This window comes from Lutra lutra, chromosome 1 (assembly GCF_902655055.1).
Source record: "Lutra lutra chromosome 1, mLutLut1.2, whole genome shotgun sequence".
NCBI classification, from domain to species: Eukaryota; Metazoa; Chordata; class Mammalia; order Carnivora; family Mustelidae; genus Lutra; species Lutra lutra.
In genome coordinates, this window is record NC_062278.1 from 184,218,645 (window position 1) to 184,290,352 (window position 71,708).

The following is a 71,708-nucleotide window of genomic DNA, read 5'->3' on the forward strand; positions in this document are numbered from 1 at the left end:
TCCCAAGGCAGCCCTAGTGCAATGGAAAGCAACTGGAAATGCAGTCTAGTTGTGCCTCTGAGTAGCTGTGTGACCTTGGGCAGGTTACTCGGCTTCTCTGAGCCTCTCTTTCCCCATATGGAAAATGAAGGTGTTGGACTAGGGACCCCCATCTAAGGCTCTTCTCAGCTCTCAAATCCTTTGATGCCTAGGGAGCATGTCAAGGGAGCAGACCACATTGTTACTAGGCAACCAGCAGGCACCCTGCCCAAGTTGCCTTGGTGACTGGATACTAGAGGGGAGGGGAGTAGCTGCTGCAGCTAATTGCTTAATTATTTATGAATGCCTCAAGTCCTTTTTGTTGTTTTTGTTGCTAGGGGCTGTGGGGTCACCTTCTCTTCCTCCCTCCTGCTACCCCAAGTCGTCTGAGGTGCGCATTACCTAGTGGGAGAGCACGTTGGCCTGGATCTCAAGCTACTTGCATTCTAGTCCTGCCTCTGTCATTTCCCAGAGCTGTGGCCTCGGGTAAGTCACCTCACCTCTCTGGGCCTCAGTTTCCTCATTTGTAAAATGGGGGGCTCGCTGCGATAATCTCCACATCTCCTTTTTACCCTGAATTTCTAATTCCTGCTGTTCAGTTGTGAAGTGGGGAAGAGGAGGGGAATTCTCCTAATTTTTTTATCTTCTAAGGAGGAGTCTGAAGAGCGGTAACAATAGTTAAGTCTCTTACACATTTCAGACAGGAAGGGGATGAAAATTAGGCCCATTGTTCTCTGCTTGCCTCTCATCCTAGCCACGTTGCCTGACCTGTTTTATTAATCTTAAGGTCATTTAAATTTTATGCTTTTGTACATCACCTCCTTCCAAAATGGATCTGAGGGGTTCACAGTGTAAGATGCATATGTACAGTTAGGTCATTAAAATAAATATAGGAGTAAGTTAATATAAAAATACTGATGCTGCTTCATTGGTTATTACCAGTGTTCTGATTAGGTATCAGATGTAATTCTGAGCATCCTGGAAGCCAAAGCAAAAAGAGGGAGGTACATAATTGTTATTTTTTTTTTTAAAGATTTTATTTATTTATTTCACAGAGAGAGAGAGATCACAAGCAGGCAGAGAGGCAGGCAGAGAGAGAGATAGAGGAGGAAGCAGGTTCTCCGCTGAGTGGAGAGCCCGATGCGGGACTCGATCCCAGGACCCTGAGATCATGACCTGAGCCGAAGGCAGAGGCTTAACCCACTGAGCCACCCAGGTGCCCCATAATTGTTATTTAATAAGGAAAAATTGCCAGACAGATCCTTGTTGTAAATTCTGGAAGTAATTTATCATGTGGTACTTACTCTCTTTTAGAAACTGCAGATAAAACTTTTAAGCTAACCCTTTCTTGTCGACAGTATTGTTGAAGGACAGAAGGAAGAAGCTAGACTAGACAATTTGACAAGTCCTTATCTAATTAGAAGGCAAAAAGTGCCTTCCTACCTCAGAATTTTATGAAGATAACTATCACTTAATAAACATAACTCCAGAATCAACCATTACTTCTAAATCAGTTATATAGAAATTCATGTAACCACTTTGCACTATAACTTAGCAATATGTGTCAAATTTTTTTAATGCAGACCAAAATTCTACTTCTCCTAACTTATTCTGAAATAAACTTGGGCAGCTGAAGAAAGACACTGAATATAAAAATGCTTATGATAGCATTATTTATAAAGGAAAATAACTAAACCACATAAGTCTTGAGGGCTAGTAAATAAGATTATATTATTTCTTTACAATGGATTGTTTTGTAGCCCTTGAAGTAAAGGTATATGTTTTGATATGGAAAAAAAAAGATCTTCAAATACATAATGTTAAGTACGTAAGGAGGTGCAGCAGTGGTATAAAATGCTTCTATTTCTCTTATAAAAGATATAGATAGGTATAAATTTCTGTATCTAGATACACACTTTTATGTGCCTACTTGCATTTTTCCGGAAGGAAACTGTTAACAGTGGTTTCCTCTGGGCAGGAAGATTGATAGCCTTGGGTGGGAGGGAGACTTACTATCCACTGCCTTATTTTTACTATGTGGACCTATTCATTCTCCACTTAGAGAGGCAGTAGAGCCTGGCAGTTAAAAACCTAGACTCTGGGTTCTATCCCAGTTATATCACTTATTAGTAGTGTGACTTTGGGATTAATTTAACTTCTGCATTCTTCATCTATAAAATAGTCCCTTCCTCACTGGATTGCTATTAGGATTAAATGAATTAATACACTCAGAACAGCCTAAACAATACCACATATGCTTTTTCTTGAAAAAAAAATAAAAGGGAAAAAACACACAAACAAAAAAACCCTGCATCTAACCAAAAGGAGCCTGGGATCTCAGAGCCAGAGGATTTTATTAGTATGTCAATGCTTTCAGCATCATATGTTGTATATAAAGTATGTTTGAAGCAGATATCACAAAGCATTGGTCTCATTTAGCTTGTCATTTTATCTGAACTTGAATACCTTTTAGGCAAGGCACCTACCTTGGGATTCACAATAGGCATTTACAATCCTTGAACCTATCTGGTCTTACAGCTCCTGTTCTAGTCCATCCCAGTGAATGCTCAAGCTAAGAGCTTGCTAGGTCAGGTAGAAAATCTGAGACGATGGAACTCTCCATCCACAGCTGCTACAGGCAGGAAGGGACTAACCAAAATTCGAGCTTCAAGAGGGCATCCATGCCCATGCCAGTTATGACATGTGTTCACAGCCCCCAAGGAGCTGTGCCAAGAGGATTCCTTTTTCTTTGGACCCAGGAATCTTAGAGCCACAGGGATTTCCTCTGTCTTCAGAAGTTCAGAGAGCAGAGGGTTCTGTGTTCAAGAGTGCCCGGTTTCCTCTTTCCTTGCAGGTGCTTTGGGGCAAGTCTGGGGACTTAGGCTGACTTTGGAAACCTTCCTCTGAACTTTGCCACACCCTGGGCCAGACTTAGTCCCTTACGATAGACACTTGGCGGCCCTGAAAGGGTGGGATGGGAGCTGTGTTCCCTTAAAATTAGCTGAGTTAGGAAATGTGCTCACCGTGAGGAACACAAAACTGACCCATCACAACCTCATGCCCAAGTCAGTGGCTCCTGGCTTGTGTCAGTCTGGCCCTCCCTTCGGGCACTCTCGGGCATTCCAGTCTCTTCATCCATTTGGCCAGCGGTTCCCCTTGCCATCTCTGTCACATCCAACTGTGCTTCCATCTGCCCTTCCATCCCTCCGTCCTCCTCCAGCCATCTGCCGGCTTTCCCACCCGTCTTTCAGACCGCTGGTATTTCTGTGCACCCGTCCTCCCCTCCCACCATGTGCGTCTGAAACGCCATCCACTGGTCCATCCGTCCATCCCTCCATCTTTCCGAAACCCGCCCGTCCATCCCCCACTGGCTTCCGGGCTGGCTGCAGAACCAGCCCCCTCTCTCTGGCCGGTCCTGTGTTCCCGACCCCCGAGAGCCCGCTCATCCGTGCCCGGCTGCAGCTCTGCCCTCCCCCGGGCCGGCCGGCCAGCCGTCGGTCCGCCGCCCGCCGGGTCCGTGTCCGTGTCCGTGCCAAACGGGCCCCGCTGCCCGCCGCGGGTCGGCCGGCTTCGGTCTGGCGGTGCGGCCGGGCCGTGCCCTCCGCGGCCCGCGGCGCGGCTCCCAGGCCAGGCGGGCGGCGGGCCCGGGGCGGGGCGGGGCGCGCGCGGGGCGGGGCGGGGCGGCCGCGCCGGGGCGGGCGGGGGCCGGGGTGACTCAGCCGCCGCTCGCCCCGCGGTCCGCGCGTCCGCCGGCCTCGCAGGCGGGGCGGAGAAAATGGCGATGCCCCCGGCCGCCGTGCCCCCCGCCCGGGCCCGGGAGCCGCCGGGGCCCCGCGCCGCCGCCGCCAACGCCGCCAACGCCGCGCCGCCGCTCGGCCTGCAGCAGCTGTCGGCGCTGCGGCCCGAGCCGGGAGAGGTCCCGCTGCACTCGCCCTGGACCTTCTGGCTCGACAGGTGAGGGGGCGCGGGGCCCGCCGCGTCCGGCCCCGGCCCCGCCGCCGCCGCCGTGCGCCCGCCCCGCCAGCGCCGCCGCTTTGTCTCGGCGCCGCCGGGGGCCCGGGCCCCGGCCCCGCGCCGCGGCCGCCCGCGCGCCCAGGACTCGCGCAGAGCCGGCTCGGGAGCCCGGGGCCGGGCCGGGGCGAGCGAGCGTTTGGCGGCCTCGCCTCGGGCCGGGAGGGCACAGGCGCAGCCCCGAAAGTTTCGGCAGCACTTTCCCCCTTTATTTCCCTCAAAGGAAGCGCGCCCGCGGGCGGCCGTCCTGGCCCGGCGCTGGGAGATGGGCCAGCCGGGGGTCGTCGGGTCCTCGCCGGAGAGTGGGGAGAGCGCTGCTGTCCTGGCGGCCCCGCGGGGCTCCTGGGGAGCTCGGGACCCGACCTCCGCTGTGACAGCGCTCGGGGAAGTGGGCCGGCCCCCTGGGAAATGTGCTGGGGCGGCTGGATTACGGCCCAGCGGGGGCCTCCACTCCGCGCCCCCCCCCCCCAAACTGCCACGGACACCTCTTGGCATTCTTTCTCAAACACTGGGCGGGTGTTTTCTTGACAATTTACTGTGCAGCCACATGCCTTCTAGACGCTGGGAATTCACTGGTGAGCGATACCTCACTTTGTCAGTAAAGTGGGAACGATTATAGCTTTCTCAGGGGACAGCTCAGGTGCCATATCCTCAGAAACGCCTCCCTGACGGCTGTATCTAAATTAGCACACCCCCATCTTGCAGTCATGCTGTATTCCCCTGCTCTGTCTTGTTTTCCTGTTATGCTTAATGCTGCCACATAGTATTATGTATGAATCTGTTTATTTTCAGTCTGTCTCAGGGACAGGACTGCCCTGTCTCAGGACTTTTCAGAAAGTCCCTCAGTACTTTCCCCTTGGTTGAAAGTCAATGATCAGGGGCTTAGTTTTTGACATTTGCTATATCCCAGCACCTAGAACCGTGCCTGGCACATAGTAGGAGCACAAGAAAATTTTGATAAATGAATAAGTGCATGAATGCAAAGTCCTTCTTAGTATCCATTACCCTGTGGGTGCGCAAAGAGGACACCTCAAGGTTGTCCCAAAAGCTTATGGAAATTTTGATGACACTGCAGCTGTGGTTAAATGTTTGGAAGAAAGGTATATGACTGTTTTCTACGGAATTTACTTAATAGACCCAAATCTGGTCTTTAAAAGCCTCACATAAAGTTCTTGCAAGATTTTTTTAAAGTGATAATCATCCTTTTAAGGAAGATAAGTTCATTCCTTTCTTCTTGTTGGAATTAGCACCCATCTATAAGAATCTATAAGAACTGACACTTGGACCAGCAATCTCTTCCGGGGACCTGGAGAAGTTGGGGGTGGGGTAGATACAAAGAGTCTCGTCTGAAACATTTTCACTTTCATTATGGTATGTTAAGAAAGCATTTTACTGTCATAGTAGGAGTGGTTTTGGCTAACATGAACCGAATGAAATCATGTGTCTTTGTTTTCAAAGGTGTGCTGTAACTATTATTGCTACCTAGTATCTGTTTTTAAGGCCTTAAACCTGGGGCCTCTGGTCTAATGTTCTAACATGAGGAGATTGTTGCTTAGTGGAAACAAGTATCAGGAGAGTTTCTTTTTAAAGGCTCAAAAATTAGTTTACCTAAAGGCACATCATTTTAAGAATGGTCCAAGATTTTAATGCCACATAACAACACACAACTTTTTAAGAACATCTGGTATCTTTCAGGATAAGAATACAGTAACTTCAATGAAGACACAAACTCCAGCTTTCCTTGTATGCATTTGGGTATTTTTGTTCTCTGAAAGCCAGCAATCCAACGAAATGTTATTGCCACATTGTCCACATTTGGAATAGAAATAATTACATTAATCTAGAAATTATAATTACTTCCAGCATTGCTCATTTGAATTCATTTTGCCTGATCAATCGTCCCATAGCTTTTACTGAATGCTGTTTCCACTTCTCTGGGAGTCCATTACATTTATGTCAGCTGGCCCCGTTCCCTTGGGGTTATGAACACATTGTGTTCTAGAAGTTCTGTTTATAACTTTTTCCCCCTAGGGAAACAAGATTCTAGAGAGAGTAATAAGGCTCTCAGGAGAGCCTTCCAAGGAAGTCTCCCCCCCAAGCCCCCCCCCAACGTAGCTGGTGTCTGCCACCAAGGGCATCACTTTTGAGTTCCACAGCATCCAGAGGCCTTCTCATCCCTAAAACTCTCCTATGGCACCTATGTCTGTCCTATCCTCCCTTTCAGTCTACTTTGTGACCAGAGACAAGTGATCTACCCCCACTAAGCCTCAGCTTCATTGTCTGTAAAATGAGGATATTCATAGGTTCTCTCTCCCAGGGGTTGTTCTGAGGATTAATGGATGAATATAAAACACCAACATGGGTGCCCGGCATAGAATAAGTGCTTAATTAATATTGATAAGTAACATTGTTACCTGGCTCGCACATTACCCCCACCCCCAACAGTCCCTGGAGCAGCTTGTCTGAACTTAGTGGTAGGAAGCCAGCAACCTGAATTCATTCCCTCGCTGGATGAAACGGAGAGCCCCTTAAGTCGAGTTACTTGCATTTTCGATAGCAAATTCCAGTAAGCCCTTATGTGTGTGTGTGTGTATGTGTGTTATTTGGACTGTATGGCTTAGAATGCAAGCATTTGGGGTATGATTTTGATTGGGGATATAGAATGAAGAGTTTTCCTCCCCTTTTCTGGATATCGAAAACCTGATCCTGTCTCAGTCTTGGAAGCTGCTCTTGGTTGCATGTCTCTGAGTGGTGACCCCCTTTCCTCAGTTTTATCCACAGCACTCAGTCCTCGGGCCTCTGGTCCCCAGCCACACCAGCGACAGCATTCAGTTACAAGGCATTCGGTTCCCTTGGTGCGCTGGTGATTTCCCACAATTTTTATACTTGTGCATGCGTCTCCTCCTCTCTGTGTCCATATGGATGTCTAATACACATCCAAACTCAACACATGTCAAACCACCTCTTCAGCTTCTCTCCCAAATTTGCCTTCTTCCATCTGTCCCATCTCAGATCATAGCAGTTCACAGTCACTCCTTCCTTCTGGTTGCTCAGCCTCCAGATCGTGGTGACCTCTGTGACACTCCCCTTCCTCTCCTTCCCCATTCCTTCTCCCGCTCCGGCACCCACCCTGCACAGAGGCTGTTAATTCTACCATGCAAGTGTGTCCAGAATCCAGTGTAGTCTCACCGCCTGCATCCTGGACCTGAGCCGCACGGCCTCTCCCACCTAGACCACTGCGGGAGTGTGCTCTCCCTGCTTCTCCCCTTGCCACCTACGGTCCCTTCCCATCACAGCAGCTGAAGTAATACCCAAGTTAAGGCCTGTCACTTCTCTGCTCTCCTTTTCACTCAGAACAAAAGCCAAAGTACTTACAACTGCCTGTGAGACTCTGCAGCATTTCCTGTCCCCGCCCCATGTGCCTTGCTTCCCCCCCCACGCCTGTCCCCCCCTTCCCTCTCCCTTCTGCCATTCTAGCTCTTTCTCTGTCATCCCAAGCATAGGCCTTGACCACCAACAGTCCCTCCTGCCGGGAATGCTCTTTCTTCAGTCATCTGCTAGGACTGTGCTTTCTTCCCCTTCTGGTCTCTGCCCAGATGTCATCTTCTCACAAGGCCTGCCCTAACCACTGAGACAGAAATGGCACGCACATCCTGACACACACTCCCCGTGCCCCTGACCCCGCTTATTTTCTCCATAGGGTTCTGCGTCCGTCCGTCTTGTCTCACTGGAACGTCCGCTTCACAGGGTTCTTTCTGCATCATTCTGCCCTCACCTCCTGGACCAGGCCGTGGCACAAAGTCACCCCACACTGAAGAGTTGGGGGCTGGGAATTCTATTCCTAGTGACTTCCCCTTCTCCCGTGGTGGTTCATCTTACTCAGAGTATCATTTGTAAACCTGCATCCTTAGCCTGACCGCTCTCCTGAGCTCTGGACACCCTGTCTACCACATGCCGGCTAGCAGTGATAGCATCCAACACGTTTTTCAGGGTTGGAATTTCCTTTGACCAAATCCTCTTCTCTCTTGAGTCCATTACTCTGTCTGGCTCTGTGTTTCAGAGGTTTGATCCCCTGTTGGAAAACCTGCTCCAAGCCCAAGCCATCCCCTCCTCTCCCTGTGCCTGCTCCCTAGGCACCCACGCTCTCTGGCCCCAGGTAGACTGGTCCTGCCTGCTCCTAAGCTGTTCCCTCCTCCCAGCATCCGTGCCCTCCCCCCACACACTCCCTACCCTACCCCTTCTTCCCCCACCAGCTGCCAGGGCTTAGCTTTCGGCCTTCTAACCTCCTCCTGGTCCTGTCATTCCAAAACTCCCCGCCTTTCTCCTCTGCCACAGCTGTGGATTGTGACTCTGTCTCCGGCCACCTAAGCAAGCATGCCTCTCTTGTGGGCTTGTGTGCTCCCGGCAGGTAGGGTTCTGGATCTCCACCCCTACTTTTACCAGAGCGGCTCTGAGGCTCTGATCGGTTTCGTTGTGGTGTTTGTTTTAGAAATGGGCCACTCTAATTTGAAAAGAGCGCTCCCCAGCTTAGAAACAAAAACAAAACCTAAAACCCACAGCCTTCAGATCATGCTACAAACTTCTATATCGCTATTTTTAACTTGAAACTCACTTTTTTTTTTCTAAGCCTCATCCTCTATATGTCCCCAACTCCAAAATACCACTCAGTGTGTCCAGTCTCTGCTGACAGTGGACTTGTGGCCCTTTTCCTGCATAAGCCACGGACTTGCCAGCTGCTGAGCTTTGTCTCCTGATGTCCGTTGTGCGTGGGGTGCCCATCTCCCCTTTGTCTACCTGGAAAGCTGTCAGGCATCCTTCAAGGCCTTGCAAAGATACTAACTCTGTAATTGCCCTTAAACAGCCTTTGGCCCAGGCAGGATCGAGCCCACCTCGTCTGCACTCCTGCCGCACGTTTTTACAGGCCATATTTGTATTAAGGATCATTTGTGGGTCCCCTGTCCCTCCCTCTTGACCATGAGACTTGGACTGCCTCATGCCTGACTCCCCAGAGTGGACTTCATAGTACACACAGAAGGTGCTTAGAGAGTATTTGTGTTCTTGTGTCTTTAGTCACAAAGACAGTCACATATGTCCCCCACCAACCACCCCCTCAGGGTTCGCCTCTGCCCAGCCAGTGTTCCTCACGGTGTCATCCCTCACCACTCATATCTGAACACCTGGCTGGGTTTCTTCAAATGCCAGGTCCCAGCCTTGCCCAGGACCCGCTCTCTCAGACCTCGGGGGTGGACTGCACGTTTGGAGCAAGCGTCTTACGCATCACCCCTGGAGAACGACTGCTCTCTTTATCGATCAGGTCAGTGGAGCCTGTTAACTTGTCCATCGCTGCTCTCACTGCCAAGAACGCAAACACGACAACAGCGTGGTCCCAGGCCTCCCAGGAGGGATGTCTCTCATACCACACGTTTCCACGGCATCAGTGGAGTGTTCTGGGAGGTACCACATTCCAGAGGGAGACCCCTTTCACGGTGTGATACTTTCACGTGCATCACCGTGGGGCGCTCCATAATAGTAAATCTGATATGGGGTGCCGGGCCAGGCTTGACAGAGAGGATCCCAAAACCATCCTCATTCACAGTGCAGCCTGTTGGAACCAGGTGAGGGTAGAAGGCCGTGTAGAAGTATGTAGTTGACAGGGAAACACAGGCTAGCATCTGCATCTGTTTCCCCCATTTTTGCCTTTCTGAACCCACAGACTTTCTTACAGCCCAGGATTTTACTTTCTGGAAGGGGGAATGGTGTTCACGTAGGTCAGGCAGGGAAAGGCTCTGCCTCGGGGGCCCGCAGCCTCTCCTCCTGTGCGGCAGTGCTTGCTTCCTGCCATTGAGCCTGGAGGCCTTAAACACCCTCAGAAAAGTTACCAGTCCTCCCCTGGTACTAGCTGCTCAAAAAATCTATTTTCCTTCCTTTAATATTACAGATGCCATTTCCTTATTTCCAAACCTAAGACAGCTGGCAGGACCTTAGTTGTCTGGCATGGTGACAGTCCAGAACCTGGCCTCAGTTTGCTGTCACCTCTCTTGCACCCAACCTCTGTGTACCGAGGGATTAATTATCTGGCAAAAGGAAAAGAGTCCCAGTGGCTCATGTCAAGGAGCTTATAGGCTGAGAATGAAAATAGAAGGAAGCCTGGAAAAGTGAAAATAAGCTAAACATGCAAAAGTAAAGCTTTTAGATTATGAAGTGTGTTTCAGTAGATCCCTTATTAAATGTTAATAATGGGTCCGGGACCATTTTTTTTGCGTGTGACTCTCAAACAGGAAGCGGTGATGGCCACAAGCCACAGATCTATCTAAAAGTGCTTAAAATGCAATCAGCTATAATGGAGCACATGATCTCCGAGGATGCTCTCCATCACAGAACTGAGCCTCTACAGATTGTCCCTCTGACAGCTGAGTCCGATGTGAGCACATTCACCAAAACGGGCTTTCAGGAGACACATCCCTTTGGCTTTAAAGTTTCCCTCTCAGATGAAGGCCGTTCTCTTGGCTCAGACGCAGGTGTCGCTCACGTGAGGTGGAACACTGTCCATACTCATTTCTTCCACCAACATCCCGTGTGTGTGTGTGTGTGCGCGCACGTGCACGGGGCATGCACTGTCCCTGCTAGGTATGACCCTGGGTGTTGTACACAATTCCCCACGAGTCCTCACAATACTGAAGTAGGACATACCAGCCGCGTTTTACATGTGAGAAAATTGAGGAGGCTGGGAGCAGCCGCTTGACCAAGGTCACACAGCTAACACAGAGCAGAAACGGGATTTGAGCTAAGGACTGCGTGACCCCAAGCAGTGGTGTCCCTCACCCTGCCGAACACCACTTCCCTGTGACTATGAACAGTGCACGCAACACAGTTCTCCCACGTTCCACATTCTGAAATAAGGAAGCTGCGTGGGACTTGATGGGTAATCTGGGCCCACCACCGAATTTCACAGACGAGAAAACCAAGCTCCTACTGCATAGGAAACAGTTAAGCCAAGGACTCCCTGCTTCACAATTTGCAAAGAAGAGACCCTTCCCGTATTTGAGAGCCTGGGTAGGATTGTCCTTCACATTTAATGATGGCCTCATCTTGATCGTCTCTTTGGGTGAGAAAAGTGATTTTTATGTGTTTTTGATGATGCTATCTATAGTTCATTAGCTTTTACTTGCCAGGTTGTTAGTATTTCTTCTGGTGACTTGATTTAGATGCCCCAAGCCAGCACATCCCAAACTTCAGTATATGCACAAATCCCATAGGATTCAGCAGGTGTCTCATGGGCCTGGAGATGCTGTAGCTCTCACACCAGGTGATACTACCTGTTGACCGAGCACACTTTGGCAAGGATGCAGGTAGGATTTGGGGAGAAACTTTCCAGCTTCTTCTCTGTGTTAGAAGTATTTCCAGGTGTCCAGGTCACTGGTAAGTGGTGCCGCGGCCTGCCAAGAGCTAGCCGGGCAGCGGTGACGATCGTTTCCTTGGGTATTTACCAGGGCTTCTGTCTCCATGAATTAATCATGAGCCTTGCTCACCTGTAGCAGACATATCTTTTTTTTTTTTAATTTTTAAAAAAATTTTTAAAAGATTTTATTTATTTATTTGACAGAGAAAGATCACAAGTAGGCAGAGAGGCAGGCAGAGAGAGAGGGGAGCAGGCTCCCTGCTGAGCAGAGAACCAGATGCGGGACTCGATCCCAGGACCCCGGGACCATGACCCGAGCCGAAGGCAGAGGCTTAACCTACTGAGCCACCCAGGCACCCTGTAGCAGACATATCTTTAAGGGGGCCCGCGGGGTTGAGGGGAGAAGGCCCATTCGTATTGCAGGGAGATACAGCGAGAATTGCAAGCTGCAGGGGAGTTGAGACTGCTTGGTGCAGAGCTGAATTCATGGCACCAAGCAGAGGAGGGGTCATGGAATAAGTGATCCATCTAGGCTGGTGACTGAGAGCAAGGCTGCCCACCACCCGTGGTTCAAGTCCCAGGTCTGCCCCTAGCTAACTCTGTGTCTTTGGCAGGTCACCACCCTCAGACTTCGTTTGCTTATCTGCAAAATGGAAATGCCAACCAGTATTTACCTCATGGTGTTTGAATGAGGTTGAAGTGAGATCGTGCATGCACGGAACACAGGATACACAGGGTTGTTTCTTTCTTTTTTTTTTTTTTTTTCCAATTATTGGAGTCTCAGTACATATTTCCAGAATAAGAGAGAGGATAAAATGCTTTGACACACTGCAGACTTAAATTGAGCTGAAAGTGTTCTGTGTTGTGAGAATCTCAGGGACCTGCTTTAATGAATAGATAAAGATGATTTGTAAGTAACACATTAATTTTTGCATATAAATGGTGCTTAGGTGCTTAGAAACCATTTAAGTAGAACAGTTGGTCCAAAGTTAATGAGACTATCTGCTTTCTCCTAACTCCCCAAATGAAATTTTAACCAATTTTACATAAAGAGCCTTGGGATGCACTTCCTGTTATTTTGTTATGCATTTGAAGATGCACAGACATAATGTAAAGCTGGGTGGGGGGGTGGGGGTCATTTGCAACATTAAAACGTCCCCTCTTATCTGTGCACCCATCATCTACTTGGCAGACCTGGAAGGATCCCCTCCCACTTCTGCCGTAACCATCACAACTTCTGGATTAGCCAAGTCCAAGTGGAAATAGCCGTCAGAGTAGCCCTGGCCTTGAGCCCTGAGATATTGGCACTTGATGGGCTTTCTTTTCTCTAGGAGTTTCTCAGCTCTGTGTGTAATTCTCACAGATTTCTTGGGATTCTTACCGGCTGCCCCACAGATTAGAAAATGTGTTCAGTGTCTCTTAATTCTTATTGCTCTCTTATATCTTCCTGTTTTTCTCCCTCTGATGGTGATGATGATGATGGTGATGTTAGCAACAATTGCTTATTAGATGCCAGATATTGGGTAAGTGCTTTGTAGAGCATTCACTCATGTCATCTAAGTAGCAAAGCAATGAGTGCCATAGAGACCATGTTCTCAGAAAAGGGAAGTGGGGGTGAGAGAGGGTCAGGCTTGCCACATAGCTGGGAGTTGGCAGAACTGGGGCTTGAACGCAAATCCATGGATTCCAAGGGCCATCCTCTTAACCCTTCTGCTTTCCTGCCTTCCTGCTGTAGCTCATTTGTGGCTTTTGTTTGCTAAAGGTATCTTCTTCTCATACCTAGCCCCAGAAGATGATGACCTATATGTGTGTTCTTACTGAATTGTGTTCCTTATATGACGTTTTGGGATGTCATTAATGCCAGGGGTTCTGGTAGCCTCCAAGTCAGCCCTGCTTCTCCGCATCTCTGCGTCCGCCCCCTTCCAACAGTGTGGCCTGGTGGATGGTGGTGGAAGAATGACAGGCCAGAATGGGTCCAAGGAGGGAGTAGATAACCTAAAAAGGGATGAGAAAGGGATTTGCCCTAAGATTTGCCGTGGGTGACCCTCCCATGATGACAGGACTGCTGGGTTTTTACTTCCTTATCTAAGAGGAAGATCATGGGCATCAGAGTTAGACAGACCAGGGAAAGAACCCAGATTTTTCTACTTAAAAGGCCTCTCTGCACCTCAGTTTCCTAATTCGTAAAGTGGGGATGATGATAGCAACTTGATGGGGTTGCTATAAGATTAGAGACCGCATAAGCAAACCCTCTATAAAAGGAGCCCATTATTACATTGATATCACTAAATCAGAGGAAAGACTCCTGGCAGACACTTCCAACTCCTTAATCTGATCCACCCAGGGAGCATTTATTGTCTCACTGAGGGTTCCTCAGCTGTAGCTGTGTGCTGGGAGAAGGCGGCATAGAATTCAGAGATGTGCAAACAGGTCCTGATTCCTTGGTTCTGTGATTCGCCACCACTCAGACTGTGTGTCCTTCTAGGAAGGGTCGTCATCGATATGTACACCCCTCTCACTGCTTTCTCTCCCACCTCCTCCCTCCTGGGCAAAGAAGAGGGGATCTGGTCAGAGTTGCTTTTCTTTTGGGAGTCTGGGGAATTCAGAAAGCAGCAGGGCTAGTTCTAGATTACATAAAACCTAAATCCTCAGGGACTCTTTGTTACGTGTCTGTGTCAAGGTTTCTTGGCGTTGACTCTGGTGACCTTTTGGACTAGATAATTCATTGTTGTGGGGCTATCCTGTGCCTTCTACCCACTAAATGCCACTGGTATCCCCCTCAGGTGTGATGACAGGAAATGTCTCCAAATATTACCACCGTATGTCACCCTGGGGGGCAAGATCACGCCCAGATAAACACCTTTGGCTGCAGAGCGAGGGTTGGGTTGGGTTTCTGTTGGGAGGTTTCTGTTTGTAACATGAATGGAATAAAAAGACTTTTAAAAGATAGGAGAATCGACTGTATATGTGAGACGAGTAAAACTGTGTCTCTCCTCAAAGTCCATGGCCAACATTTATGTTCCGGTTGGTAGAGCTCTCTTTCAGAGTAACGGGGAGGAGGGGGTGTGGGGCAGTCTGCCCAGCACCACAGCTCTGGTGCGAGCAGCCTGTTTTGCTACTTTAAGAAACAGTAACCATAGACACTACAGCTTCTGGTTCAACTTTGAACCAGTGAGTCCAGACCGGACTGACCTGTTTACAAGACAGATGATTTTAAAATCTCAGCCTGTTTACCCTGTTAAAATTGATTCCGTGGCTATGGCCCAGTTCTGCTTGTTAAAGACGTCCTAGGGCAGGCCTGAGGCCCAGCGTGATTTTTCAGGGACTGTCAGGATCGGACTTGGCTCGCGGAAGGATGTCGTTCCTCGCGCTGGCCACACCAGCCACTGAGTACAATCAGAAGTTCCAGCACTGTTGTTTCATTACTTTGAAACCTGGAGAGCCATAAAACTGTCCAGCAGCTGCAAGAAACCCTTGAGATCCCAGAATCCAACCTTCCCTGTGAAGAACTTAGGAAACCAGGGTGCAGAGGAGCTGATGTATTTCCTTCAAATGCCCATACATTCACATCACAACACGCTAATCAGAATAGACCCTTCATGGAGGGTGATCTGTTTTAGCGAGAACCTTCTCTCCTTGGCTGCCCCAGAAAGGTGATTCTCAGAAAGCTGGGTGGCCAGGGTTCAATGCCGTAAAGGAGGTAGAACATTTAGCACACCAGTGGGAATGGAGTCACTGCACACCAGCCCCTCATACTGTCATCTCACACAGACGGTGCTGCCTTCTCGTCTTATTCTAGAGCCCTTGCTTGGACTCTGGAAACTAGGTTTCTTAAAAAAAAAAACAAAAAAACAAAAAAACAAAACTTGGACTTTGAAACTGAGGGGCCCTAAATGATTTTGTACAATTTTCTCCTCCACTGGAATAGAATTAAAAGACTGGAATATAGAGACAGAGGCATTTAAAAAGAGGCATAGAAAGCACATGTTCATCAGAAACTTTTTCCAGGCTAAATGGCGTTATCCTCGCATTGTGTTAAGTTGACATAATGCTGTCTGAGGCGAACATTCAAATACTCAAGTTCTACACGTTGCACATGGAACTGTGACTTTAAAAAATAGTAAAACTTAGAAATATGCTGTTTTAAAAATTAAAGAAAGGCAAAGTACATTTCTTTCCTTTGGGTCCCAACAAACCTTCATCCTGTTAGTGAAGGAGCTCTCTCTTTGCTCTCCTGTGTGCTTTGGGTGACGCAGGGATGTCTTGCTGGGCATTTCTGGTGGACAGGTCAGCTAAACTTCTCTAAGGGGGGAAAAAAATCAGCATTGGAATAAATGCCAGTAGATTTTCTTGTAAAAGGGAAAGATTTTTCATGTGAAAATCTATCCAGTAAAAAAGTTCAAGGTCTGTTTAGTGGGGCTTTTTTCCCCAATCTTTTTAAAATCGAAGCCAAAACCAGTATAAAAACCTGCATTAAATAGTAGGTTAATACTTAATCATGTCAAGGCAATCTTTGTGGACTGATGAATTCATCTGGGGCCGAGGCACTGTCCTAGCTAGATGCTGACCGAATATCTCACTGTTTACCACTCTCTTCAGCATAGTTGTTTTAGGCTTCAGGTCTAGCAAGAAAATGCGATCACGCTGGTTATTGTGGATTTGCTTTTTTTTTTTTTTTTTTTAATGCCTAATATATTTATGGACAACTGGAAAAGAATTGGAAGCCCATGCATTAGGGTAGCTTTAATTTATCACATCACCAACTTAACAGGCTCCTTTGTTTGCCCTCAGACTAGTCCACAATTATGCTTCCTTAGTGACCTTGAAGCCAGGGAACTGTATTCAGAAGGACATTTTTCTATTCCATTTAGACACCAGGGAACGTTGGTCCATAGTTCCGGGAGTTTAGTCTGTTAGAGCCCTGTCACTCCAGTGTCATGCCTACCCCACACCTGGGCATGACCCTTGTCTTGGCTGCCCTCTCTGCGTCTGAGCTGTGGAGTAGTTTTGTGAGTCTCCAGAAAGTGCAGCGTCTTGAGGTTCTGTGGAATCTGTGAGGGTCAGTGGCTGCTAAATATCACATTTTATAGATTCCAGATCCTAGTGGGTTGACTGTGAGCCAGCATGTTCTCCTCTCAGCAAGCTTCATTTCCCACCTTGCCACCGGACACAGGGCTTTCAAGCATTATTTGAGAGGTGAATTTTCCCCTTTGCCTGGACATTCCTGGGTCCCGACAGTCTTGAGCAGGAACTGCTAGTTCAGTATAGGAAAAAGGAAAAGAGGAAAAGGTAGCAAGAAATGAGACTCTTTGCTTCTAAGGACTGATGAGACCTTGTTATGTTGCTTCTAACCCCAGGAATGGTGCTGGGGTAAGGCCTGTCCCTAGCTCCCGAGTTTTCCGCTGAATAAACCTGTCGTATGTTGCCATCTAGTGGACCATATGGCAAACTAAAGATTAATGTATTCTGACCGCAGAATTCCCCAGAACTAATTGAATCAGCCCGAGAAAATAACTGAGTTTTTCTGAAAGCACATGTTGGGGAAATATATGCAAATTTCAGGTGAAACTAAAGTTGACTTTTAGTAATCATGTTTTCTTAAAGTTGGCAAAAGGTTACTCTGTTTCTTAAGAGTTCCTGAATATTTACTACCAGAGAACTAACAAGTTTTTCAAACATGTCACCGGGCCAAGAGCCTATGATTTCAGTCACCTGTACTCTGGGCACAGTTTCATATCCAAAGTCCTACCAAAAGGCTTGGTTATTACAAGGTTATTATAGTATTTTTTTTTTAATGTGATTTTTTTAAAGGTTTAGTATTTTTTAAAATGTAACTTTTATTTTTTTTTTTTAATTTTTTTTTATTTTTTTCAGCATAACAGTATTCATTATTTTTGCACCACACCCAGTGCTCCATGCAATCCGTGCCCTCTACAATACCCACCACCTGGTGCCCCCAACCTCCCACCCCCCACCCCTTCAAAATTCTCAGATCGCTTTTCAGAGTCCATAGTCTCTCATGGTTCACCTCCCCTTCCAATTTCCCTCAACTCCGTTCTCCTCTCCATCTCCCCTTGTCCTCCATGCTATTTGTTATGCTCCACAAATAAGTGACACCATATGATAATTGACTCTCTCTGCTTGACTTATTTCACTCAGCATAATCTCTTCCAGTCCCGTCCATGTTGCTACAAAACTTGGGGATTCATCCTTTCTTTCTTTCTTTTTTTTTTTTTTACAGCTTTATAAACATATATTTTTATCCCCAGGGGTACAGGTCTGCGAATCGCCAGGTTTACACACTTCACAACACTCACCATAGCACATACCCTCCCCGATATCCATAACCCCACCCCCTCTCCCAACACCCTCCCCCCATCAACCCTCAGTTTGTTTTGTGAGATTAAGAGTCACTTATGGTTTGTCTCCCTCCCAATCCCATCTTGTTTCATTTACTCTTCTCCTACCCCCTCGACCCCCCATGTTGCATCTCCTCTCCCTCATATCAAGGAGATCATATGATAGTTGTCTTTCTCCGATTGACTTATTTCGCTAAGCATGATACCCTCTAGTTCCATCCACGTCGTCGCAAATGGCAAGATTTCATTTCTTTTTATGGCTGCATAGTATTCCATTGTGTATATATACCACATCTTCTTTATCCATTCGTCTGTTGATGGACATCTAGGTTCTTTCCATAGTTTGGCTATTGTAGACATTGCTGCTATAAACATTCGGGTGCATGTGCCCCTTCGGATCACTATGTTTGTATCTTTAGGGTAAATACCCAGCAGTGCAGTTGCAGGGTCATAGGGTAGTTCTATTTTCAACATTTTGAGGAACCTCCATGCTTTTTTCCAGAGTGGTTGCACCAGCTTGCATTCCCACCAACAGTGTAGGAGGGTTCCCCTTTCTCCGCATCCTCGCCAGCATCTGTCATTTCCTGACTTGTTAATTTTAGCCATTCTGACTGGTGTGAGGTGATATCTCATGGTGGTTTTGATTTGTATTTCCCTGATGCCGAGTGATATGGAGCACTTTTTCATGTGTCTGTTGGCCATCTGGATGTCTTCTTTGCAGAAATGTCTGTTCATGTCCTCTGCCCATTTCTTGATTGGATTATTTGTTCTTTGGGTGTTGAGTTTGCTAAGTTCTTTATAGATTTTGGACACTAGCCCTTTATCTGATATGTCATTTGCAAATATCTTCTCCCATTCTGTCAGTTGTCTTTTGGTTTTGTTCACTGTTTCCTTTGCTGTGCAAAAGCTTTTGATCTTGATAAAATCCCAAAAGTTCATTTTTGCCCTTGCTTCCCTTGCCTTTGGTGATGTTCCTAGGAAGATGTTGCTGCGGCTGACGTCGAAGAGGTTGCTGCCTGTGTTTTCCTCGAGGATTTTGATGGATTCCTTTCTCACATTGAGATCCTTTATCCATTTTGAGTCTATTTTCGTGTGTGGTGTAAGGAAATGATCCAATTTCATTTTTCTGCATGTGGCTGTCCAATTTTCCCAACACCATTTATTGAAGAGGCTGTCTTTGTTCCATTGGACATTCTTTCCTGCTTTGTCGAAGATGAGTTGACCATAGAGTTGAGGGTCCATTTCTGGGCTCTCTATTCTGTTCCATTGATCTATGTGTCTGTTTTTGTGCCAGTACCATGCTGTCTTGATGATGACAGCTTTGTAATAGAGCTTGAAGTCCGGAATTGTGATGCCACCAACTTTGGCTTTCTTTTTCAATATTCCTTTGGCTATTCGAGGTCTTTTCTGGTTCCATATAAATTTTAGGATTATTTGTTCCATTTCTTTGAAAAAAATGGATGGTACTTTGATAGGAATTGCATTAAATGTGTAGATTGCTTTAGGTAGCATAGACATTTTCACAATATTTATTCTTCCAATCCAGGAGCATGGAACATTTTTCCATTTCTTTGTGTCTTCCTCAATTTCTTTCATGAGTACTTTATAGTTTTCTGAGTATAGATTCTTAGTCTCTTTGGTTAGGTTTATTCCTAGGTATCTTATAGTTTTGGGTGCAATTGTAAATGGGATGGACTCCTTAATTTCTCTTTCTTCTGTCTTGTTGTTGGTGTAGAGAAGTGCAACTGATTTCTGTGCATTGATTTTATATCCTGACACTTTACTGAATTCCTGTACAAGTTCTAGCAGTTTTGGAGTGGAGTCTTTTGGGTTTTCCACATAGAGTATCATATCATCTGCGAAGAGTGATAGTTTGACTTCTTCTTTGCCGATTTGGATGCCTTTAATTTCCTTTTGTTGTCTGATTGCTGAGGCTAGGACTTCTAGTACTATGTTGAATAGCAGTGGTGATAACGGACATCCCTGCCGTGTTCCTGACCTTAGCGGAAAAGCTTTCAGTTTTTCTCCATTGAGAATGATATTTGCGGTGGGTTTTTCATAGATGGCTTTGATAATATTGAGGTATGTGCCGTCTATCCCTACACTTTGAAGAGTTTTGATCAGGAAGGGATGCTGTACTTTGTCAAATGCTTTTTCAGCATCTATGGAGAGTATCATATGGTTCTTGTTCTTTCTTTTATTAATGTGTTGTATCACATTGATTGATTTGCGGATGTTGAACCAGCCTTGCAGCCCTGGAATAAATCCCACTTGGTCGTGGTGAATAATCCTTTTAACGTACTGTTGAATCCTATTGGCTAGTATTTTGGCGAGAATTTTTGCATCTGTGTTCATCAAGGATATTGGTCTGTAGTTCTCTTTTTTGTTGGGATCCTTGTCTGGTTTTGGGATCAAGGTGATGCTGGCCTCATAAAATGAGTTTGGAAGTTTTCCTTCTATTTCTATTTTTTGGAACAGTTTCAGGAGAATAGGAATTAGTTCTTCTTTAAATGTTTGGTAGAATTCCCCCGGGAAGCCGTCTGGCCCTGGGCTTTTGTTTGTTTGGAGATTTTTGATGACTGTTTCAATCTCCTTACTGGTTATGGGTCTGTTCAGGCTTTCTATTTCTTCCTGGTTCAGTTGTGGTAGTTTATATGTCTCTAGGAATGCATCCATTTCTTCCAGATTGTCAAATTTGTTGGCGTAGAGTTGCTCATAGTATGTTCTTATAATTGTCTGTATTTCTTTGGTGTTCGTTGTGATGTCTCCTCTTTCATTCATGATTTTATTTATTTGGGTCCTCTCTCTTTTCTTTTTGATAAGTCTGGCCAGGGGTTTATCAATCTTATTAATTCTTTCAAAGAACCAGCTCCTAGTTTCGTTGATTTGTTCTATTGTTTTTTTGGTTTCTATTTCATTGATTTCTGCTCTGATCTTTATGATTTCTCTTCTCCTGCTGGGTTTAGGGTTTCTTTCTTGTTCTTTCTCCAGCTCCTTTAGGTGTAGGGTTAGGTTGTGTACCTGAGCCCTTTCTTGTTTCTTGAGAAAGGCTTCTACCGCTATATATTTTCCTCTCAGGACTGCCTTTGTTGTGTCCCACAGATTCAGAACTGTTGTGTTTTCATTATCATTTGTTTCCATAATTTTTTTCAATTCTTCTTTGATTTCCTGGTTGACCCATTCATTCTTTAGAAGGATGCTGTTTAGTCTCCATGTATTTGGGTTCTTTCCCAATTTCCTCTTGTTATTGAGTTCTAGCTTTAGAGCATTGTGGTCTGAAAATATGCAGGGAATGATCCCAATCTTTTGATACCGGTTGAGACTTGATTTAGGACCAAGAATGTGATCTATTCTGGAGAACGTTCCATGTGCACTAGAGAAGAATGTGTATTCTGTTGCTTTGGGATGAAATGTTCTGAATATATCTGTGATGTCCATCTGGTCCAGTGTGTCATTTAAGGCCTTGATTTCCTTGTTGATCTTTTGCTTGGATGATCTGTCCATTTCAGTGAGGGGAGTGTTAAAATCCCCTACTATTATTGTATTCTTGTCGATGTGTTTCTTTGATTTTGTTATTAATTGGTTTATATAGTTGGCTGCTCCCACGTTAGGGGCATAGATATTTAAAATTGTTAGATCTTCTTGTTGGACAGTTCCTTTGAGTATGATATAGTGTCCTTCCTCATCTCTTATTATAATCTTTGGCTTAAAATCTAATTGATCTGATATAAGGATTGCCACTCCTGCTTTCTTCTGATGTCCATTAGCATGGTAAATTCTTTTCCACCCCCTCACTTTAAACCTGGAGGTGTCTTCGGGTGTAAGATGAGTTTCTTGTAGGCAACATATAGATGGTTTTTGTTTTTTTATCCATTCTGATACCCTGTGTCTTTTGATTGGGGCATTTAGCCCATTAACATTCAGGGTAAGTATTGAGAGATATGAATTTAGTGCCATTGTATTGCCTGTAAGGTGACTGTTATTGTATATTGTCTCTGTTTCTTTCTGATCTACTACTTTGAGGGTCTCTCTTTGCTTAGAGGACCCCTTTCAATATTTCCTGTAGAGCTGGTTTGGTATTTGCAAATTCTTTCAGTTTTTGTTTGTCCTGGAAGCTTTTAATCTCTCCGTCTATTTTCAATGATAGCCTAGCTGGATATAGTATTCTTGGCTGCATGTTTTTCTCATTTAGTACTCTGAATATATCATGCCAGCTCTTTCTGGCCTGCCAGGTCTCTGTGGATAAGTCTGCTGCCAATCTAATATTTTTACCATTGTACGTTACAGACTTCTTTTCCCGGGCTGCTTTCAGGATCTTTTCTTTGTCACTAAGACTTGTCAATTTTACTATTAGGTGACAGGGTGTAGACCTATTCTTATTGATTTTGAGGGGGGTTCTCTGAACCTCCTGGATTTTGATGCTTGTTCCCTTTGCCATATTGGGGAAATTCTCTCCAATAATTCTCTCCAATATACCTTCTGCTCCCCTCTCTGTTTCCTCTTCTTCTGGAATCCCAATTATTCTAATGTTGTTTCGTCTTATGGTGTCACTTATCTCTCGAATTCTCCCCTCGTGGTCCAGTAGCTGTTTGTCCCTCTTTTGCTCAGCTTCTTTATTCTCTGTCATTTGGTCTTCTATATCGCTAATTCTTTCTTCTGCCTCATTTATCCTAGCAGTGAGAGCCTCCATTTTTGATTGCACCTCATTAATAGCTTTTTTGATTTCAACTTGGTTAGATTTTAGTTCTTTTATTTCTCCAGAAAGGGCTTTTATATCTCCCGAGAGGGTTGCTTTAATATCTTCCATGCCTTTTTCAAGTCCGGCTAGAACCTTGAGAATCATCATTCTGAACTCTATATCTGACATATTACCAATGTCTGTATTGATTAGGTCCCTAGCCTTTGGTATTGCCTCTTGTTCTTTTTTTTGTTGTGAATTTTTCCGCCTTGTCATTTTGTCCAGATAAGAGTTTATGAAGGAGCAAGTAAAATACTAAAAGGGTGGCAACAACCCCAGGAAAATATGCTTTAGCCAAATCAGAAGAGATCCTGAATTGTGAGGGGGGAGAAAGGGGATAAAAAGCTGTTCAGAAAGAAAGAAAAAAAAAACTATTAAAAAAAAGAGAGCCGATAAAAAAAAATATAAAAAGAGGAAAAAATATATATATATTAGATAAACTATTTAAAAAACGTTAAAAAAAAGAAAACGGTAAAAGTTAAAAAAAATTTAGCAGAAGAAGAGAAAAAGAAAAAAAATTGAAAAAGAAAAAAAAATTAAATTAACTGCAAGGCTAAAAAATCATGGGGAGAAAGCCATGAGTTCCGTGCTTTGCTTTCTTCTCCTCTGGAATTCCGCCGTTCTCCTTGGTAGGTGAACTTGGTCCTGGCTGGGTTTCCCGTAGATCTTCTGGGGGAGGGGCCTGTTGTAGTGATTCTCAAGTGTCTTTGCCCCAGGCGGAGTTGCACCGCCCTTACCCGGGGCTGCGCTGAGTCATCCGCTCGGGTTCGCTTTCGGGAGCTTTTGTTCCCTGAGCGCTTTCCGTAGAGTCCGGAGGACGGGAATGAAGATGGCGGCCTCCCGGTCTCCGGCCCGGAGGAGCCGAGAGCCCGGGGCCCCACTCCTCAGTGCGCCCTCAGAGAACAGTGCCAAATGACTCTCGTCACCCTGGCCTCCGGCCGCGCTCCGAGCTGACCGAGCCTGCGACCGGTTCAAGGCAATCCTGAGCTGAGAGTCACTCCTCGGCTCTGTCTCTGCAGCCGGCCTCCCCGCTCCAATACCGGTAAGCTCTGCGACACTCAGACACCCCCGATCCTTCTGCAACCCTGCGGGACCTGAGGCCGCGCTTACCCCGCCTGGGCTTCACCCCAGTCAAGCCTCTGGAGCGATGTCCCTCAGCGGAACAGACTTTTAAAAGTCCTGATTTTGCTCCGTTGCTCCGCCGCTCGCCGGGAGCCGGCCCCTCCCCCCGCGGTCTATCTTCCCGTCGCTCTGGATTCACTTCTCCGCCAGTCCTACCTTGCAGAAAGTGGTTGATTTTCTGTTTCTGGAATTGCTGTTCTTCTTCTCTTCAATCTCCCGTTGGATTTGTAGGTGTTTGCAATCTTTAGATAAGCTATTTAGCTGATCTCCCGCTACCCGAAGTAGTCTCAGCCTGCTACTTCTCCGCCATCTTGACTCCTCCCCCTAAAATGTAACTTTTAAAAGTTTCCAATATCTTTCTTACATACATTTCCTTTTTTTTTTTTTTTTTTTTTTTTTTTTTTCATTTCCACCGAATAAATGTGCTTGCTTTTAGGGGAGACAGACACATGACTTCACGGAGTAGGAATTTCACATTTTAAATTCTAAATCACATCCCAGAAATGTCTGCTGCTGTGGTTTCAGACCTAATTTGTATGAAAACCTGCAGACTGACTTCATGAAAATTGACTCCTTGTTTCGCTTGTGTCTTTGCTCTTTATTTCTGTTTCCTTAGATCCCTTCCTGGTGCCACAGCTGCTGAGTGTGCCTCGAATCTGAAGAAAATCTACACAGTACAGACAGTGCAGGTAAGATCCAGAAATGGACGTACCCAGTGAACACAGTGTATGGGAGACATTTGATCTTCCAGCCAGAAAACGGCCGCTCGGCAGGCAGTCCCCACCCGGGGTTCTGTCCCCTGGTCAGCTCTCAGGTCTTTTGGTGGCTCTGTGCTTAACTAGGTGTAACCCAGAGGTTGGTTGAGCCCATATCCAGGTGGACTGCTCTTCTCCTGGGGACCGACTAAAACATAGTAACTGCCTAAATATTTTGTGTATCCTCGAGAGGAGCACACTGTGGTGTGTCCCCTCATGGGTCTGTGTCCCCATTCAAATGCCGGTGCGGCCACTCCCTCTCTGAGCTCTGAGCTCTGTTTCCCTTCTCTGAGATGCAGTAGCATCCCCCCTGCAGGCTTACCTAAGGCTACGGGTCACACGGGAAGAGCAGGTGTGGGTTGAGCGTGAAAGTGGAAGGTCTCAAGCCCATTTCCTACTTCCCGTTCAACTTCCATCATTCTAAATTAAGCAAGCATCAACACCTTTAATTTCTGTAAAGTGGGTATAACACGAGTACCTCTCTCTGGAGTGGTCAGGAAGAGTACGGTACTGTGCCTAGCAGGATACCTGATACACTGTAGCTTCTCAACACATGGAAGCTCTTAGTCCTGGCCATTCTTTCTCTAACCAACCCTTTTGAAGAAGATTTCTGAAAAACCTGATTTATTTAGTTGATCACATTTCCATTTTCTTTATAAGTGTGTCTTTTGAAGTCTGTCAAGTATGTCCCCCTTTTTGAGGTTAATGCACAGTTATAGACAGAATAAGGATTTAAGGCTGCTGTCTACTTGCAGTGACTTTATCTTTAGAATGTTCTAGAAGGGCCCAATTTAACATGTTCCTGTTATGCCTCTAAATCTTTTAATGCCGCTGGACATTTAGAATTAGCACAAAGATCCTTTTTTTCAGAACTTCTCCCACTCTCTGTTTCAGAAAATTTGATACTCTCAGTTTTCTGCGGTCCCCAACATCTGATAGTAAGGTGCCATGCATGGCCACTGAGCGAGATGTAAAGACACAGTCCAGACCATAGTCCATTTCTGATCTAGTTGAGAAAATGGCATAAGCATGTGGAAAGCAAAAGAACAGTGCTGCTGTAAATAATCGTGTGGTGCCAAGTACAAGCAGTGTCACAAGGCAGCACGTGGGCCACTATCCAGAGGAATGAAGGCTCTCTGATTCCAGGAAAGGCTTCCCCTTGGTTTTTCCCTGTGGTGATGTGGACTTTCATTCCCTCTTACGTAGCAGTCATTGTATGAACCTCTGAACTCTTGATTTTGAAACCTGTCTTCACATGGAAGTTCTTAGATCCCTTTGACTTAGGAAGGTGCTCAGTAGACTTTTCCTACTGCATTATGACATTGGGTCTCAGAGCTCTGCCTGGGACTCTAGGGCAGACGTTGGTAAAGTCAGATCACTGGGTCTGTTTGTTTCCCTGACCCTGTGTGACCACAGACCATTTGGTTGAGTCTTGGCATCTAGCAGCAAGTCCGAAAGGGTCTTCAGGACCAATTTTTAGAGTACCCCAGTTGGCACATACTAGGAAATACTTTCTTGAAAACTATATTGGGAGATAATTTATATTCGGTAAATGTAGGTTACGTAAGTGTGCAGTTTGATAAGTTTTGACAAAGGTATGCAGGCATGTAACCATAACCCAGATCAAGATAAAAAAGATTTGCATCACCAGTAAGTCCCTCCTTTCCTTCTGTTTATCCTTCTCTTCCATAAGCAGCCACTATTCACATTTCTATCACCATATATCTTTCTGTGTTTTACTGAACATCCTATAAATGGAATCACACCGTAGCATATTCTCTTGTGTCTGTTATTCCTTTCCCCCAATAAATACTGAAGGATTGGGGCACCTGGATGGCTCAGTTGGTTAAGTAGCCAACTCTTGATTTTGTCTTGGGGCATGATCTCAGGGTCCTGGGATCGAGCCCCCTGTCAGGCTTTCCACTGAACAGGGAGTTGGCTTGAGGCTTCCCTCTCCCCCTCTCCCTCTGCCCCTTCCCACCACAAGCCCACCACGAGCTCTCTCTCTCTCTCTCTCTCTCAAATAAATAAAATCTTTTAAATAAATACATACGTGTATAGGACATACTGAAGGACCGAAGGATTGAATGAGAAGTTAAGAAATGAACCACTTTTGGGGCGCCTGGGTGGCTCAGTGGGTTAAGCCGCTGCCTTCGGCTCAGGTCATGATCCCAGGTCCTGGGTTCAAGCCCCACATCGGGCTTTCTGCTCAGCAGGGAGCCTGCTTCCTCCTCTCTCTCTGCCTGCCTCTCTGCCTACTTGTGATTTCTCTCTGTCAAATAAATAAATAAAATCTTTAAAAAAAAAAAAAAAGAAATGAACCACTTTTCCTGAACCACAACGAACTACTTGTATAAGGATCCTTTAAGCTGTTGGCTCCATTCTTAATGGGGGCAAAAACTGATCCTTGGTGAGGTGAAAAATCCTACTGTTTTTATACATAGAGTATAGCTGTACATCCAGTACATAAGCAAATGAACAGCTCTGCTGTGGTATTAACATTTCACAAGGGAGTGATTAGAAAAAAGGGCTCTTTGGGGGTGGGGCAGAGAGCCGTGATAATGAAACACTGCCCCAAGTGGTCAGGAGGTTCTTTTGTATCTCCCATGTGCCTCTGTCCGCCTTGGTTTCCTTATCTGTCGGGCTGAGGTCAGAGCGCTACCTACTCCCTAAGGTTGATCTAGGGTTAAATGAGATTGCATATGGTTCTTAGTCGTGCTTGGCACCTCATACCCAGGCTTTGGCAGCTTTTCCTAAAGTGGTGTTGGATGCTACCCCTTGGCGTCATCAGTTGATAGGCGAGGATGTGGATGAGGGTGTAGTGTCGTCACGCTGCCTGGGTTCCTATCCTGTATCTGCCACTCACTTGCTCGTGCAAGTTGCTTAACTTCTCTGTATCTGCTTACTCATCTCCAGGATGGGAACAGTCTCACTACTGATTGTATCATGGGGCCCTGAGAATGAAATGGCACAAGGAGGTGAAAAGCCCGTGGTCGGGCCCAATAATAATAATAATAAGAGGCCCGTCTCCCATGGCTCACCATCTTCTCCTGGAGCATCTTTTCGAGTTGCCCTCAATCATGTTTTCTCTTAGACAGCTGTGCGCCACTCCTTTTCAGTGATTTATTTCAAGCAGTTGTTCCCCAGATGATGTTCCTGCTGCCACCCCGACTGGGGAAAACACATTTAACTTATCAATAACTTCTGGGATTCCAGCCTCTGCATGTCCTCAACATTTGCAAACGGTCCTGAGTATTTAACAACTGGCTTTGGTGCCAGTTTTTAAGTCATTTGAGGATGTGCTTCGGTTCCCCTGTGTTCTTATTCTGTGATTATATATCAATTCTTGGACCTTTGCTCTTTCAGCACTAAAAAAAAAACCTGGATCCCTGATTCTGTCTGTGATTTTCCCCCATCTCTGTCTGGGTGAAATTGAGCATCCTGTGTTATTAATGACTACTTTATACAGCAGGATAAAATACGTCTCTTTGTACTTTAAAGCCCTTCAGTAAATCAGAGGTGTTGATGGGGGTGGGGGAGGAATTGTTATTCCCATTTATTAGCTGCAGAGACTGAGGCTGAGAGGTTAGTGCTCTAAAACACCCAGTGGAATTAGCCAACCTTGCCATGCCCCAGGAACTAGAACTCCCCCCCCCCCCCACTTCTAGATCAATTCCTTTCACTCTGCCCTGACTTGGGGTTGGTGGGGGGCCCATGCCTCCAGACAGCCCACTAACCCCTGCTAAGGACACTCTCACTGTAGCCAACAATAATTCTCTTTGCTTGGAGTTAAATTTATTCCTTACTTTCCTGCCGTTCTTGGAAAATTCCATTTTTCATCTAGTTGCGTTTTCCAGATGCTTATTGATTCCATTTACTCTTTTGTAAACATTTCCAAATTTTCCACATTTCTCCTGTGTTTTTATGTCCTAAATGGATGCAGTACAGAAGAGAACCACAGCTTCTGAGCAAGCCTAATTCTACCTGTGGGAGAAGGAAGAGCTAACTACCTGCCAAATAGTATTTGCAAGGGAGGGCTCCCTCGTCCCCACTCTTTTTCAGTGTTGCTGCTGCAAAACCCAGCAATTCCACCCCCAAAAGTCCTTCCTCCACAGCATTCTGTCCCACCTCGGTCATCTGTGTTGTCCCTTTCAAGATTTTGCCACACCGCATCCCACTTGTGGTGTGTTCTACCCAATATTTTGCATAAATTGGCTGACTTTTTACTTAAATTTGCACAATACAAAAGCTTCATGTTTTTTTCTGTAAATGGATATCTGGCATCACTTATCATAAACAGAAAGTCTTCATCAAAAATGCATACAACATGTTAAAACTATGAGAATATCTCTTCTGTACCTGTGTCCTGCCAGTGACGTGAAGACATCCTCCCTCATGGGACAGTGTGATGTGGTCAGATCATTGAAGTCAGGATGACAGATTGCCTTCCAAATCATTGGGGAGCGAGGGCGGTCCCTTTCAGAAAGAGAGGTTTATAGGTCAGTACTGACAATGAAGAAGGAGGTGAAGATTGATTTAAGTTTTGAACACAGATGGGCAGCCCACCATGGGTGGCCTCCTGCAATAGAATGACCTGGAATGAACCATTTGGGGGAAGGGAGGGGGGACCAAGGTAAGAAACACAAACATACCATGTTGAAGAGACAGAGAGAAGGACCTACAGCCAGGTCTACCTCATAGGTCTGTGGAACACAGACTTAATTTCAAGTAAGACGGGATTCTTCATCATTGAATTTATTCATGATGTATATAATGAGATCAGCAATCAAACTCACCGCCCATTTGTGCAGAAATAGAACTGCAGTCAGGTTACCCATGGTCCTCTCTCCCTGCTGGCCTGCAGGCACAGGGGCCACTGTGCAGGTGGGGGCTGAAGGCCAAAATTTAGTTACTTCAGATGTAAAACTGGGTCTCCAAAGGGGCTCAAAATATGTCACCCCCCAAAATGCCACTATAGCATAAGAATTCTGTTAAGCTGAAGGCAATTGAGAAACAGCGGGCAGAGGAGGAACACTTGCTCTCCTGTCTGCCTAACATCAGGCATAAATTTCCCTTTGAAGGGTGGCATAAACTTCCATTTGTAAAGGTAGCCCCTTTTCTTGTCCCTTGAGTCTGCATATGCAAAGCTTACTCCACAGCGGTATCTCCCGTGTAGGTCCTGTCACCTCCTCCAATGGACTACCTGTCAGGGGCCCCAAACCCCTTTTCCTTTATTCATTCCCTTTCCGTACTTGATCACCCTTTGTTATGATGGTATACAAGCTTCTGAGACCAGCCACTTTCTTGGGCTTCCACTTCCATTTTCTGAAGCCCCTGTGCCCTTTAAAGTATTAACGTTAATAAGGAAGTATACACTGGTGGCCTTATGCAGGAAGCAGTGCCTCCTTCTGCAGAAACACTGCTCTGATGTGTTTCCCCAGGCTTTTCTGTGGGTTCTTGCCTCTAAAAGTATGAATCCCACTTAGCTCCCCCATTCAGACTCTGTGATTTATTCGGCAACTTCCTGTAGGGTGAGAGAGTGCCCTGATTGCATTTTACCTCCGTGATGATTAGTCCTCCCAACTTGGGTTCTCTCTTGAAGTCAGGCCACCTTGGAATTCAAAACAAAACCCATTTCTCTCTCAAGTACCCAGCTCTTGCGGGTCAGAAGCACTTTGCTTTCAGCCTACAGTGTCTGCTGTCAGTTAAAAACATCCTTGAAGTTCTTCCCTTGTTGTCTTGTTTGCTCTGGGTTCTTTCTGTCCTCCCTGCAAATATCATTGATTCAGTTGGTGGGAAGCAAGCTCTAGAACTAGAAACCCATTCCTATGTAATAGAAATACTTGCTTCTTACTTAAACAGTACTCTCCTGCTTCAGATGCAGTGGCCCTCAGAAGAAATTCTGGATTTTGTTGTTTTCCGGTGGGAGAGAGTGTTTGCTGGGTGTTTTTATTTTATTGTACACCTGCTCCTCTATCACAACACGGCATTTTTTTCTTTGCTACTATTTTCAAGTACGGTCTCTTTCTCGTTTCTTCAGAACATTCCAGTAGAAAATTGAGGAGGAAATTTGTCAGTTTTTCTGCTAATGAAGGATTATCTGTTTGGTAGAAGACCATCAGATGGGGCATAATTGCTCCCATCAGAACTGGTAGATTGGAGATTTATCAGTTGGTCACACTGTCTGGTGAGGCTGACCACACCTTGCTTCCTTGCTGGAGGCATATCACAAACTCTTACTTCATCTCTAACCATTAAATCATCCAATGCAGTAGCTGTATCTGCTCAATACATAGAGGAGGAAATTAGGGTTGCGAGCGCTTCATGAGCTGTGAAGGTGATCCTGAGAACTCTGGTCCTAAATGCAGCTAGACTTGAATTTACAGCTTCACAGGTCCACCATGTGCCCTGCCTCCATTCTTCACGGAGGGTCCCCGAAGGATGCTTGAGAACTTACCCACTGAGAGTAAGCCAAGGCTGGCCCTCACATGTTCAGTTCTGTTCCCCCAAGAGTTCATCGCAGTACCTCCCCGTGACTGGTGCCTGCCAATGTTTGCCCAAATGAAGGATGCCCGACTTTTATACCTTCCCTCACCCCGGGGGATCATTCAGGCTTTTGAAAAAAGCACTTGGCTCTGATTTATCAACGTTGTGCTTACTCTTACTCCAATCTGCTGTTTGCAGGCCACTTTGAATTAATTATAGGAATTCTAAAAATTAATTATAAAAGCCTTAAGGTTTTTGAAATATATGGGCAAGTCCCTATTGATAGTAAAATTTAGGTCTTTTTTTTTCTTTTCTTTTTTTTTTTCAAAGATTTTATTTTATTTTTTTTTAAGATTTTATTTATTTATTTGACAGAGAGAAATCACAAGTAGGCAGAGAGGCAGGCAGAGAGAGAGGAGGAAGCAGGCTCCCTGCTGAGCAGAAAGCCCGATGTGGGGCTTGAACCCAGGACCTGGGATCATGACCTGAGCCGAAGGCAGCGGCTTAACCCACTGAGCCACCCAGGCGCCCTCAAAGATTTTATTTATTTGACAGACAGAGATCACAAGTAGGCAAAGAGGCAGGCAGAGAGAGAGAGGAGGAAGCAGGCTCCCTGCTGAGCAGAGAGCCCAATGTGGGGCTCGACCCCAAGACCCTGGGATCCTGACCTGAGCCAAAGGCAGAGGCTTTAACCCACTGAGCCACCCAGGCACCCCAAATTTAGGTCTTTCAACAAAACTAAAAATGTGTTACAGAGAACACGATCATGAATTCTCAAGCTTCCGGCGAAAGAGCGCTTTTACTTTCTCGAAGCAGGAGGAGGGTCTCAGGAGTGTGTAATGCTGGACTCCTTCCTCAAGCTGTTTCTCTATCATGTGTATGGTCATCCCCCCCGTATCTAGCAGGGGTGCCTTCCAAGCCCCACCCCATGGATGCCTGAAACATTGCATAGTACTGAAGCCCATACATAGTAGGTTTTTTTTCCTGCACATACACACTCATGATAAAGTCTAATTTAAAAATTAGGTAGAGGAAGAGATTAACAATAACTAATACTCAAATACAACTATAACTCCATACCGTAATAAGAGTTAGGTGAATGTTCTCTCTCTCTCAGAATACCTTATATTACTGTACTAACCTTTCTTATGAGGGGAGATAATAAAATGCATACATGGTGAGGGAATGACAAAGGCATGTAACATAGCACTAAGACATTCTGTCTTTCTTTCTCTTTTAAAATTTTATTCATTCGAGAGAGTGAGAGAGAGAAAGCATGAGGCGGGGGAAGGGTCTGAAAAGGGAACCCAATGTGGGACTCGATCCTAGGACTCTGGGGTTATGACCTGAGCGGAAGGCAGACGCTTAATCAATTGAGCTACCCAGGGGTATGTAGACCTTCTGATGTTCTGTCAGAAGGAGGATTCTCTGCTCCTGGACTGCAGTTTACCACAGATAACTAATTTAACAAATATTCCACATATTGGATGAGGGGTTGGAAACAGGCTAGAAACAGACTCCTTTAGAGCTGCGTACTTCTTAAATGGGGCTCTTTTCAGTGATGTCACCAGATATTTTGCTCCTGTTTTGTGCTCACGCACAAACGTGTGAAGATGTGCCTTCATAAGTACTGAAGTCAGAATTCAGTCTGTTGCTGTGTCTTCTTGGGCCATCATCTGTCAGATTTGCCAAGACTAAAAAGTCAGTTGTCTGTTTATTTTCAAGAGAAGCCGTTAAAGAACTACAAACCTCAGCGCGATCCTTAGAGTGATTTCTTTTTGGACACGGAGAAGCATCTTGTTGTTCTCTTCAAGGTGCTTCAGACGCTGGGAACATCAGTGGGGGTGGGGGTGGGGGGACAGGAGGGCAGATGCTCTGGTTTGGACGTCCCGTTAGGAGGCTTGATGTTTAACAGCACCAAAGTCCTTCTAGTTAAAGCAGGGATTTTTATGCTGGCATACTTTTATCCATAAATCCCACACCGGTCGCTGCCACCTTATCGCGGGAGTCCCAGACTAGAGCTTACCACCATACTCAGTGTGGCGAAGAGCATCTCCCTGCAGAAAGACATGTTCAGCAGGCATCCCTCATTCTGTGACTCCTTGACCTGGTCCACAGCTTCCCAGCTGCAGAAAGATGTGTCTAAAACACACAAGACTATTTTCAAAGGAAATGGCAGAGTGGTTAAGAGCACTCATTTTGGAATCCAACCATTTGGTTTCAGATTCCACCTCTGCTCATCCTGACACCACAGACCAGTCCCGGAGTCACGTTATCGTTTGCGCTAATAGCAAACCGTTTATTGGGCAAATACCTCCCTAAGGGCCAATACGCCTCCCTGAGGACCTGCTGGTACGACTAACCTACTTCCAGCTGTTCCTTACATGGTACCACTTTAGTATAAGGGATCAAGGTATTTCTGACCAGTCGACTGCCGGGTGGCTTCCTGTTTTCAGTTTTATCTTATATTTCGTTGTTGCTTTCCTTGCAGTTAATTGGGCTTTAATTTTTACACCAGACAGACAGGCTTGAACAACTCCTAATACTTACCATTCAGCGTACATAAACTTTCATTCCGCTGATGTTACTCCATGGCAGAAGCTCTAGGATTTATTTTTCTGGTTGTTGTGTTGCTCGGGCTGTTTCCCTCAGATCTACCTGAAGAGCCAGACAGCCACCCTTTGCTTACCCTACCACACAGAGTGGTATTTCTTGTTTGTGTAGCGTTCATAATGCATTGTTATGTTGGCCCATTCCCAACAGTCTGGGAAGGGCTTTCTTATTTGTAAACTGAATCCTCATCCTAATCCCAGTGGTCATACCAAACACTGACTCTTAGGCAGATGAGTCTCCGTGCCTGCATTCCCTTATGTATAAAATAGGAGTAATAACCATGCCCCCAATGAGGCTGTTGGTAGGATAGATGACATGCATATGTAAAAGTTGGTAGAACAGGGCCACTATTAGGAACTACTCTTATTGGTGTCATTCTTATTCCCTTATTTTTGTATAATCTATTTTTGTCCACAGGCCACTCTGCATCTGAGTTAGTTCCAGTTGCTATAAGAGAATACTGTAGTCTGGAGGGCTTAAACAGTAGACATTGATCTCTCACAGGTCTGGGGGCTAGAAGTCCAAGATCAGGGTGCTTGCATGGTTGGGTTCTGGTAAAGGCCATCTTCCTGGTTTATAGACAGATAGCCATGTTCTTGTTGTATGCAGACATCCAAAAGAGAAAGAGGGCTTGTTCTCCTTCTTTTCTTGTTGGGACACTAATCTCATCATGGGGGCTCTATTCTTCTGACCTCATTAGCTCCCAAAGACCATACCTCCTAATACCATCCCCTTGGAGGTTAGGGTTTCAGTATATGCATTTGGAGAGGACAGAAACGTGCGGTCCCATATTTTGGGCAACTTGTTACTTTAGTAACTGAGCTGTTCCCTATATCTTCTAGGAGGGGAGAGGAAAGGAGAGAGTGCATAAGGTGATCTCTCTTTGCCTCCTCCTCCTCCATAAGCCATCCCCTAACCCAAAGTGGAACAGTTTCCTTCTGGGCTTTGAAAGAAAGTGGTCTTTCCTTACAAGGAAATAAGGTTCATTACATATATATTCAGCACTCAGGTCTGTATCAGATGCCATCCACCTGCTGGAAAAGTCAACAGCAAGGTCCTTGCCCAGGTTTACCCGGAGATACATCGCATAGGGAAGTTTGTTAAATAGCCGTAGCTTCCTGGGAAGCGAAGAACCTGGCCCACCATCAGCGAGGAACATTCTTTAATGCTATGTTACATTTCCTAGCAGAAAACTAGAAAGATTACTGAAAAGAAAATCTATTTCAAGTGGATAGGACTTAATGAGAACTGGCTTTTTTTTTCTTTAATGCATTAATTTTATAATCTAGTGGCACAGTAAATCAATACTGGGTATATGAAACAAAGTGTTTTTCTTTTGAAGATATTCTGGAGTGTGTATAATAATATCCCTCCTGTGACCAGCCTGCCTCTGAGATGTAGTTATCACTTAATGAGAGGAGAGAGGCGACCACTTTGGTAAGTGTCTAACTTGTAATTGGAGGTTAAGGTGGGAGGGAAATGGTTGTGAACCTCATAAAATATTTACTTCATGCCAAATTGGAATGCCAAAGTCATTTTCTCCCGGTAATGATGGAAAGTAATTTTAGCTCTTACTTAATTACGAAGGAAGCTGCCGCCCCAACTTCCCCCTTCACCCTGGGCTCCACGATGACGAGTAGGTTTCTCAGTGTTCCCCACTGAACACCCCATTGTGGTCTCACCAAAAATAGGTCATTGTTCGCACGCCAGACTTATGATGCAGCTCCTTTGTAGGGGGAGTTGCTGCATTTTGGTTTGTTCTTTCATTTGCATGATAATGACCTAGACAGTGGGGTGTAGAAGCTTCTAGGCTACTGGGAGATGAGAGGGTCAGGTGGAGTATGCACATCTGCTGTACGGTCGAACCTCAGAAATGTCTCTCACATGGACCCCACAAAAGTGTGGGAATCAGGCACAGCCCAGGGTCTGGAGGAAGGGATCCTTCTTTAATAGCTTGGTGTCATGATGACGGTAGTAGACGATGAGCCAGTTTGCTTGGGCTGGAGTCCCAATTAGTAATAAACTCGTATATCGTGTCCCTTGCGTGTTCTAAGTAACGAGACGTCCCCTGGTAGGGCTGATTTCTGCCATACCCGAGCGCTCAGATGTTATTAGGAATCTGACACACTCCATCAGATTTGCTTTGCTTTCCTCAGAGTTGGTGTAATTTTTCAGAGAGGCTCTGCCTCCGGAGTGGCAGCATGGGTCTTGGGAGCTGCAGTCTTATACCCTCCAAGTTTATCACTCTCAGCCTTCACCGGACCCCACGTGATGCCAGGGCTGGCTGTCATTGGCCCACCACGGGTTCTTTCCATCACTGGGCAATCACGAGGACTAGAAAGAGGCAGTATTTTCATAGGCAAACCTGGGTTAGAAGCCCATCTTTGAGGCTAGGATGTGGCATCGGCCCTATCAGAATGGGTCTGACATAGAAGTAGGGGACAAATAGCTCCTTAAAGGGAAATTGGGGCGCTTTTACCAGATGAGCAAGCAGATACTAAATAGGAAATCATGACGAGTGCCCACCACAGGGGCCGAGTCTCCTATTAGGCATAGAGGAGAAGGTCGATATGAGACTTGGACGAGGCAATGCCACGAATGCGGTGCTGAAGCGTAATGGCTTTCACGCATGTAAAGCACTTGTATTGATTGTCCTTCCCCAGATAGCATAGGGAACCTCTCATCACCGCCTGCTTCAGGGTGAACAGCTGGTAGCCCATCGCCACCCCTGCCCTTGTGGCCACTGAATCCCACTTTCTCCCCTTCCCATCTTCACCCCCTTTCTTTTTCTTTCCTCCACTTCCTTTTATAGTAAAAGGGCTGCGGGAGAGTTTATTGAAGAATGTTCCATTGTTTGTCATTTTTAATGCCATCTGTGGATAAATTAAATGCATGTAGAGTTACTTAATCCTTGAGTCTAATTTCAAACCTCGGTCTCTGATCCAGGGAAGAGGAGAGTAATGCGAAGGGTGGCGTATGGAAGATGAAAGTCCCCAAGGACAGCACGGTAGGTTTGTTCCAGTCCCCTTCTAGAACTGGCTGTGGCTGGGTTGTTGTTGACTGCTTGTGGTGAACATCTCGGGCTTTTTAGGCAGCCCGCTCAGTCGTCTCAGAGCAGGACTGGGGGTGAGAAAATCTGTTCTGACCTTCGTGAATTTCTGCCTCGCAGTGTCACCTTAAAAACGTAGTACCGCGTTTCTGTTCAGAAACGGTGCAGCCGTGGGACTGTATCGTAAATTCCGAAGAGTCGCACGCTTCTAAACTTTACAGAAAGGCTGGTGCTGGCAGTCATTTCCTCACCAGCCATGACTAGCATATGGAAGTTGGTATATGAGAGAGAAGCAGATTCCTGCCCACCCAAGGCTGGTCCTTCCTCCACTGAGCTTGGTGCGGACACAGGGATGCTTGGGAGGCCACACATCACACCATTCGGGGGGTTTTGTGTAAGGTTGTGCCCAGCCTCCCTGTGGGACAGGGGAGAGTCTGCTTGGTAGGACGACCTGTGAGACAACTGGTTTCTCGTGGTCAAGCCTCAGAAACCGAGATTTTCTAGAATAGGCTCAAATTCATCATTCTGACTAAAAAGTGAAAATTCGAACCCATTCTTAAGCTTTGGGAAACCAAAACACTTCTTTGAAAATGGATGAAAGGGCAGAAGCTACCCGAGTCACCTCTTCATGGTTTCTTTCATGTGGATAAGCTCAAAGAATTACAGTGTCTCCAGAGACCCATAGGTTTGAGTCATTTCCCTATAAGCGCAAACCTAAAGATGTGACCAGATTTATTTGTTAATGAAGCAGACTGTCAGCAAGATGCATAGCTCCAGGATTTGCCTGTTCCTTGGCTTTCACAAAAATGTCAGGGCAGCCAACCACCAGGCAAGGCCTGCGAAGCTCCTCCTGCCCCTCTCTTTAAGAGGAGAGAACTAAGTTGTTTTTAATTTCAGCAAGAGCACGGTTTCCTTTTCTTGTGCTTGATTGACTCACACCAGACTTTGAGTTCTGGTAGATACAAATGTGTGATGTCAGCGTGTGGTGAACGGTAGCTGACGGGCACATTCGTCCTTTCTTTCCTCGTCCATCTGCCGTCACAGATACTAGCACATTCACGTCTGTACAGGTGTCCTTTTCACTCACTGTCACTTGTGGAGGAGTGGGGTCTGGTGGGCCAACCTTGTCTGATGTCACAGCGGGGGAGGGAACCTCCCCTTTCCCCTAACTTACTTGCAAGGCTCTCAGCTTCATCATGAAAGTATAAGACACCACAGGTGGGACATAGAGAATGGAGAGGATGATTTCCAGAAGGGAGACCAGCAGAGCCAAAGGGAGCATCTAGAAAAGGGAAAATACATTCCTCCTTGCGAGTGAAAGCTCCTGGTGCTTAACAGCTACCATCTTGGTTAAAAATTCAGCTAGGCTACTTTCAATGTATTAGGACATAGTAATAAACACCATTATTTATAGTTAATATGTAGCGAGCACCTGGCATAGAGCAAACTTGTTGCTATTTGTGGAACAGATTTTAAGTATTAACTTCTTTTGCTGCAGTCACAGTGCTAAGCCCTTTGAATACATTTGTTGACTAATTTCATGGTCACAGCAACCCTGGGAGATCAGCCTGTTGTTATTCCCCGATCGCCTGAGGAAACTGATGTTCCCTTAGTCCGTCCTCTCCCCGACCAAGCAGCCTGGCAAGGTTCAAACCCAGTTCTGGAAGAGTTTGAGGCCTGTTAGCTCTGGCAAGGAAGATACATGGGACCAAGAGCTTTTTGAGGGGGAATAACTGTGAAAACTTTTAGGCCCCCAGCTGCCTGTGAGCGCTTGCTGGCTGTTGACTGGCTGGCCTGAGTGGTCCCAGTAGTCCCTTGGGTAGAAGGGACTCCAGGTTTCTCACTTGCAGGAGGTGGGTGGGAACACGAACTGAGTCTTCCAAGAGACGCGTGCACACACACAAGTTCTGCCCCTTGACATAGCAGTGTGTTTCCGCTGGATGGCAATTTGCAAGTCCTTAAGAGCTCATCACTGCGGTAACCTCTTAAGTACCTCGTAAACTGCCAGAAAAACAGAGGGCAAGGGAGGGTTTTGGAGAGAAGGATTTTACTAATAGCTTTCAACTCTAATCAACTGATACATTTTGAATCCGTGAAAGCTCAAGGAATTGGAACCTTCTAAGTCATTTGAAAGCATTACCCACCCACCCATCCCATTCTTTTGAACTTCATCATGGTTTCACTAGAGATTGACTCTGTGGCTTTGGACACAAAGTGTTATGGACATAAAGTTTGTGACTTTGGATCCCTGGTATCTATCTGTGTAAAGTTACTTGTGAAGCGATACAGTATATGCCACTATTGAGTGTTGACACCTGTGACCCGGGGATGTGTGTGGGCTCCAAATAATGGATATGAACAATGCATGTGAAGCTGAAAGAAATGTGACTTGTTGAAGATACTTGTCTAAAAATATATGTGTTGTTATTGGTTTTTGTTTTTTTATTTCTGGTTTTGTTTTTTTGTTTTGTTTTGTTTTGTTTTTTTGGTTTTGGTTTTTTGTTTTTGTTTTGGTTTTGGTTTTGGTTTGTTTTTTTTGTTTTGTTTTGTTTGCTGTTTTTTATTCTTTTCCCATGCCAGTCCACAGTTTGGAAAGAGTTGTTGTTAGCGACAATCGGGGAACAGTTCACAGACTGTGCCGCTGCAGGTAAAGAAGCCCATGCCGTCGGTCACCTGCTCGTGTCTGCTTGGCTTGTGCTTGTCACTTGGAGACGTTTGTTTCTGCGTGTTTCACTTTTGACCTGTTTCGAAGTTCTTTACTTGGTAACTGTGAAGTTACAGGTTTTTTTCATGTGATAATGGCATTTGTGTCATATGTGTATGTACACGTACATATTTATGTGTGTTAAATGTATGTACATATGTATGTATGTACATATCTTTTTCCTCACATAGCTCATGTTAGTAGTATCCACGAACATCTGTCTAAAATCAATAGATGAAAAGGAAAGAAAAGAAAATTTAGTATCAGTTGGTTCTTGACACAGTTTGGGTTAGACTTCTCATTCCAGTTCTTCCAGAGGGGTAAGTGGTGTCTAGTGGAGTGTGGAGTGACACCAGCATAGTCCCTTGTGTCCCCCCTGGTTTTTCTCCCTTCCTCCTGTCCCACTCTTGGGCCCCTGCTCAAAGAGACTTACAAAGGCGAGGAGGTGATGTGCTCACCCCGGGACTTGTAACCCCACAACAGAAGCTCAGATAGAAGGTCCTCAGGCATTTTCAAATACTGGGTGAATTTCTCAGAGCCTCCGTAAAGTCCACTTTTATATTACTTTGTTTTTGTGATGAAACCACTCAAAGAGAAGAGTTGAATTGCATGCTTAACATTTTGTTTTCTTCCCGGCTAGTTCCTTCAGAACCCTTCTGAGGTGACATTTAAAATAACACTTTACCTGTTTAGCTTTGAGTTAAATTTTTTTCTTAGCTAATTAGTACTGATTAATTAGTCCCCCGGTGTCTTAGATGGTGCTAATTTTGGGCACCCCCCCTCAGGCCAAGTCATTGCCTGGCAACCTTCAAATTCACTTACTAGCAGTTTCCATAACTCTCCTTTTGTTTTGCTTCCTTATTACACCAGTTTTCGTTCCCTTCAGACAAAACCTGGGATGAGAGGAAATTGTCTTAAAGTACAGATTCCTTCTATGTTAACAGGGAATAGTTAGCAACTTCACAATATGGAGCCAAAAATATGTCCTAGGCATAATTATAAACACATAAATCCCTGGGAGAGGAAGTTTCCTGTGCAAATTATTCCTGTTTCCAGAACCTCGGGAAAACAGTCTAAGTAATAATAAACAGGTAGGATTGAGTAAAGAAGGCGTGTTGTTCCGTAGTTGACTTAGGAAACTGGTGCACCATTAACAGTGTGTTACATGTTAGCTCTGCTGTGACCCCCGCTCTGCCACCTGGAGCGAGCTGGCCAGTCTCTCCAAGCCTCACTTCCCCCATCTTTAAACAGTGGCTCCTCCTCGCTCTTCTGCCAGTCCCCTAAAATAATTAGGGTTTTGCTGGTCGATTCTACTTATGAATATTACATGATTGCTGACAGCTCTGCCTTTGCGTAAGAGTTGAAGCCTTTGACCATGCCGCTTCTGAAAGTGCTAGGCTGGTAGGAGCCGCCTGGTTATCAAGAGCCAAGCCAAACTGAAATCTGGATGGCTCAGCAGATCCAACAGCCATCAATTACAGCACCCTCTGGCCAAGAGTGGAGAAATGGGCCATCCCCAAAGACCGAAGAATGCTGATGTTTCCCTAAAAGATTGATCTAGTGTCTTCATGGCCATTCTCGAAAATGGTAATGAAAATACATGCACAGGGCTTCCCTCTTGATGTGTTGATTTTCCGTTCACATAGGTTCTTGAGCTCGACCAAGTGCCCGTTGCAGGCGTAAATTCAAAAATGAGAAACCTGAACTAAAAATTTTTGATGCAACAGTGTTTCTCTTGGCTAAGGGATAGCTGGAATTAGGTCCTTCCTATTTTTTTTTTTCTTGAAATTTTGATTTAAATGTGACATACATACCAAAAAGTACACAAATTGTAATGTGTATAGCTTGATAAATAGTCACAAAGGCAATAGATCCCCAAAACTGCATCCAGATCAGGGAGCAAGTGCAACATTATTCGTGCCCCAGAATCCCTTCTCTCCCTCCCTTCCTCCCAAAGGTGGCCACCAGTCTGGCTTCTGATACCATAAGCCAATCTTGCCTGTTTTTAAATGGTGATATAAATGGCATCAATTTAGTGTCAAGTCGTACACAATTAGAAGGAAAGAAGTGAGGGAGGGAGGGAGTGAAGGAGTGAAGGGAAGGAAGGAGGAAACAAAGGAATTATTTTACTAAAGATGAATTCCTGTAGTAAATTAGACATGCCCTCTTTTAAATTATATTAGAATACTGGAATGTTTTAACCCCCAGAAGACAATTGGAAAAATTGATGATATAAATATTTAGATGCACAGATTTAGAGCAAATTAGGCAAATTAGACAAAGCATATTAACTACAGCAAAATTTCCTAATTTTGATACTGCTCATCTTTTGCATTTTGTTTATAGATCCTGGGCACTCAAGTACAGAGAGCCAACCCTATTAATATGGCATGAGCACATAAACCAGGAGTGAAAACCCTTTATTCCTGTCATTTTGCCACAAATTAAAGGACACAGAGTGGGTTCGAGGAAGCATATGATTGTCCAGAGCCTTCCTTATCTGGCCGCCATTCTCAAATATCTACAGAGTAGCCCCCACCCAGAATCTAGTTAAAAACAGATAACAGACCTACACGAATCAGTATCGATGAATGCTTTAATGTCCATTCACAGAAGTACTACACTAGCAGAGCCACACTCAGAAGATATTTACTCTCAGTTTATACACAGCGCTGCCAGGTGGTCATTGGTTCTCTAGCCCAAAGTTCAAAACGCCAAAACCTGAAGGGGAGGAGCCAGAGAGATGGCTGGGGAGCAGAAAGCACGAAAAGGGAAGGGGCAGACAAGCAAACCACACAGAAACAGAATGAGCATCTAGGAACACGTGATCTGGGTCCAGTTAGGATTAGGGCAGATAGCACTAACCACCCCACGATCTCTGAACACTTGGCAGGAAGTCCAGAGAAATACTTGCTGTTCTTAACAAAGACAGTCAAGCATCGAGGAAAAGTTCATTTGAGTTCACTTGGCTTTCAGAGGACAGAGCATTATGCAACCCATTTTAGAAAAAGCCTCCTCAAAACAGACAAAGAAATAAGTCAAAAAGCTTTGGTAACATGTTAAAAAGGATAAATTACTTATCTGGAAAATTCGTTTGGCTGGAACACGATGTTTATCTAAGTCCCTGGGTCAGTGTGACGTGCCTGTTGCAGCTTTTGTCCACTAACTTGCTTTTTGTCCAGCGGTTCCCCTTAGAAACAGTATTTATCATGTGTTCTCTCGTGCCACTTTTTTATTATCTTATCCGTAACTTACAGCTATGATGATAAATGCTTAAGAAACAACGCAGACAGACTTGGAATTACTGCTCATTTCTTTCTTCCCTGCCTTCCCCTCAGATGACGAAGTCATAGGAGTCAGTGTCAGCGTTCGGGACCGGGAAGATGTCGTCCAAGTCTGGAATGTAAACGCCTCTCTAGTGGGTGAAGCGACCGTGTTAGAAAAGATCTATGAACTTCTGCCCCACATATCTTTTAAAGCAGTATTTTATAAACGTAAGTGCTCTATTTTCAGTTATTACTCTCTAGTTTATTCTATGATTACTTTTAAAGATAGAGACTATGTTGCAAATGAGGTGAAGGCAGAATCACTCAAAATTTTATAATCCAGAAAATAATTTGATAAAATACATGTAAGTGTTAAAAAAAAAAAAAAAAAAAAAGGTTCAGTCTCAAGAAATTAAAATGAGCTTTTATTGTCACCCAAACACATGGATCAGAAACGGTGATATGTGTTGTTTTGGTTATTTCGGAAATTTAAACCTGACCTTAAATTTGTCACTCTCAGGAAAAAATTACCTTCTGTTTGAAACAAGAATAACAAGAATTCTGTTATATGAGCTGGCAGGTAGATATTCAATCATCCCTTCATAAACAGGAATTTATAATGTATAACATCTATATTTGTGGAGGAACTTGTTCTGAGCGCAGGGGTGATTGAATGTGCTACTGAAATGCTAATACTTCCTCATTACGGAGGACTGTGACACAGAACGAAAGAGAATTCACGCACAGTGGTAAAATGTTAACAGTATGAATAGGTGTGTGGACCCATTGTTTCCATCATGATTCATGTTCATTGCTTTTGTGTGCTCTTTTGAAAAAGTCATCTTTTTCATAATGAAAACAGCTTAGTGCGATTAAATGAATGTTTGGTAGATCAAACTGCAGGTTACACTTTTAACAGTGAGTTCGAGAAAAGTACTGACAGCCCTCTATATACATCTGATAAATTCCCGTTTCCCAAACCATTCCAAGAGTCAATAACCCAGTGTTGTTTTGTTTTGTTTTGTTTTTTTTAACTGTGTGGAATTTCATTGACTCTAAGATGCCTTTGATGATAAGTATTATTTTATAATCACCAAGAGAGAAAAATAAAAGACTCCCAATTAAACTATGATGTATTATTGATGCCAGGGGTCTTCTGATGTGGGGTGAGGAGTGCATCTCAGTCTTGTTGAAATACACTCCATTATTGTTTCCCTTTTCCCAACCCCTTGCCAAAAAGGAGGGAAAAAAAAAATCAAATGTTCTTTTGGGATTGTCTTAGTATGAAAGAGGTTATTAAAACAAAGGCCTCCCTCGAAGGAATCATAAAATCACAGACCAAGGGATTTAGATTTTAAGCAACAAGACTGATACGTTGCTGTAGATATTCAGCAGGTGCTTAGCTCCTGAATTTTAAATGAAAGTTTCAATAAAAGAGACAGAAAAATGGCCCTGCCGAAGTGGATTCTTGGCTGTGCAGTGTGGAAACTGCACATTTGTAGATACAATTTTCAGTCCTTGGGGAACCCTAATTGTATTTCAACCCACAAATTAATTGAAAGGTCACCAAGGGTCTTTTCTTGTTTTTTCTGCTTCATAAGACTAACTCTCTGGAAGGAAGTATATTTCATGGCCACTCATGAATGGGGCGACAGGAGTCTTTCCCACCTTTGAACCCACTCCACATTCAACTCAAAAGAGGAGAGAAGCAAATTTGGAATCATCAAGTCAGGCCCTCTGAATTTTTGTTCCCCTTCAACCATGGGACCTCGAGCAGATCACACTTTTCTTGTCCTTTTACTTTGTCATCAGACTATTGAGGAGGTTGGTCTTAAATGATCTCCAAGGTTCCTTCTGCTTCAAAATTCTCTGATTAAATTTCCAAGTAACACAGTTCACAGCAGGTCCAAGATGATAGGAGTATTTCACTAGAAAATGAAGCCATAGAGTGGTTAGGAGAGTTGTTAGGGCACTGGTAATAATCAGGTAAGACCGAACATGGATGAGTCACTGCTTAGTTGTTGTGATGGCTTGGGGAGGAAGGGGGAGGGCAAGCCAAGCAAGGGGGAGAAGTTGCAACCTGGCCAGTTGAATCAAGCTGACTAGTTGCCCTAAAGATAGATGCCATTGTGAAGTTTGTGAGTAATGCAGAACTGGCTAGGGTCTCTGTAGAAATCCATATTTTAATGGCATAAATTAACATTTAAAGACTCAAAGATTATTCAAATAAAAATTTGAATTGGAAAAAACAAGCAATTCTATTTATTTTATATAAAGCAGGCAGTCCTTTACTCAGTAGGATTATTATACACCACGTGCTGCAGAATTGATTTGGAAAAATGAGGTTTGGGCAGAAATCTTATTCACAGCATGATGAAGAACATTCATAGCGTGAGCTAAGTTAGGAATGGCCAACTCCATGCTTTGATTCTGTCTTGTTAACAGGATCCTGTGTGAGTATTCACAAGTGTACAGAAGCTAGGTGACATGGCAAATTTCCCATGTGGAAAGAACCCAAGCGTCTTGGGTCAAGGCCTCCAAGCAGGGGAGATGAGTGGGCTGTTGTTAAGCTATACAGGATTTGGACACAGATTAATTATTTGACGGAGACACTCACGATGTACAGGGAGACCTTTCCCACACCCCACACCCATTCCGTTATGTTCTTCAGAGCAGCTGAATGACATCCTTTCTGATGGGAGAATTATTTAGAGCAGAGGTTGGCACACTAGGAACCTTTAGCCAAATCTGCCCCCTCCTTGCCTTCTTCAGTAGGGGCTGCAGCTAAGAATGGTTTTCACATCTTTAAATGGTTGGAAAAAATCAGGGGAAGAACGACATTTCGTAGCACATGAAAATTGTATGAAATTCAAATTTCCGTGTCCATATATAGATAAAGTGTATGGGTGCCTAGCGGTGCCCGTTCGTGCACATACCGTGTACGGCTGCTCGGTGCCGACGGTGGCAGAGTTCACTGTTGGGACAGAGAACACACGGCCTAGCGCAAAATACTTATTCTTACCCCTTTCTGGAGCAAGATCTCTTGACTCCCAGTTTCAAGAGAATTCTATATTCTCTTCCCACCAAGGCTCACCCAAGGCTGGAAGAACTTCTGTCTCGCAGGACTCCCCCAGTTCTGAATGTGCTCTTCAGCTAGCTCCATAGCCCGTGACAGTTACACGACTTCCATGTCTCAGCCATGACTGCCGCAGACTGTCCTCACACTCAGAGTCATGAAAATCCTGGCCCAATCCATATGTCTCAGTTCCTCACTTGGAGCCCAGCGTCACCAAGAGGTCTGGGCCTCCCCTACCCGACCCTGTGGCACTGTATATTTCACTGCAGAACAAACCATATTTGCTTCTGTACCAACCCTAAAAATCGGTTTTCAAGAGAAAAAAGGGGAGGGGAGGGGGTAGGGGATATTTGTAAAGTTCTACATGCGGAAAGCATTCAGTTAAATCATTTGGGATTGTAGAGTCTCCTTGAGAATTTGGCCAACCCACAGTAACCCTGGGAGCTAATAGGTATGATTCCCCCAGGATTTTATCCAAATGAAGAAGAGGTTGGGGCGAACATCCAGGATGATTCTGAAGGGAAAATGGTCCCTGTGCCCACCGCTTCACCCCTGCAGACACTAGTCTGAAGAACTTAGTCTTTATTAAAGACAGAGAAATGGGAGGGGCTTGACAGGTGGAATGGGCCAGCCCATCTGTGCCTTCCTAGGACATCATGCACAGTCCGCAGGGGGAGGACAGAGGGAGACGAAGCACAGAGAATTGTGAGTTGCCTTGGGCTTTATCAGACCCAAGCTGGAGCAACTTTGCCCTTCAAGAGAAGATAATCTGCCCTTGCTTCATGACGATGTTAGTCAGATTCCAGGAAGTGGACTTTCACACTTGGCCTTTTTTGCCTTGAAGAAAACGTTATATGTATTATGAATGTCTTATTTCCCACTTGTTTATAAAATTTTAAGTCTTTGAAAAGTATCTTTGATAGCGCCATTTTTTATCCTAGGGTCCCTAGCTGTAATTAGTGACTTTGCAAGCCAGACAACAGGACCGAGGGGGAAAAAAATGAACAACATGATTGGGAAAAATAAAAGTCCCATCCGTTTTATGAAATTTCATTTCCCACAGAGGGTGCTCAGAGGTGGGGGGATGTGATAGGACTGCTTACCCACTTGTGTTATTCTTTGCTTTTGCTTTGTTTTTGTTTTATTTTATTTCTAAAGATAGGTCCTTGCACGGCCCTGGTGTGGGTAACATTGGGTTCCCCCACCCTGTGCATCCCGTGGGGCACATTCTCCCCCCACCCCATAGCATTGGAGGCCCTGCATATTCTCTTCATCAGCTCGTGGGGATTACTCATCCTCTCGGCACAGCAAGAAGAAACAGGCAGCATGCCCATTGCTTGTTTATTCCTTGTTTTAATTTTCATGATTACGTTTCTCAGGAAATGCACGCCTTAGCTAACAGTTACTGGCACAAAAAGGTATTTGCGTTCTTGCCAGCCTTTGGGGAAACTGAATGAGATGCCTTAGAGAAGGGTTGCCCCATCCTTTGCTTAAAGTTTTCTTTCCTTTTTTTCTTTTTTGTTTTTTTCTGTCCTTTAGCCCATGAAGAGCATCATGCTTTTGAAGGTGGACGTGGAAAACACTAATTGCACACTCTGTAAAGAATTCTTTGTCCTTTGCTGATTGGTTTTGGAAACGGTCTTAACAGGAGGGAGAGTGAAGAGAAGACTTGCCGAAGCCCGATGCTGGTCCATGTAGAGTGGGTTTCTGTCCTTGCAGACGGGGCGATTAGGGCTCAAAGTGGCAGGTGGGGTTGGGGGGACTGTGTGGGTTTCTACCGTCACATTACTTGCTTTTTTTCTTTTTTTTTTCCTCTCTCTCTCTCTTTTGCTTTCTAAATTCTCTGTTCTTTTCACTCTGGGTTTTTTTGGGTTTTTTGTTGTTGTTGTTCTTTATTTCCTTTTAAATTTCCTTATTCAGTCTAATTATTGTTTTCTATACTCCCCTTTCATGGAGGCACAAGAAATCGGTTTCCCTTTGAGTAGCTCTGCTGTACCTAGTTCATGAGAATATGCCTAATCGTGACAATACTGCTTTTGAAAACCACACTGTACTTGGAGGAATACTAGCTTGGTGAAACCTGTCTTGATTATTTGTTGTGACACATTCCTTAAGACTGTGCACTGGGCATTGTTTTTTTCTGTCCCAGGGAAAAGAAAAACCACACTTAATCTGATTTTGCACTGACAGCACACACATCTTTTATTTTTCCTTTTTAAACTTTTTTTTTTTTTTTAGCAATAAAAGGAAAATAATAGTTGGGTTGCCGAACATGAAAACTATAATCACAGTTGAATATTTCAGGATATAAATCAAACTCGAGGTCTTCACACCATCTGTGGAAGTATTTCTAACCAGAATTTCAATTTGGCCTTCTTGAAGGATAGGCATAGAGTGGTGGCAATGGATTTCTCCGGGTAGGAGACCTTGTATTTCTGATTTGAAGAGGTAGAGGTATTGTAATTCTTTGCATTAAAGCTACTTCTGAATTTTGGATGTGTGTGCCCATTTAGGGCTTTCCAAATCCTTTCAAACACACTTTGTTAGATTATCCCTTTTTCCTGCTCACATTGTATATGATTTCCAATAATCAATAGTCTTCCTGCCTGGGCAGCTCTCCCCTGCCTTTGTCATTTAGGAGCAGGAAGGTAAATCTCATTTCCAAGATGAATGTGAACATTGGCAAAGTGGAACGTAGAGTGCATTCTGTTGATATTAATTTTTGGAATTGTTGATATATATTGTATTATGTTACCAAAGAAATGCCAGTTTTAGTAGAAGGAAACGGCCACCCTCTGGAACACTGAGACTCTTTCCAAAATGTGCCAATTTCCCTCTCTCGACTCTGCCAAGCCTCCTACTGCTGTTATTTGAAAAAGGCGGGGCCATTTGAAGACACTTCCTCTTCCTGGCTTTTTCTGAGTCCAGGGAGCTAGTGCACGCTTATACGTGTCACAGAAAGGACCCTGTGCTCAGAACTTCATTGTACCCAGGATTTTTAATACCTCTTGCAGTATCGACCAGCAGAGAGAGGTGGGGCCTCTTCAAGCCTCCAGCCTGTGTTTGTAAATAAAATTCTCCCATCAAACATTTTTAAATACTTCCCGATATCTATTTATAAAAGTTGTGCCCTTCACTTGCATTGCTAACCATATCAACCATAATCTCAATGATCACATTCATGAAAACTTCCTTTGTTTCTAAACTGACTTTCCTCAGCGATTTCAGAATGAGGTATAAGGATATCAGACCCCTTTTTTCAAAAGCCTGGAACTTGCTTTCTTAACATTGTACTAACATCCAACTTATTTTTAAATTATTCATCAAGGATTTTAAAAAAAAATTATTCTGAACATGAATTTAAATTCTTTTTTATAATATAAGTATTTTTCTGATAGACTAGAAAAAAAGGATGATTGACCTATCTTCATTTTAATTGTCATATATATTTCCATAAGTAAATGGATTTTGAAGTATTTTTATTTTTTTTGAACTTTATTTAAAGCATTGTGATGACATGTTCAGCTTCTGCATGTATGTAGCCTTTGAAGAAAAAAAATAAATAGGAATGCTAGGCTCACATTAATGTTCTCGAGTTTCTGTTGTTTCTGATCGTGGCACATGGCTTAATGCACAAAGTAGATTTTTGTCCCAGAGAACTTCTGCACCTATTTCTGACCCTGCAGAAAATACCAACTGTGAGAAGGATTTAATTTGCCAAATGTTAAGAACCTATTATCTAAATTACTCTAAGAGTGGAGTTTGTCAGATTTTGCTTTGGAAATTGTTTTAATTGAATATTTAGTTCCTAATGGACTTTGTATGAACTAAGCTGATTTAATCAGTCTAAAAACTTCTCATTACCATCTTGGATTAAAGAAGCTAATATTCTTTTGAGATACAAGGAAATATCTTGTGGGGCATGAGACTTTTGTTTAGGGCAGTGTACCCATGCGGGGGTGGGCGGCACCAGTGGGGCTGGGGGGGGGGTTCCTGATTTCAGTCCCGACCTTGCAGGTGCAGCCTGTCCTCTCTCCAGAGAGCCTGATGGAAACCACAGTGCTGACTTGCTCGCTTTTGTCCTTCCTTAGGTCTGGATGGAGAGCCAGAGTCTCTGAGGGAAACCAGTGTGCACTTTCTCCTCCCACTGCCCCATACTAGGTCATTAGATCACAGGTGCTTGCTTACACTGGGAAAGTGACACCCGTTTAATAAGGGCGGGTAATACCCACTTAAAGTAACTTGTCTCCATATTGACTTTTCTTCTGTAAGCACAACCCGAAGTCTTGGCTTATTCCACTTAAAGATTCACCGCCCAACTTTTCCACACGTCTGAAATGAGGGGATAGTTTACAGTGAACATGTACATTTACTATAACATGGCTATTAAATTCACGGTGAAAGTGACAGCAAAAAATTGCAAAAGGGAAAACACAACTCTCGTAAAACTTTAAATAGTTTAACTTGACTCATTCTCAACTCTCGTCTTGACTTCAGCTCAGGCCTGCACCATACGCACAGTTCCAAGACTTTATAGATGAACGAAACTTTGGGTGTCATTGAGTGATAGACACATCGTGCCGGCTCCTAACAGAGCCTTGACGAAACCCGTCCCTTGTGAAAGGACATGGGGTAGCAAGGGACAGAGCTGGGCATTAGAGTCTGCAGGCTACATACCCAGTCCAGATTCCTCAAACTGAACACTCAAGTCTGTCAACCGAACCCCCAGACAGCTCACCCAGGCCAAGCACTACATACCCGATCCCGTCTGGCCAGTGATACGCCCCTACGTGGCCAGATAGCCTCTCATTTTGACTCTCAGTGACTAAAGCGGTGCTCCAGTTTGGTGTTTGAAAATAACCTTGTTGGGACAGGAGGTTGGCCTTTGCTGTGAGAAGCCCAGCTCCTGGAAGGTCCCATCTTTTGTGTTTAAAACAAAAGTGACAACATTTGAAGCCATCACATGGGGGCGCTGCCTTCCAGCCAACCGGTCCAGCTCAGCACCATTTACCCAGCTAGGTTTGTGCAATTATTTTAAGATTCGAGTGCATTTTGCTCTTCTGGTTTTATAAAAACGCAGTTAGATACTACCAATAGAAGTTTAGTTCTCCAATACCAGAGAAGAACGTGTGAAAGACAGAACTCTCTGGATGTGCTTTAAAAAGCTCAATTCTTAGGCTCTCAGTGAGCCTCTAAGCAGTGACAAAGAGAAAGAATGAAATAAACTAACATATAGGAAATGTCAGGAATGTTTCATCAAATATTGTGCCCAAAGGCAGAAGTAAAATTAGGGTTTGGTTTTTGGGTTTTTTTAAGGGCTTTCTAAATATGGAACTCTCCTTTAAAAACGTAAGTTTGCTGTTCACCTTTCCTCGACTATATTTCTGTACGATTTCACTCCTAACAAGGAAAAGTAGAGGACTGCCTGTAGGTAGTTTATTTCTTAAAAGAATGTATGCAGAGCAATTAAAAATTACTTAAGAGTGTGGCGACTCAGGGTTGTACAAGCCTGGGTAATTGGACAAGTGGGAGGGGTCACAAGGTGCCAAGGGAAAAGATGGGAGCTGGGGGGTGTAGTGAACGCACTTTGGACCCATGCTTTTGCCTAGCGATTAGAGTGGGTTCTCCCACTCGTCCTGTCACAAGGAAGAAAGCTCAAATAGGCTCTTTACACATCGGATTATGCTGTTCTGTTTCCGTTTTCTATATTCACATATACATCCACATCCAAGCACTTCTCAGGTTAGCGCGTTCAGGCTCAAAGTCACCATCTTGTGCCGTAGAAATCCTCTCATCTTGCTGACGCTACTCCGTTTCTAAAAGGAAACTCACCGAGTCTTTGAATTTTAGAGTGGAAGGGACCTTCGAGATCATCTGCCAGTGCTTCTCACCCCTTAGCGTGCAGAAGAATCATTGAGGTGCTTACTCAACATGCACATGTCTCAGCCCCAGCCCTAGAGGTTCTGATCCGCCAGGTCTGGCAGACCTAGATATCTGCCTTTTTTAGCCAGAGTCCCGGTGATTGTAATGTGGATGGCCCTCAGACCTCACTTGGAGAACCCCCTGTTCATATCCAGCCCCCACCTATCACAAAGGAGGAGAGCCTCCCACTCCGCCTCCCCAAGCTCTCAGGTGACCTGATTGGAATTGTAATACCAACAACCCCAGGAAGGCTGGAGAAAGCCATTATCACTAAGACTTGAGAAGATGATGCTCGTAAATAAGAACTTTATGGCTAGGACCACAGCAGTAATAAGTAGCTCATCTCTGGAAGTCCATGATATAAAACCTTTACTACAGAGTGGTGGCTTTTCTCTTTTCTAAATACCATTTCAGCATGTTAAGAGAAAAGAAATTAATGTTCAGAAAAAGTAGTTACTCCATATGTGCAGTAACTACTTTTCTATAATATCTTATGGCATCTGGGGTTCAGCATCATTGAACAAGATTAAATGAACATTATAGAGCTATAAAATAGCATGTAAAATAATGCAAAACTGTTCAAATGACTATCAAAGTAGCCTGGGAAGAATTTCCACTAAAATTGTCACTCCTAGACGTAGCTTAGCAAAGCAGTTACTAAAGTGGAGGGATTCTTTAATACAAAGAAGTGTCCAAAAAAAATCAAGTAAGTATTCCCTAAAACCATGTGAATGATAATCAGAAGTCATTGTGAAGTCAGTATTTTTCTGTCCATCATTGCTGCTAAAATTTAGAGTCCCATTGTATATGTGTGTGTTGAATGTACTGATTAGAATATCCAATAAAATGGCCTTTTGGATATTCTATGCTTTTGTGTCCTTCAGAAATCATGAGGTTGAAGAAATCTGTGTTTAATGTTTGTTTGGGTTGCTGCCTCAAAAAAGCTATCTAACTCATTTAATGAAATGCAAGATTTCTTTGTGAGGATTTCAACTCCTAATGTTGAAGGGGGAGAATTTTTCTGAAACTTTTATTTTGGAGCAAGTGTTCGAGATTTATAAAACTGTCAGCTTTGTATTAGGGAAACAAGCATGAAGTAAATACAAGCGTTTCTGAGTTTTCTGTAGAAAATCAATGGTACCTTTTGTCCTTTTACCTAAGAAAGTTTAAAGAGGTGAAAATTTTAATTGTAGCACTTTTCCTTATGTGATGAACGGGGACTTTGAACATTTTAATAAAACTTGTAGGGTTTCTGCTTTCAAATAGAGCTATTAATTTTGTGAGCATGCATAAAATTCCTCCCCAACCCCTATTTCTCAGACCTTAATCAGGTAATATGGCTCACAACCACAGTGTTTTGGGTTTTGTTTTTTTTTAAGTTTTAACTACTCAGTTATCATTTAATAACAAGTTACCATCCCCTGGCATGTGTCCTCCCTGAGATTTTAGTTTCATTTAAATTACTACACAAAGGATTCAGAGTTTAAGCCAGTGAGCACACTTTAGCTGGAGACATCTAGCACCGGTTAGCCCAAATTTAAAATCTTATCAGTTGCATTCAAAATGATTCATCCTTTGAAACTGTCCTACCTGTGTGTAAGCCGAAGCAGGTTTATTTGCCTTATGTTTTGGATCTGCTGTGCACCCCTCCCCATTGTATACCATCTGTGCCCTGTGCAGTTGGGGCCCTTCCACATATGGCTACAAGCTGGTGTAATGCCCTTCCTTTTGATCTGGCTTCATCTAGTGATTTGCTCAGTATTTTTAAGGTCAGACTGAAAACTTTTCTGTTCTAGTTATTTTTGATTTTATATTGTGTGTTGTGTTTGATGTTCAGATACATGTGAAAGTTGCTTCCATGAGTCAGTAATTTTTATTCCAGCCTTTTGCAGCAATAAGGTAAGACTAGACTGTACTTTTCTTCCTCGAAAATGTAGTGATTTATGTATTTAGGGCAAATGTTTAGGCTTTTCATGTAAAAGTTCTTGTAGTTTTCTCCTTTGGGGCTGTGCTGTTACGAATCGGTGCTCCTTTTCTCAAGTTATAACTTTGTGGGGGTTTAAGGGTCCATGAGGTTGTAGAACTTTCTACTGAGATTTTTTTTCTCATCTGTTGCCACTCATTTTCACTCTGTATTGGAATTCTGCAGAACAGAAACGTCCTTCTCCTCCCTCGGGTTTAAAATGTCGTGCCGTTTCATTAACCACATTGCTTCATCTCAACTAGGGTCCGAGTGTATGTGTGGTGAGGGTCATCACACTGCTTATTCCCACTCCTACTGAGCCTTTCTGTCCAGCGAGCATAGGGGGTATGAAGCTTCCAGCACGGTGTGTGACGCGTAGATGGCCGTCTGAGGTGCTCTGAGGTGCTCTGACAGGGAACACTGCTGCTTTTCTACTCCACTGTTGAACATATTTGGTGACAGGGCTCCTCTTCAGCATTTAGAAAACACAATTCACTCATTTTCATTCCTTTTCACTACTTTTTGCTAAGAATGGTCTCATTTTAGAATAAGTCAATTACTCTTATTTCTCTCCTGTCCTCTGATTTGCCCCTAAGATCCAACTGTCCCCCATTTCGCCACATAAAGAGAGCTTACTCTTCCTTTCTGGCTGCCCCACATATCCCTTTAAAAACAAAAAGAAACCAGTGAACTCGTACTTCCTCCCATTTATCTGCAGACTTTCCTGTCTCTCGCTGCAGAAGCAAGCGGTTCAGGATTCTGCGTGTGATGCCCAGTTAGCATGAACACAGCAGATTTTTGTGAAATCTTGGAGGGGCGGGGCATAACACCCTGAAGGTGTTAAGATTTCCCAATATCTCCTTCTCACATTTGAGTCTAATTACTGCCGCCATGTATTCTGTGTGTGCTGTATCATGTAATGGTTATCGATGCACTTTTTGGGGACATGTTCTCGGTTGTGGGCTCTGCCTTCCCCCTGAAGATATGGTTTTTCGGAGGCCAACCCCAGTGATTCTTTAGGTTAGAGTAACCTCTGTTGCAGAACTTTTTAACTGCTTTCCGTAGTGAATGTATGTTTAAAAACCTCTGGAATCCTACAGGAAGATCGGTCTTTTGTTATAGGAAGAAAAGAAAACAGTAGCATTTACTGGGCTCAGCCAGTTAAAATGTGTACCATTGAAATATGTATCTATTTCCCATCATCTGGCTAAGCTGTGGCGCTGACTAGGTTATTTCTTGCCAGAGAAAATAATTTTAAATCATAAGCATATTTAACTAGCAAGCATAAATCATAAGCCCTTCTAATCATAAGCATGTTGGACTCTGGTAGGATTTGTACAGATGGTATGGTTAAATGTGTGGGCTCCTCCCAGCCTCAAAGATGTGGACAAGCTCTTACTCCCCAATTTCCTCTTTCACTTGGGGAACTTAAATCATTTATTGTTTGCACATATAGAATTCTAGAAAGCACGGACTTAGAGGGAGGTTTCAGGTCTTAAGAAAGTTTGGAGTTTTGTGACTCACCCTGACTAAAGAATGCTGGAAATGAAGGGTAAATATTAATGCAGCATTCCCTTTTTGAGGCAAAAATAATTGGTGTTTCATGAAGATAGTCAAATGATGAAGGACAAGACACTGATTTTCAGAATGTGTCTTTTTTTAAAAAAATCCAACGTCATGGAATCATAAATAACAGTTTAACAGAAGCCCGTTGGCTTTCAAAAGTTCTCCAGGTGGTTGGTTCTACAGAAATACTTTTAGATACTGCAAACAAAGCTCCTATTGTAAAGTATATTTTTAAAAGTATTTTTTAAAGTGTAGTAACACAATAACACATCCATACTGACATGCATTGCAAGGCAAATTGTTAACATTTTGGAAGCCATTCGGCATAATTTACATACTCATTGATTTTGTTTTATGAAACACCACTTTTTAGAAACTTTTTATTGTAAAAATAAGACAAAGATACAGAAAACCACCCAAAACAAACGTGTAACTTAGTGAATCATTATATGCAGAACACTCCTAGAGCAGCACCCAGGTCGAGAAATAGATCTTTGCCAGCCGTCCCAGGAGCCTCCTTTGTTCGTTTCCTCGCAATCCCAGCCCCTAGGGCCTTGCCCACTAGAATAACCCTGATGCTGACTTACAGTAAGCAACTCCTTGCATTTCTTTCTGGTTTTATCACTCAGGTGATAAACATCACCTTTACCTTTTTATATAGAAGCTCCTCTATTCATGAAAGTTGGGTTCAGCAAAGTTACTTATAAGCTCTCTGAATGCTAGGTGCAGAATGACACTAAGCCCCAGCTGCCCGCATAAGCCAGGGAGCGGATGGGGTTTGGTGCGCTTCTACTATGCTGTGTGGCTCTCTTCCTAGCTGTGACTTAATGGTAACTAATGGTGTTTGGAGCTCCATGCCATGGAAGCACAGAGACTCACTAATTTGCTTCTCCCCAAGACACTAGGAGGTACTGTCATGATTGTTGCCTCCATATTCTGTGCATGGAAGCTAAGACCCAAAGGGTTGAAATAACTTGCCCACAGTCACGCAGGCAGTTCGTCACAGAGCAAAGGGACAGCTCAGGTGCTGTGGCTCTAGCTTGTTCTCCTGACACTAGACTTGATGGAAGATTCCAGTAGACAAAGATCTTGACACTGCTTAGAGGAGTTTGTAAAGGAAAGGACCTACAGCTTTAAGAAAAAGACGGAAAGCTCGTTGGCCTAGTTCAACCTTTGCATTTTACAGATGAAGAAATGACCCAGAAAGCATAAAGAATTTGCTTAAGGTCACACAAGCAGTTGGAGGCAAAGTTGCAGCCAGCTCCCCGAATCTCCTGGCTGTTAAAATCAACTATCTTTCCTTCATTCCATACCTTATGTGGGAAAAATACACATTTCCTAATCCGCTTCTTTGCATCAGTTCCACATGAGCAGATTTGTCTCGAAACCAGTGTATACCATCTACTTGCTTACTTTTTCAAGGTTTTAGCTGGGAATTAAAAAATTTGTACTTGAAGTTTGCTTTTCTGTCTCACTTATTGAGTGCCCAATCTGTAGACGCACATGCCTAACACTCTCCTCCAAAGAATGTACAAGAATAACACATTTGACTGGTGTGGATGGCAGGTGGAAAAGAATTACTGGTGTAGTGTAGGCCCTTCAACATATTCACGGCCAATTCTGGATTATCCCAGCACAGATGGATCATGCAAAATCCTCTTCTACTTCTTACTGGTGACCTTTAACTATTTGTGTTTGCAAATGCTTTTATTGAAGATTGGAAAGGAGAAGAACAGAGAAAATGGGATTTGGTTTCTTGACCAGAGCGTTAGGTGTCCTGGGTAATGGTCTGGTGGTTTTTGTGGGAGATTGTGGGATTCTCTCTGGGTTGAACCACTCTGGGATTTCCAAACCTTAGCCTTGGATGTCAGCAATCAGAAGGGAGGCAGACTGGCACAATGCAAAGAGCTTAGCTTGGAATTTGTTTTATTGGGTTGAAATCCCATTAGCTTGTGCCTCAAGCAAGTTACTCATCCTCTCATAGCCCCAATTTCCTAATCTACAGAAGGGAAGAAGACAGAGCTTCTTCAAAGCCAATGATATACTTAAGTACCCAGCTCAGCACTTTGCTCATGTAGAGAGCTGTTCGATGGTACTTCCATTAGTTGACTCTACGTCCACATGGTAGAGAGAACGAACTGATCCAATGAAACTTTGGCACCTTCCCCTTGACATATTGGTCTGGCTTAAGCTGTTCGAGGCCCTGCACGTTGATGGCAACGGTGGCCAAATCCAGTAGTCTCGTGACTGCTTGTCTACCAATCTCTCTACCTCTTCACACCATAGTGGCACAAACAAGTCAAACAAACAAGTTCTTCACTGGAGCTCTGTGGACCTGACTTTCAGGTCATTTGCTGTGAACTAGTTAAAAACCTGAATGAATCTTCTAGTTAATTATTTTCTAAGGACATTATTGCCTTTGTTACTCAGGAGTAGATGAAGGAAGTCCAGCTGATGAAAACGTTTTCCAGGCTGATCAAATTACCGTTGAAACATAAGTCCCATGTTATGCTCTGTGGATTGTAGGCGCTCAAACTTATCGTTGGAGGAGGACCGTAGGGGGCCCCCCAAGTGTTCCTTGTAGTCCATGCATATTCTTTTAATGCCGGATGCCTTAAGGAAAGCCAGTGGGCATCGGGAGAGCTGAGATAAAGATTACATGGGATATTGACTCACTGACTCAGAAAGTATTTATTGAACAGCTATGACGTGCTGCTAGGCACTGGGGATACAAAAAGAAACAAGGCAAGACATCATCCGTTCTTCATGGAGCTTACTGTTGAGCAGATTGGCAAATATCATTAAAACTTAGGAACTACTAGACCATAAGAAAAGCAAGAAATCTATCTTAAACATGTTTGAGCTCCACATACCTACACATACTATGAACGAACTCAGTGCATGCTGGGAGGAAGGCATGTTTGAGTGTTGTTATAAGCAGGTTTTTTTTTTTTTTAAGTTAAAATATCCTTAGATTTCTAAAGCTGAGTGTTTTTACTAATCTCATTATTGTTTTTAAAATGCTCTAATAATAGTTCTGACACGGAATTCAGTTAACCACAAAGGCTGTTTATAATTTGTTGGTGCTTTTCAGACATCTTTAAAAGCTGAGGGAGCCCTGGACTTTGGCTCGGTAACTCACGGAGTCTTTATGTATATACCTGAGGGGTAACCATCATAAAGGAGGTCTGTGCGCCGACATGTTCAATATGGGGATTCGTACACTGTGGAATGTCTCAAGATTGCTTACTCCGTAATTTTTAAAAGCCCTGTAATTCCTTATAAAGCATATATAGCATCTGAACAAGAAATATGACACTAAGTCTCAGATTAAATAATATCTCGGGGCCACTACCTTATGCGTTTTCAGCAGTTCAGGAACTCCACTAAGTGCAGGTTAACAAGACCAGAGCATCGTAAATGAGCATCTGTCCCATGACCCAGCTGGAGACCCCTTCCGATTATTCATTCCAGAAGCACGTGCTGACACCGGGTTCAGCCCTCTCGAATCTCCCACTCGAAGTAGTCTTTTAAGATTGGCAGGAGGTCAGAGCCCTGCGCCCCCGTGCTTTGTGGCGTGGCTCAGTGTTTTCTGGGTCTTACTGGCTTTGTAGCCCGGATAACTCTATTTTTCAGAGTTCAAGTAAACAAAAGGAGACTCTGGACGGGGAGCCGTCTGACTCGGAACCCTTGTATGGAAAAGGGTTCTGTTGCTGTTGTTTTTAGAGCGTTTTAAATGAGAACAGGCAGCTCCGGCCGCACAGAAGAACTCGGATTGGGCACCATCACCGTTTCTCCCGCGGACCGGGGTTTCTGCAGTCCCCGTTCAGCGTTCCACTTCAAAGGCCTGGCTCTGAGGGGATCACACATTTGCCTCGATGACAAATTAATCAAATTTGATTTCTTGGATGAGATGGGTACAAAAGAACTACAGCTCCCCAAGGCCTGAAAGTCACTACGGCCCTTCTGGTTCTGATTAGAGCAACAAAAGGATGTCTGAGAGCCATCTTCCTCCCCGCTCAGGCTGGGGGACAGAGCTGAAAGCCGCGGGCTTGTAAAGGAGAAAGGCCTTATTAAAACACATTTCAGCTGCGACCAAGTGCTCGGCGAGCCCTTCTGACAGAGAAAATGACTTTTTAGTAGATGTTCACCTTCTCTCATGAGCAAACTTCCCACTTAGAAGAATGAGAAGAGGTAGTATATTAGCAATCTGAAATGTTTATAGAGCTCCCCTTTTATGTTTCTGTTGGGAAGGTGAAGTTAAAAAAAAAACAAAAAAAAACAAAAAGAGAAAGAATGAAACTGACCTGTGATATCTGGCAGGCGTTAGGGATAGGCGGAGTTTGGCTAAGGAAATTCACTTGTACCTGGTTAAAAGGCAAATTCTCGCTGCTGGGAGATTTATGTGCCTTTAAGGCAGGCCTAGGACAAGGCAAAGAATGGGATTCAAAATGCGACTGCCGTGGGTCTGCTCCCGCAACCCACTCATGCAAGAGAGCGAAATAAGCCTTCTGCTAAATCGGGGAACGCAGGATTTCGATGCAAACCCTCTTAGCAGCTTTGTCATCCGCCTGTTCCGCGGAGCATCCAAGGACACTGCTCGCATCCCTCTTGTGATCGCTGTGCGTTCTATATTTAGAAGAATTGCTGTTGCACAAAATATGGTCCCCTGACTGTCCTGGGTGTGCTTTACGCCTTTCCCAAAAAAGACTTCAAAAAAAAAAAAAAAGAAAGAAAGTTTCCTACCTTTATATCGCAGTTTGGGAAAGAAGCACCCAAGGGATTGTCCCCCCCCCCCCTTTAATATGGAGGCAAATCACACAAATCCACATACTGCGAGTTCCCGTTTTATTTGTGGGCTCTCCTTCCACGCAGCCGCACCACCGCCAGCCGCTGACTGATGGCTGATGAACACGTGCGCGGTGAAGTGGGGTCATACAGCTCGTCTCTCATTTCTGACACTTGGTTTGAAAAGAGCCTTCCGCCAAGCATCTTTGAGATCCTGACAGGCAGTTTTCAGAAGTTTGTGGCATTCCAGGATCCTTAATAATTTAAAGCTGTATTTTAGATTCCAGCCATGAGCAAAGTATATAGCGGGTTCTCCCTCTCCCCACCCCCACCCCCCAAAGCTGGCGGCCACGCTGACCCCTGGGCCCTCTCTGAGTGCGGCCAGCGAGGCCCCTTGTGTTCCCAGCCCTCTGCCTCCATCCCTGCCTGCTCACCCCTTCCCACCCTGTGAGTGTGAGCCGAGGCCCCCTCCTCCAGGAAGCCAGTTCTGAGCTTTCAGGCTGAAGAGGAGCCCTCCTTCTGTATGTAAGGAGGCCCTTACATTTTCTTTTAGCTCCTCTGTGGCACTAAGCGCCTTCTCAGGCGTCTTCATTTGTAAGTGTGGCCCTAACTCAAGAGTCCCGGGACCTTTCACACACACCCCCTTTTTTTTAAGATTTTATTTATTTATTTGACAGAGAGAGATCACAAGTAGGCAGAGAGAGAGAGGAGGAAGCAGGCTCCCTGCAGAGCAGAGAGCCTGATGTGGGGCTGGATCCCAGGTGCCCCTAACACCCCGCTCTTACTGGGCCTTTCACACGGGAGGCTCTGCTGTTTGTTGATCAGAGGAGCGACATTGCCTTGCAGGATCCTGGGGCATTGGTTTGGTGGTTGGAAAGAGTACTGCCATCTGAGTGAGAAGACTAGCTCCTGCCTCCCTACACCCCAGCCTGCAAGCTCTGTGACCTTGCATGTGGCTCCCTGGCCTTCCTGAGCTTCAGTTTCTTTCGTCTGGGGGACAAGCAGAATGAATGCTCCCATCACTGGGTGGGAAGACGAAATGAGAAAATCCGTGGTGAGACCCTTTCCGGCTGCTTGTGCTGTTCACTTGTAGGTCGTGATAGTCCTACTTTACGATACCACAGTGTTCTGGTCAAGATAGGCCTGTTGTTTTACGCCAGGTGTTTTAAAATCACCTTCTAATGCAGAGCCCCGGAGCTTCTAGGTGGCTCAGTTTTAAGTGCCCAACTCTTAACTTCAGCTCAGGTCATGATCTCAGGGTTGTGAGATCAAACCCTGCGTCGGACTCCAAGTCTCTCTCTCTCTCTCTCTGCCTCTGTCCCTACCCCCTCAAAAAAAAAAAAAAAAAAAAAAAAAAAGTCCAGACACTTTATGTTTATGAAAATCCTCTTTTTAGGATAAAAGTGGTAACATGTTCATTTTAACAAATGCAAACAATAAGAGCTACCCCCCGACCCACAGCCAAATACTTCCTTTTTTTTTTTCCTGGAATGATACCCATGAAAGAACTAACAGTGTTTATGGCTGTCTGAAGATAGGCAAGAAAGTGGGGCTGCTTAGAGCCAGCCCAAGGCTGAGAGATGTGAAGATGTCGAAGGAAGGAGACACTAAACAGGAAAAAGCAGAGACCAAAGAACTGTGAGCCTTGCAAAGCGGCCTGACCTCACTTAGGTGGCACTGGAGAAGCCATTCATCAGCATCTCCTGTCTCCTCCCCACGTTTGCAGGATTCTCTAAAGGAAACACAGCCACTAGGCTTCATTTGCAGAAACTCCTATAGGACTTTCTTCACTCTGCGCCTGGAGGTGAGGTCTGAGGGCAGATAAAACCTGCCAGAGCCCTCCTGACTTTCTAGAGTTCAGATGTCCCCCTCGAGGTAGTTAAGTTGGCCCTCACCTTCATCAACAAATGTGTATTATCTTCACACCGAGGCCCACAGCCTGCTGATCCTGAAGAAACTACAGTAGAGGTTTGTGGTTTTAAATGTAATTATTTTTCTTGTCGGTGTTGTATCTCGTTCTCAAGAATGGCTTGGGCCTCTTGTGTTTAGGTAGCTGGGTGATAGTCGCCATGACGAGAGTTGGACACTGTTCACAGTTTCCTTCTGTTAGTCGTTCTGCTGGTGTTCGAGGATGTGCCCCATTCCAAGAGCATAAACGGGGGAGTTACTCTGGTCTTCTTCTTTGTTCCACTGGAAAGTCTGTTATGGCTCTTGGGCTATGGAACCCCTGATAGGGTAGCCCTAGAAAGTCATTCAAATAAGGAGCGGGGAGGTGGAAGTTGTGTTAGGACTTCACTAGGACTGACAGGGAGCACCTTCCCCGGTGTTTTCTGGGTGAAGGAGATGATTTCCGCCTTGCAAGAGGGGTTATTGACTACGGATTAGAACGCGACCTTGTTCTGACCCATCTCCATAGCCACTTCACACATCCAGTTGTATATTTCGTTTTTAACAACACAGAACTTAAAATCTCACATGTTGCCGGCAAAAACCCCTAATTAGTTCACAGGTGGAATCGTTGGAGAACAAAGTGTGTTTATCTGTAACAGAATATAGGTTTTAAAAGGAGACTCTCTTCAAAGTCTGCTATAGTGACAGGCATCTTAACTCCAATTCTTGCAGACGCTTTTTTTATTGTATGAAGTTGAAAGAGGGTGAGAAGTATCTGTTTCTAAAAGTTGTAGAAATTCTAAAGTTTATTTTTAGCGGAATAGCTAAATAAAGCACCTGGCCCATCAGATTCTTTGAAAGTCACTACCCAGTTGCAACCTGCCAGCGTCAACCTTTATAAACAACCAGCGTGGTTTCTGTGGGTCCCTGTGGGCCGCCTTCCAGGTCACTGGCTGGCCATCATCAAAAGATGAGAGCAGCTGCTCTTGGGGACTCGTGGGAAGGGTTTCTAGAGCGAGGCTCCATAATGGCGGAGAGGAAACTGGGCAAGTCCTGCCTTGCAAGTAGTAGGATGGTGGGATAGTCACACACCTTGAGCACAACAAGACTGGAGCCAGGCTGGAGACCCTCTTCCAGGGCTGCCATTTGAGATTTCCAAGATCCAGGACAAGCGAGGTTCTCTGCCGTTTGTCGGTTACATAATTGCTCTTCCCTGAACACAAGCCCAGCGATGAGCCTTTCTCAGCATCACCTTCCAGATACAAACAGGTGTGAGCTTTCTTGAAGCTAAGGCTTGGTCTATGTTCAGATATGAATGGGCCTCCTGAATCTGTGTTAGTCAACTTTGGATGATTCCAAAACAGCCTACGTAGCAGTCATCAACCTGAGTTGAGGTCCTGTCTAATGATGCTTACTTATTCCATAGCTTTGATGCTGAGAGAGCAGAGGGGCCTTGCACGAGGTCACAGAGCTGGTGAGCCACAGAGCAGGGTCTGTGCTTCCGTACCTCCGTTCCCCTCGCTCTACATCCCACCTCCTTTTCCTGTGCAACTAATTTTATAGTTGTTTAAAAAATGCATTACTATACTCTGCCTTTATTTTCATAGCTCAGTTTATTCCATGCTCAAAATTTCACTAAGATAATTTTTTTAAGTGAGAAATTAGCAAAACAAAGCAGTTTCAGCCCCGTGTAACACTAGGGGTATAGGATGAGAGGATCACCATAAGCACCATTGCGTTAGGGCCACTTCATTGCAAGAGAGAGAGAAACCAACTAAGAGTATGGTAAATATTCTCACTTAGAAGTTGTGGAGTATTGTGGCTTCAAGCAGAGTTTGATCCAGGAGACCTAATCTCGTGGTTCTCTTTGTGCTGTCTTCATTCCCCAGCTCTAAACCTATATCCTCCCACTTTTAAGACCCCTTTCTCTCTCTCTCAAGATTCCCAGGAATTTGCAACTTTGTGTGCCATTGACTCTAACTGGCTCTCTGTCTTATTCCTGAGCCAGTGGTTATGACCAGAGGATGGCAGTGCTCTGCCAGGCCAGGCATAAGTCCTATCCCATGCCTATAGCTCTAATGACATCATGGAGATGGAGTTCCAGAAAAGGGGGTGTTGATTCTGGGTGGCAAACTCAGAAACCTCATCTACAGCGTCAAGTCCCAATAGCAGGAGGACCCAGGGTGAGCTACCTCACTGCCAAGCCTCCATTCTTACAACTGCAGGGTGAAGATGATATTGGCACTCCTCTTGTTTTGAGTGGTACCCTAACTTTGGTATGTGGTCCATTTCAATACATGTTTGCCTTAGCTGAAGCTAACAAGCCAGTGGTGGGGCTGTAGTTTCCAGTTTCCCTGTAGAAGATATCCTGACTCCTTGACTCACCTGCATGGAGCTAAGTCTCCAGGCTTTCCTCCTTTAGCTCCCATTATCCTTCCTTCCTACTCCTCCTTGGAGGCAAGTGACCCCTCCGGGTGCCATTACAGCATCCTTCTCTGTCCCTCTTCCCACCTCGAGTGCCCCTCCTGTGTTCTCTCTCGGAGTCTGCACCTGTCCCAGGAGAGCAGAAGCACACGGAGTTGTGACAGCCTGTTTGTCCTTCCCACTAGACTTGGTGAGGACAGACACCGTCATTGTCACTCAGGGGGCCACCAGATCTGGCTGCTGGCCAGCCTGCGATCATCTTTGTCATAGAAATCAATCAGGGCTGAATGATAGGCAGGGAGGCTGTCTCCCAGGTGAGGGCTTGGTTGGCCCTGTGTGTTCGGTGCCCCGGTGGATGGAGGGCTTCACTCTGATCTATAGCCGCAGTGGGTGCCCCCACCCCAGGCACCATCCCCACCATCGGGACCCACTCCAGGCCCTGCTGGATAGTGTGGGAGCAGTCACTTGCTTACTCCGCAGATGCTTAGCACTCCTTGTAGACAACATTGTAGTTCCATAATACATGCTTGTTTTTAAAAGATGAGGTGCTTCTTGATTCAAAAAGAAGATTTTAATCCACAAAAGAACTTTGCCATTTGTAAAGATGGACTTTGTGGCTTAGAGCTTTAGAGCTCCTCAAAGTGAAGATGTCCCTGACCGCGTGTTAAGGGAAACTTGCTATGGGAGGAGACTCAAAAATGCAAAAGAAACAGACCCGGAAATGACACAAGGGGGGGATGAGACCCCCACCCTCTGCCGGCCATCCCCACCCTTCTCAGGTCCCAGAGGCTACCATTCCCCTCTTCCCGTGGGGGTGATAACATGCCGGGAGGCTCTTGGCCACAGTGAGGTATTTAATTTCTTCTAGTCAAGTTCTGTTTTGACATTTCATGGGTTGGTACCTCAGAGATGCCACCTGGCTGTGAGGGGGTGGGGGAGCTCAAGGAACAGACCCCAGCTGCGAATCCAGGCCGTCGATCTGAGATCTGAATATCCGGCGACCCAGGTCTTCGGGCTCAGCTTGCAAACCGACTTCTCTCTCTTCCTGGCCCCCGGTTTTCTTTTGTGGAGCTGGTCTCTCTCTTATTGAAGTATTTCCCATGTGTTTGCTAAAGGGAAATCACCACCAAGACATCTGCAAAGTCTCTAGGCTTTGAAGTACCCACAGGAACTCAGCAAAGAGAAATCCAGCTTCTCTGAGTCTCCTGGGTGGGTGGAGTGTGGCGGGCCTGGTGTTAGCGCAGCTGGTGGTGGATCCACAGTCCTGGCACCGCCGCCGGAGATGAAGGCATCTTCATTCTTTTCCTACCTGAGACCAGAGCTTTCTCATTCTCTGCCACCCCCCCCCCCCCCCACAAAGGGATGAAACGTAGAAGCACATACACGCAAAAAAGGTGTTCAGTTTGCCCTGGCTCAAGTGAACATTCGGATGTTAGTGGGCTTTGAAAGTGTGTGCGCTTCTGAACTCATAACCCTTTAAACACAGGTAGTATTTACGAATTCACAAAGCACGATTGCGTGTATTAGCTCAAGTCCCCTGTTCAGCTTGTTACCACTGTTCTCCAGAGGAGTTGACTGTGCCAAAGAAGGCGGAATTGCCTGGCTTCACCTCGCCAGTGAGGGGCAGACCTAAGGCCTGTCTGATTCCAGAGGGAATGTTTCCCAGCTTCAAGATGCTTCTTCCAATTCACTGGGGGATAGCAGACTGCCACCAACTGTTTTCCCTCCACATTACCTCCACGTTGTAATCTCTCTCCATATGTATGGAGGCCGGTGTACATTGTTCCACAGATAAACTAGAAATAAGAAATGAAGCCATAATCATAATACAATTTATCAAGCACAGACTCTATGCCCAGTTCTGTCCTACATTCTGTGCATGAACTTCCTTAGTCTTCATGGGAACCTACCTTCTCCTGTGAAATGAGGTGACTTGCCCGAGGTCTCTGAGCTGGGAAGCGAGGGTGGGATTGAAATGCAGACAGTCTGACAACAGACTCCTTCTCTAAACCACCTACATGGACTCACTGAGCTCTTGCCTATGCTAGACCCTTTTATGCAGTGTCTTAAGGAATTGTCACTGTCCCTGTTTGACAGATGAGGAGACTCACTCAATGTGGTTAAGTGACCTGCCCAAAGTCGGAGGATTTAGCAAGTGTTGGAGCCAAGATCTGAACCAGGCTGTCCATCTCCCAGGCCCGATCTTGGACCCTCTTGCTTCATTGCATGCCCAAGTATGCCACTTCCATTGCCGTGCACAAAACCGCCTTGTGTATAAAATTGCCAATGCGGGACATCTAGATGGCACCGTTGGTTGGTTGTGTCCCACTTTTGGTTTCTGCTCAGGTCGTGATCTCGGGGTCACGAGATCGAGTCCTACCTCGGGCTCCAAGTTCGGCGCAGAGTCTGCTTGGGACTCTCTCTGCCCCTCCCCTCTACACTCACATATGCATAAGTTTTCTTGCTCTCTCAAATAAGTAAATCTTTAAAAAAAAAAAAAACTGCCAACAAGCCCACTGAGGTTGGGTTCCAGGCCATACTATGTCCTATCCCATTGAGGCATTTGAAAGATGGGGAAACTGAGACCCAGAGATGCTAAAGGACTTGCACAAAGTCTTAGATCTCATGGAGTAGTGGCACCAGGATCTGAATACAGGTGCTCTGGACTTAGGGCCTTGGCCTAGACGGTTGTGCTCTTCAGAGGACACTGAATTTGGCAGCGGAGGACTATCTGGGAGAAGGAGGTTGGGAGCCCTGTTTCCATTTCTGCACCATCCCCAAATTACTCCAGGCCCTTTAACCTCTCTCTCCTTTTCCCTCTCCTCAAGAACTGTAGAGAAACTGCCACCCACCTTCTTCACAGGAATTTTGCAAAGATTAATTGGATAATTTCAGAATAGTTCTTTGAGCTGTTTGAAGGAAAGTTGCCATCGTGAAGAACAAAGTAGAATAACAATAATAATTATTATATTTAAATGTATTTATGAAGATCTCTTTGGGGGCAATTAAGAGGAGACCAGCTTGGACTTGTGGGAAATTCACCAGGCGATAGAATGTCTGTGTCCCTGCCCGATGCCCCTGGCCCCGCCGGCGTGCTCGCGAAGTGATGGTACTGGGTCTGCAGGATGGGCACAGGAGGGTGGGGGCTCTCGAGCCAGAGCCACCCATGCTTTACTCCCAAAATAATTTGCCCACCCGTCTCAGGCCTTCGGGAGGCAACAACTGTCATGACCCCAGACTAGTGACCTCAAAGTGCTCACACAGCTCTTTCCAAAGACTCCACTCCCTTGTCATCAGCGGTGGAGAACTTTGTCTTCAGACTTCTGTGTCTGTCCTATAATTAATGACTGCCCATTCACCACAGGGACAGAAAATTCCTACCGCCTCAGCCGGGTGCTTCGGAGGGCTCCTCTCCCATCTGCTGTGGAACCTGTGTGTTAGTATTTAGCGGTGGGCCTGGCCGATAATGAGGTTTTGATGCCACAGAGCTGTTCAAGCAAGTTTATTCTGGGCTCTCAGGATCCCTTGGCTGCTCACATCTGGTCTTTTCAGACATCACCCTCTCTCCGTTCGGAGGGCCTGGGTTTGGTGGGCAAGATGTTCTCTTTTACAATCGACTTGCCTTTGATCTTTAAGACTGGCTTTCCTGCTTAAACACCTGGCCGCGCTTAGCCTCTGCAGCGGATCCGCAGCGCCTGCACAGTGTTGCTTTTCTTTTGCTACACAGATGGCGGTCATGCTGTGTGCAACTGTAGCCACAGCCTGCTCGTCATCTAAGAACAGATTTTTTTTTTTTTTTCCCCTGCAGCCTATCCAGACAGGGTAACCTCTGAGGCGAGCACTTGGGTACCTTCCCAACTCTTACAACTTCATTTTCTGCTCTGCACCAACCCCCACCAGCTCTTCTCCCCCACGTGTGAGCAGAGGCTGGCCCCCCGCCCCCGGAGCAGAGCGTCTCCTACAGCCATGTGCATACGAATCGTCTGGGCATCCGATTAAAATACAGAGTGTGATCCGTCAGACAGGGTGGGTCTCAGATGCTGATTTTTGATGGGCTCCCAGGGAAGCGGATGTCCTTGGACCATGAATCACATGTTGAGCTGGAAAAGTCTTAAGATTACTTCTGGAATCATCTCCACACTGACCTCCCCCTAAAATGTTCCTGTCTCTTTCCCTTGCTCTTAACCAAATGTAACTCCGTTATGTCTTCTTCCCGTAGATGCTCTATCCCATCCACACACAGGTGACTATTTCATACTCAAGTGCTGATCACTGATAAAGAAGCATGTTAGATAATTAGAAGAGAACGGGGCGTAGGATTCACATTGTGACTGCTGTCTGAGGATCACTTTTCCAGTTGCTGTTTCCAGATCGTTTTTAATCTATCCTGACAACATTGTACGTTGATGAAAGTTTTTAAAGTATTAATTTTCTTGATGATATGTAATCATGTATAGAATGTTTTTACACCTATTCTCCTCTCACCCCCCAAGAACACTGAGAATCACAAAGGTACAACTCCGTTCTGAGAGCACCCAGATGTAAGAACAGCCTCATCCAGCTGTGGTGGAGACGACTAGCTGTGCGCCCAACAAATTCCATTCTGCAGCTGAGACCACCTTCTTCGATTAGGTCTTGAACAAAGCAGTTACCATGTTGTATGTCTGGTAACATAATTGAAACATTGTCAGCACAATTGAATTGATGCTCCTATTTTATTTTTTTTTTAAAGATTTTATTTATTTATTTGACAGACAGAGATCACAAGTAGGCAGAGAGGCAGGCAGAGAGAGAGGAGGAAGCAGGCTCCCTGCCGAGCAGAGAGCCGGATGCGGGGCTCGATCCCAGGACACTGGGACCATGACCTGAGCCGAAGGCAGAGGCTTTAACCCACTGAGCCACCCAGGTGCCCCTGATGCTCCTATTTTAAAGAATCCTCAGGGATGTCCTTGAAGAAGAGCATGGGCATCTGAACCGAGCTGATGGGGTGGCTCTCTCTGGAATGGACTCTCTTTTAATGAGCTGTTACGGTTCTCCCACTGCTAGATCATGGTTGACAGGGGAACAAGGATCTGTGCTAGGATACCATATGATCCTAGGTTCATATCCTGATTCCATAGTATGGTTATTTAACCTTGTTAGCCTAGTTTTCTTCATCTGTATAATGGGCATAACTATCAACCTTTATCTGGGGCATTTCATGTGATAGGCTCTGTAGAATCTGTCCCTGTCTCTAGAACGGCCTCATAAAGCTATGTAACAAGTGTATGACATGGGTCCTAGTCAAGGAGTGCAAACCTGCCCTTCCTACTGGACAGGCCCTCAAGGCTCTGCTCTACCCGCATGTGCCTTTAGCTCGGGATTGCAGCGTAGCCCAGGGTGGGGTGGGGTGCTACCCAGGGATGGGCTGGTTGAGCTGGGATCCTGGGAGGGTGTGTGCTCTGGGGACTCAAGGCAACTGCTCCAGACACTCGGGTGTGAAGAGATTGCAGAACTGTAGTGGGGCCAGCCCCACTTGGCCAGTGAGAATGTGGAGAATCAGATGAAGCCAATTCCCCCAAGACTACACACACAGCGAATGGCAGCTCAGGGAGGTCTGTGCGCAGCACCCACGGTCTTCCCTGCGGATCAGCCCCCCTGGGTCTGACATGTGGTGACAGAGGGGAGGGTGTGTGCTACAGTGCTGGGTGCTCGGTCCGTTGGCACTCAGGAAATCTCGATCTTCTTTGTCCTTTGTCCGCACTCAACTCCTGTCTGTGTCTCCACTGCATTCGATGCTGTCCTCTTCCTGGGGACTCAGGTGAGAGGCTGAAGCTTAAACCTTTGACCTCCTCCTTACCCAGCAGGGCCTGCCTGCTGCCGTGACTCATGGTTTCCAGTTCTCCCGGCTGCACCTCTGCGCACGGGAGTTTTCTAGCTACAGGTTGGTGAAGTCTTCCAAGGCAGGATGTTTACAGCCCCTAGAGGAATGGCACGGAATCAAGCCAGCCCTTGCTTGGCAACCCCTGGCTGTTCTTTCCAGCCTAAGGCGCCCTGCCAAACCCACTCAGGAGAAGGAAAACATAACAAGCGCTGATGTGCTTCCATTTTACATAGAACATAATAAAAGTTTTCAGGATGATTTATTTTCCTAAACAAGAAAATACAATGGACGCCATCCATTATTCAACATGCTAATGATAACCTTTACTCCCTTGTCAAGGATGATCTAAGGTGGTGTTCCGCTGAAGTACAAAGAACACACAGAGAAAACACGTGTGCACGTGCACACACACACACACAATCATACGGTCCCACGATACGCCATGCCATGACCGTGGGGAAATTAACTGTGGAACAAGGGGATTTGAATGAAGGAGAAAAACATGTTTTCACATTTGCAATTTTCCAGACAACATAAGAACAGGGGCTTCTTTAATTTTAGGTGATTCACTCCGAAGTGTCCCCCATCCAAAGTGAACATTGATAACTGAGTGCGTGCTTGATTGCACTTTTTATGAAATCGGTTTCTTCCAGCTGACATTATTAAAGCCACATGGAGCAGAGGGCAGGGAGTTGGATCATTTCTCAAGATCCTTGCTTTTGGCCCAGGGAGCACAGGCGTGGGAGGTGGGAGTGGGGTGACCCGGACTACCACGGTTCCCTTTTCACCTGAGAAAACAGAGGAGGGCTTTTTCCCTGAGAGTTAACAGTTAACTGGGAAAAAGTGGAAGTTTTAGATTCTGAGCAAGTTTGATAGAGCAGGAGAATCTCCACTTTCTGACAAATGATGACTTTTTCCAAGTAGAAAGTAAACGGTAATTAAAGTTGTTAATTTCCAAAGTGTTGAGTGACGTTGTGCATGTTCAAATGGATACCGATAAAAATTAAATCAATCCAAATAATTTATTTGAGAATCCACACCGTAACTCAAGTATTGATGCCACCAGACATGAGTTCCTTTCTAGAACTTCCTTCCGATTTTAAGTTTTTTAGGTAGTTTGTGCACCAAGGGAGTGTGCTAGTAGGAGAGCCTTGTGAGTAGTTTGGAGTGAGTCATGTGACCCTTGTCCGTGTGTTCCAGGAAACTCTTATTTATCAAAGAAATAGTTTTGGGGGGGCAGGGAACAGCTAAAGCTTTTGCCGATTCCCTAAATGGTTTGTTGGCTGTGAAAATGTAAGCATCCCTAAAAAATTTTAATGGCCTGAGCCATTCTCCAGTAATTCCTCCATTTTGAGTTTTAGATTTATGAGTAAAAACAGAAGGCAGCATTTCTCAATTCTGAATCACAGCAGAACAGGCCATGTTTGGGAGCAGTTGGGGCTTGGGCTCTGGAGCTGGTTGGCTAGATGACCCCAGACAAGCTGGTAAACCTCAGGCAAGTTATTATTCCATTATAAGATGTGAAAGATTATAGGTTGTTGTGAAGTGGAAATAAAGTAACACAGGTAAAGTATTTAGGATCGTACCTAGCACAAAGGAATCTTTCAAGGAACGTTGCCCTTCCCACACTCCCCTCAAAAAGAAAAGGAAAAACAAAACAAAACAAAAAAAAAACCTCATATATGCCAAAGTTAAC

At 45.0% G+C, this 71,708-nt stretch overlaps 1 protein-coding gene across 1 annotated transcript; it reads left to right on the forward strand.

Moving 5' to 3' along the window:
* Window positions 1-3,715: 3,715 nt before the first annotated feature.
* On the forward strand, window positions 3,716-49,178 carry EIF4E3 (eukaryotic translation initiation factor 4E family member 3). The gene is made up of 7 exons (XM_047746942.1): window positions 3,716-3,972; window positions 24,264-24,336; window positions 34,844-34,938; window positions 36,448-36,508; window positions 39,131-39,197; window positions 42,593-42,748; window positions 47,136-49,178. Exons 1-7 carry the CDS (start codon window positions 3,794-3,796, stop codon window positions 47,180-47,182), a joined length of 678 nt encoding a protein of 225 aa, XP_047602898.1. The 5' UTR covers window positions 3,716-3,793; the 3' UTR covers window positions 47,183-49,178.
* The last annotated feature ends 22,530 nt before the right edge of the window (window positions 49,179-71,708 follow it).

Excerpts from the sequence above, each read along its gene's own strand:
- EIF4E3 (XM_047746942.1), top strand. The coding sequence starts at position 3,794 with ATGGCGATGCCCCCGGCCGCCGTGCCCCCCGCCCGGGCCCGGGAGCCG. Across the intron at positions 24,337-34,843 it reads ACACAGTACAGACAGTGCAG|ATATTCTGGAGTGTGTATAA; the intron begins GTAAGATCCAGA and ends TTTCTTTTGAAG. Across the intron at positions 34,939-36,447 it reads GGAGAGAGGCGACCACTTTG|GGAAGAGGAGAGTAATGCGA; the intron begins GTAAGTGTCTAA and ends TCTCTGATCCAG.